This window comes from Equus asinus, chromosome 10 (genome assembly GCF_041296235.1).
Source record: "Equus asinus isolate D_3611 breed Donkey chromosome 10, EquAss-T2T_v2, whole genome shotgun sequence".
Taxonomy (NCBI): Eukaryota; Metazoa; Chordata; class Mammalia; order Perissodactyla; family Equidae; genus Equus; species Equus asinus.
In genome coordinates this window covers 51,908,297-51,971,559 of record NC_091799.1, presented here as the reverse complement: position 1 = coordinate 51,971,559, position 63,263 = coordinate 51,908,297, and the positions used below count along the sequence as shown (strand labels likewise).

Below are 63,263 nucleotides of genomic sequence, written 5' to 3'. Positions count from 1 at the left end.
GGTTGCTCTGCCAGGTTTTAGCACTGACTCCACAGGTTTAAGGGCTCAGTCCCACAAGACGGCCCTCTTGTGAGACCAGTGGCAGGTATTGGGGGCCCAGGGTACCCACACTGCTGTCTGACTTGGTTTCACAGAATGGGGTTCCCATAACCCTCCCTGTTGAGGTTGGACACTTTGCTAGAATGATTCACAGAAGTCAGGAAAGCGGTTTAGTTACTGTTGCCAGTTTATTATAGAGGAAACCACTCAGGAATAGCCAGTCAGAAGAGATGCTTAGGGCAAGGTATGTGGGAAGGGGCATGGAACTCCCCTGCCCTCTCCAGGTGCACCACCCTCCCAGCGCCTCAATGTGCTCACAACCCAGAAGCTCTCCGAATCCTGGGGTCTAGGGAGACTCATGGGGAGCTCACTACCTAGGCACGATTGATCCAATCATGGGGCATTGGTGAGGAACTTGACCTCCAGCCCCTCTCCCCTCCCCAGAGGTCCTGGGTGTGGGGCTGAAAGTTCCAAGTCTGAACCTGCCTGGGTATCTCAGGTGCCACCCCCATCCTGAAGCTACCCAGGGGCTCCCATCTGTCAGTCATCTCGTCAGTATGGAAGACACTCGTCACTCCGGTGATTCCAAGGGATTTAGGAGCTGAGTGTCAAGAACCAGGGACAATGAGCAGAGACCAAACATTTACGTTTTCGTATATCACAGGGAGGCATGTGCTCACGTCAGACTGTCTGGCTTGGATGGCAGGACAACAGGGACAGGCTAGAACCTGACTGAGAAAGAGGCGGGGCTATTGACTTTGTCCAGAAGACACTGAGCACACCTATTGCCCAAGAGAATCCTCTCTCCAAGACCAGCTCCAAATTGCCCTTATCCTGGGAAGCCTCAGCTGTCCTCACCCAGGGCACAGTCCTGGATCCCCACTCTGGTTCCTCCAGCTCCCACCTTCCCTCTGACCCTAGCTGGACCCCAAGGAGTTGAGGCATCTGTACACAGCCCTGTCTCCCCAAGACTGGGAGCTCCTCTGCCCTCAGCAGGGGCTGGGGCCTCTCTGGGCAGAGAGATGTGGCAGGGGCCCTTGCTGTGTGTGCAGAGCTGGAGGTTGAGTGGAGGCTGCAGGGCCCCAAAGGCCCAGTGAGGTCCCTCCTGGCCTCTCCAGACCCTGTGGACAGATCCTCTAGGTTGGCGTCCCGGAGAGGCCCTGGGGAGCAGCGTGCTGGGAAGGCTGCAGCAGGGATAAAGCACACGGCATCAACTGGAGGAGCCCCAAGGTCTGCCCCACACCTGCCAGTGTGTGCTGCTCACAGCATCAAGCAGGAGAGCTTCTTCTGTCCTCCCCTGCTGGCGGCTTCATGGGAGAGGCAGCCCAGGCTGAGGGGGACCAGGACGGCGAGGGTAGGAGGACAGGATCAGACAGTTTTTGGGAGCTTTGCCCAGCCTGGACATGGGGTCAGGGCCAGGATAAAGCGTCTAAAGAGAGAATTTAGCCTTGGGAGGGGTCTTCTCACGTTGCCTATTCTTTTCCCTGCTTCTCACCCTGCCTAGATGCCCTTTGCAGCTTCTAGGTCAGCATTCTCATTTTTGGTTGATTCTGACCCCTATGGAATATTTGTACATGTTGTAGACGGGTTTGGTTGTTTGACTCATGTGGAGGGAGGGGATGCTACTGGCATTGGTGGACTGGGACCAGGGAAGCTGATAAACATTGTACCATACTGTAATAGGGTGGTCCATTGTTTCTTTCATTGAATCAATGTGGATACACTATTTTTAACTAAAGTCCATATTTTTCCAGTAGGTTTCACTCTTGTGTTGTTCATTCTATGGGATTTTTCTTTTTTGAAGATTGGAACCTGAGCTAACAACTGTTGCCTTTTATTTTTCTTCTTCTCCCCAATGCCCCCAATACCTGGCTGTCTATTCTAGTTGTGAGAGCCTCCGGTTATGCTGTGTGGGATGCCTCCTCAACATGGCCTGATGAGCGGGGCCATGTTTGCAACCAGGATCCGAACCAGCGAAATCCTGGGCTGCCGAAGCGGAGTGTGGGAACTTAGCCACCCATTCACGGGGCCGGTCCCAGGTCCTATGTGTTTTGACAGAGGAATAATGACATGTATGAACTGTTACAGTATCATACAGAATGGTTTCATGTGCTATGTCCTTAATGTGCCCAAATGGAATTATGCCAGAGAGTTTTTCCTCTGTTTTGCTTTATTCACTCCTATTATATTAAAGACACATTCACCCTGCTCTGTGTATATCTAGCTCCTGCCTGGGGCTCCTGGGTTTGCATCCAACACATCTTACCTGCCCTCTTCCCAGTTGTGGACTCGCAAGCTTGTCTCATTTCCCCGCTAAAGCAGCGCAGCAAGGAACATCCTCTTACATGCTCCCTTATAGATAGGTGTGAGAAATGAGATAGTTACTCAGGGGTACTGAGCATGTCTATTCTTAATTTTCATCACTCTACATCCCACCAGCAGTGTTACAGTTTCTTTCTCCCCATAGCCCGTCAACACTGGACACTCTCTCATTTGGGGAATTGGATAAGTATACCTTGAAATTCCATCCCTGTTTCTTTCTTTCTCTCTCTTTCTTGCTCTTTTCTTCCTTTTTTCAAGCATACTTACATATGCCTTGGCAACTCCTTTTGTGAGATATCTGCTCATTACCCTTGCTCATTTCTGTATTGAGGTTCCTACTTCTTCCTGATATAATGGTTTCACGTTTATACTACATAGTGTTCCCTTGTCAGCTTCAGGCAACGCAAATGATTTTTCCCAACTCTCCATCTGCCTGTCAACTTTATCAAAAGTCTCTTTCACTCAACATAAATCCTTAATGTGGGCGTGCCATATCTTTTTAGATTCACCTATCATTTGTGCTTTTAGAGTTTTTCTTAAGAAATCCTTTTCCACTGCTAGATCAACAAAATTGTTTTTCTAAAGTTTCTCCTGTTAACTTTATAGTTTATATTTCATATTTATGTCTTCACCCATGTGGATTACATCTCTGAATGTGGCCCTAGGCAGAAAATCTGGTTTACTTTGCTTCATAAAACGATCAGTTTTCCCACCATAAATTAGTAAAAATCCATCATTTCTGTTTGGTTTCTGCTGCCACCTTTATCGTAGATTAGATTTTGATAATGCAGGCATATTTTTTGAGAAAATCAATCAATTTAATCAGTGTCTTTATATGTTCCAGATTCACACTGTTCAAATGACTCTGACCCTACAATTTGTGTCAATACCTAGGATGGCTGTCTCTGCTGTTTACTGCATTTTTAGAAAATTGGTATAGCTTTGCACGGATTTTTACTTTTCAGAAGGAAATTTAGCATAGTGTTAAATTGATAGTCAATTCACAGAAATTGGAAATGCAATTGCACCAATGATATAATTTGGAAAAGGACTGACATCATAACCATACTAGCTCATCCCATCCAAGAGTATAGACGGGTTTCCGTGTATTCAGATCATCTACATTTTTATTAGTGGTTAAAATTTCTCTCTTTGGAGGTGTTGCATGTTTTGGGTTAATTATTAGATATTTTGTAACAGAGGATTTCAAAGTGCCATACGAGGAACCCTGGGGTCCATCAGGTCCTTACTTTTCCAACTGCGTGTGGGGATGTGTTTGCCATATGCTTCAACTAAAACAGCGTGTGCCACAGACTGATGAAGATGCAGATGCGAGTGCCAGCTTGTCTCCCCTCAAGTCAGACATTAGGTGTATTTGCAAAAATGTAAAACCAGGACACTCTTCTCATTACTTGTTGTTTGAAAGTGTAATTACTTTTCTAAAAACGTTACCTGTATTAACATGAAAGTGGTGTGTTATCGTTCTTTTAAATACACTAATCACTAAATATTTTTAAAGATTCTCAGCTTTAACATCTAACATGATAAAAATTGATAGAGTCCTTGGAGGCCTCTGCCTGTTCAGTGTAAAGGGATCCTGAGACCAAAATGCTTGAGAGCTGATTCCTCATCATTTGTGTCACTATGGGAAATGTCACCATACTTTTCACTTAATTCTACATTTGATGGATTATTCCTGGTGACAACATGAGGAACTCTGTGAGTTTTGTAAACAGATTCACCTTCGGCTGCGTTCTGTTCTCCTGTCGTTCTCTGTGTCCCGTCCTGCCGCTTGGATCTTCTCCGGGCAGACGATCACGTTTCTTCCCTTCCCATCCTGACGCCCCTTCTTTTCCTCTCCTTACAGCCCCGCCCATGACGGCCAGTTCCATGCTGAAGAGCAGCAGAGACAGTGAGTAGCCTGGGCCTGTGCCTGATCCTAAGACACTGCATCTAGTTTCCCCGTTTAGTACAGGATTTGCTAATTTTGTAGTATATATTCTTTATCTAGCTAAGAAAGACCCCTTTGATTTCATGCAGTGAAGAGACCTTTCATAAAACCATGAATAGGAGTTGAATTTTACAATCATCCTGCCTGATTGAAATAATTATATGAGTTTTCTTTTTTACTTTATTTATATGATGAGTCACATGACAGGTTTTCTGATGTCCAACCATCCTTCTCATTCATGGGATCTTCCCACACCACTTGATCACAATATGCTGTTTTTCATAACCGTTGCATTTGACTAGGTTATGTCTTATGATGGATTTTAAAATCCACACGGATAGGGGGAACGCATATGTCTGCTCTTATAAACGTTCTACCTGGCTTTAGAATCAAGATTGCATTAACCTGAGGAAGTGAGTTCAGTCGATTTCATATATGTTTTTCTGTTTTTTGAAGAACGTGTATGAGGTTCCGGTTGTTCCTTATAGTTTAGGAGAGCTCACCTGCAAATGCACTGGGGCCAACGGCATTAGGTAGGGACGGTCCTTGACGAAACTTCTCAACTTCTTTTAAACTTATTTCCACATCCAGGGCTTCTATTTTTTCATGCGTCAGTTTTGGAATCGTATATTTTCTAAGAATTTATTCCTTTCATGTATAGTTTCAAATTTGTCATGTTATGTTTTTAGTCATTTAAAAAATATCATTAGTTTTGTTATTTCCCAGTGTTAATTTTGTGTTTTGTTACTCGCATCTTCTCCTTTTTTCTATGTAACTAATCTTTTCCAATAATGTGATATTCGTTTTATTAAGCATGATGTTTTCTTGTTTTCATTTCCTGATAAATATATTTAAAGGTGTCTATTTCCCAAATAAGATTATTTTGGGTTAAAAAATTGACATTCAATGCTTAATTTATTTAATTAAAATATTTCTGAATTTTTTTGATTTACTGTTGAGACATTAGATTTAATAGTAAATTTAGCTTCCAACATAAGAGATTTGAAAAGCTATTCCTTCTCCATAATTTCTAATGCTAGTATATTATAATCTGAATAATATTTAACTTTGCCATTGATGGAAAAAGCTTTTACATCCTAATAGAGTCAATTTTTGTAAAAGTCCTCTCTGTGTTTGAAAACAATGTTTAATCACTTTTTTGGAAGCGTCGAAATATACCCAATAGCTAATGTCTCAATATTACTAATTGCACTCTTGCTAATAATTCAAAAATGGCATTTCTGAAATCTGTTAAAATATCTAACTATAATTTATCTACCTATTATTGATTTAGCTATTTCTATTTATATCTCTTTCATTGATGTTGTGTTGTTTAATTATTACTTAATATTCCAGGATGTATTGATTCATAGATTAATGATATTTATGCTGCTCACTAAGATGGTCTTCTAACATTTATAAAATATCATTTCTTTATCACTTGGTGTATGTGTGTAATTGTTAAATTTTAGCATGCAGGTAAATACTGAGAATATTTTGCTTCCCACCCAAAATAACAAGAATATGCTTAATGATTACATTAATAATGATTTCTTAATATTTCCACATCTAATCATTCATACCATGATCAAAGTTTTCTCTGTTGCCATAAAAATGCTTTACAGATGGTTTATCTACATCAGGACCCAATCTAGTACACTATATTGCATCTGCTTGTTATGTCACTTGAATTTCTCTTCATCCTTTTCATCACCTGGTTTATTGATGAGACCAAACCAGTTTCTATGGAAGGTTCTGCCTTCTGAATTTGTCTGATTGCGTCCCCATGGTATCATGTAGTTTCACCCTCCATCCTCTGTACAACGATCATTCGTTCATGATCAGCTTTGGCCAGTGGGCACATTTTCAACCTGGATCCTGTATCCTCTTAACATTAGCCCATTACTCAGTGAAAGTTCCATTTCACAGTGGGCAGACATGTCCTAGCTTTTGTCCACACTCAGACCATTTCTCCAGGATTCCTGTTTCCTTTTAGTGACTAGTCATAATGGAGACATTATGATTCTTGTTTCCTTAAATCCATTTTGTCTGTTATCAAGATTGCTGAATCAACTTTCACTTGATATATTTGCCTGGCATATAGTCATCCATCCTTCTCTTTTCAAATTTTCTATTCAGTTCCTTCAGAAGAGCAAACACAAAAACAAAATAAGATGGCAGATATACGTACCAATAAAATAGTATTAAAACAAGCATAAATGGGTTAAGCAATTAGAAGAAAAAGATTCTGAGATAAGAAAAAAATTTTTAACTCCAAGATCCAAATATATGTTTTCCTGAACAGGCACTCCATTCAAGAGAATTCAACTCTGACCATCTCTATCTATCCTTAATGATTACAACCTGGGAAGTTTATTTTAGTCACTGTTAGTAAAAAGTCAGTAGCCAAACTATGTGTTAAGCATGTAATATGATGATCTCACTTTATCTATATCCCAGTGCTGATGGTAAGGACTCTTATGATTTACTCCTTGCTATGCATGAAGATTGTGAGACCCAGAAAAGTTAAGCCAATTTTTCAATAGTATAAAGCTCTTAAATTGCCATCAAATCTCAGTTAGAGTCTGTTTGAATCACCGTGCTTCATTCTGTTTCTGATCTGAGCAGATGCAGCATCCTTGCCTGCTCAGAACTGGAGCACGGTGACTGAATTCATCCTCATTGGCTTCTCCACCTTCCCCCAGCATCTCCTGCCCATCTTCTTCTTCCTGTACCTGCTGATGTACCTGTTCACGCTGCTGGGGAACCTGCTCATCATGGCCACCATCTGGAGCGAGCGCAGCCTCCACACGCCCATGTACCTCTTCCTGTGTGCCCTCTCCATCTCTGAGATTCTGTTCACTGTGGCTGTCACCCCTCGCATGCTGGTGGACATGCTCTCCACCCATCACTCCATCACCTTTGTGGCCTGTGCCAGCCAGATGTTCTTCTCCTTCACGTTTGGCTTCACACACTCCTTCCTGCTCATGACCATGGGCTATGACCGCTACGTGGCCATCTGTCACCCCCTGTGCTACAATGTGCTCATGAGCCCCCGTGACTGTGTCCGTCTCGTGTCCTGGTCCTGGGCTGGTGGCTCAGTCATGGGTATGATGGTGACATTGATAGTTTTTCATCTCACCTTCTGTGGGTCTAATATGATCCACCATTTTCTCTGCCATGTGCTTTCCCTCCTGCAGTTGTCCTGTGGGAGGGAGACATCCTCTGTCACCTTGGGTGTGATCCTGGTGTGTGTCACGGCTCTGATGGGCTGTTTGTTCCTCATCTTCCTCTCCTATGTCTTCATCGTGGCCGCCATCTTGAGGATCCCCTCAGCTGAGGGCCGGCACAAGACCTTCTCCACATGTGTGTCCCACCTCACTGTGGTGGTCGTGCACTACGGTTTTGCCTCCATCATCTACCTCAAGCCCAAGGGCCCTCATTCTATGGACAGTAACACCCTGATGGCCACCACCTATACAGTCTTCACGCCCTTTCTTAGCCCAATCATTTTCAGCCTCAGGAATAAGGAGCTGAAGAATGCCATAAAAAAAAGCTTCCTCAGAAAATTCTGTCCTCTTAACTCATGACAGACTGTTTGAGAATGAGGAAATATGATAAGAGGGCTAAGATGTCTTGCATTTGGACAGTTGTAAGGACTCAGGTGAGTGAAAATACCCACACTCCATAGGAGTTCAGCACAATCTAGCTATTTGCTTTTCTGTAATTTGTTGTCTTCCTGCTCCAGAGGCTGAGCAATCCCGATCTCTTTATAATGACTCAGTGTGATGGACTCCAATCCAGTATCTAAGCCTAGGAATGTGCCATCTCTCTGTGGGCCAGTGGGGAGCATCACCTGGATATGTCTGGGCACTGATGCTCGTGGTCCTTCCTGAATGGACAAGCAGGGGAAGACTTTATTACTCCCCACCAAATACGAATGAAGAAAAATAGGATAATAATAAATCCCACCAGCACTGAGTCCTTTCTGAGTATCAAGCATTGTGTCTAATGTTTTATTATCCTTTTCTTTTTAATTGTAACAAATGTAGAAAAGAAAATGAAGTGCTTGTCTCTGAGAAAATGGATTACTGTCTAACGTTCTTCTCCGCCTTTGGGAGTGAAACACTCTAAGCGATGTTTTCTCTGTTGAGCTGAGCTGAGTAAAGGAATCAGAATAAATACAGAGAGAGAGGACTAGGAGGGATGGAGTCATTTAAAATTATCTGAACATCAAATTAGAGTTGAAAGAATATGGTGCAAAATCTGAAAGAAGCAGGAAGAAAGAGAAAGAGGTTGTAAGATGGCAATTTGCACATGAGGAAAGGATAGAGAAGGGATATGAGGGAGGGAGGGAGAGAGAAAGAAAAGAGGGCTCCGTGTTCAGGTGAGAACACACAGCGTGTTAGGAGGGTGCTGCTATCTGACATCTTATGGAAATCCTTTCTCCTTTTTCCTCTTGTAACTTAAGGGAAAACGTCAGTTTCTCATTACCTTGCTACTTGTACCTATTCGGGGAACGTGTTCAAGAGCAGAAGTGCTATTTCAGGGTGGCACAAAGAGAGGTCAGAGGCTACATACGGGTACCCTCTTACACAGATGAGAAATGTTGGTGCAGGTCACACGACATGTGAATGAAGGGAGTCACCTGGAACTTTAGGTCTGTCTGACTCTCCTGCTGGTGTTGGGAATCAAGTAGGACTGAGGATCTAGGAAGGGGCCTGATTGTTTCATCTCCAGGAAGGGGGATGAAATTGTTACTCAAAGGCAAGGCATACGTGTAGTTTTAGGCAGAAGATACTTTATAATGATAAACGCACATCTGCCAGTCATCTCAGCATACAAATACACTCTTATCAGAGGATCAGGAACCAGCTACAACTCCAAAAGACCAAAGATTAAGTTTTACTATGTGACTTGGAGGCATATACTGGTGGCAGGACACAAGGACAGGCTAGAACTTGACTGGGAACAGAGGCAGGGCTATCCACTTTGTCCAGAAGACACTGAGCACACATGTTGCCCAAGAGAATCCTCTCTCCAAGACCAGCTCCAAATTGCCCTTATCCTGGGAAGCCTCAGCTGTCCTCACCCAGGGCACAGCCCCGGATTCCCACTCTGGTTCCTCCAGCTCCCACCTTCCCTCTGACCCTAGCCAGACCACCAAGGAGTTGAGGCATCTGTACACAGCCCTGTCTCCCCAAGACTGGGAGCTCCTCAGCCCTCAGCAGGGGCTGGGGCCTCTCTGGGCAGAGAGAGGTGGCAGAGGGCCCTTGCTGTGTGTGCAGAACTGGAGGTTGAGTGGAGGCTGCAGGGCCCCAAGGGCCAACTGAGGTCCCTCCTGGCCTCTCCAGACCCTGTGGACAGATCCTCTAGGTTGGCGTCCCAGAGAGGCCCTGGGGAGCAGCGTGCTGGGAAGGCTGCAGCAGGGATAAAGCACACGGCATCAGCTGGAGGAGCCCCGAGGTCTGCCCGACACCTGCCTGTGTGTGCTGCTCACAGCATCAAGCAGGAGACCTTCTTCTGCCCTCCCCTGCTGGAGGCTTCATGGGAGAGGCAGCCCAGGCTGAGGAGGACCAGGACTGTGAGGGTAGGAGGGCAGGATCAGACAGTTGTGGGGAGCACCTCATGGCCTGGACATACGGTCAGGGCCAGGGAGAAGGGTCCTAAGAGAGGCTCTTTCTTTGGGAGGGGTCTTCTTGGGTTGCCTATTCGGGGTCCCTTCTGAGTGACTGGCCTAGGAGTCCTCTACAGCTCATAGGTCAGCAGCTCTCAGCCCAGGGTGACTCTCCCAACCAGGGGACATTTGGACGTATCTGGGACACCTTTTAGAGTGTCACAATTCATGAGCAGGGATGGATGCTCCTGGCATCTAGTGGGCCAAGGCCAGGGATGCTGCTAAACATTGTGCACTTCACAGGAAGCCCCAGCTGCATGGAATCATCCAGCTCCAGATGTCAATAGTGCAGAAGTGGAGAAATGCCGCCTTGAGTGTGTCTTGCCTCTACTGTTGCAACCTGGGCTGGGGGAAGGTGGCCCCTGCTAACCGGGAGGGGAGACACTGGGGAGGCAGAGGGTGCGCTGGATGCACTCCTGTGGGTTATGATGTTTGCTCAGCACCTATGTGTGAGCCATCCTCTGGGAGACCAGAGCGGACAGAACTGTGTCTACATGTCAGAGGAGAGGGGCAGCCCAGTCCTGAGATGCATGGCCTTTCTGCCAATCAGGAGGTGGGAAGGTGGGCTGTAGGGGTGAGGCAGGGGCTTGAGGAGAGTGTGGGGCTTGGGTCAGCCTCTGGGGGAACTGCATTGTGAGGTTACCACAGGTACTAAGGCCCCACTGGGGTCAGAGCCCAAGTTGAGAAAGGGAGTAGTGGGTGCCGCCTGGTACACAAGGACGAGAACAAACAGCTCACAAGGCCAAAAACAATATCAAAGTCAGTGGTCACCCCGCTTACTAGGTGGACTCTGAGCCCTTGACATGAATCCTCACCGAGCCCCTGAAGGCGCTTCTCTGAGTACTTTCATTTTTCATTTGGGGCGAGGAGACTCGGAGTCAGGAAGTCTTCCTCAGAGACACACAGCGAGAGCTGCGATTTGCACCCTGAGTGTGATGACTGCATACCTCGTGTGTGTCTCAGAAAGTTCTCTCTGGAAGCCATCGTGGACCGGGGGCAGAGGAGGGAAGAATGGGCGGGGCAGCGGTCCAGGGAGAGGAGATGAGCCATGAGGAGGGCATGGCACGGAACAAGCCAGGAACTCTTTGTAGGGGAGAGACGGCCCAGCGAAGGGAGGGACGAGGTGCAGAAGGAAGTTGATGCCAGGTCTTGGGTTGGGGAGGGGGGCCGCGTGGAGGACTTTCTTCTCCAGGTGATCAGTGCAGTCTTCCTCGCTCCAGCAAAGTGCCCCTCACTGCAGGAGAGCTCCTCACTGTTCTGGTGCTTCCGTGTCCTCCAAGCTCCAGGCTGACCCCTATCGTGAGGAACAGCTGGGGACAAATGCCCTAGTGAGACTACTCACGTCTCACCCCTCGAATAATAGGTGGACCTGCTCCCAGAGCCAAAAACTGCAGGTGCTCGGGCAGCGAAGTGATTCAACTTATTCACAAAAATATTTCTGTTTTATTTGACGGTGGACTTCAGATCGGAGGTTTGAGTCAATGATACTTCCAGTCTGTGGCTTTTGATCATCGTTAGTTTGCACAAGGGTCTTCTCTTATTTCACTTAATAATTTGCTTTCTTTCACGCCATTTCTTCTGTGTTTTGACAGTCATTCTAACATCCTTGATATGTGCTCTCTGATTTGTATTTGTTCTTGTGAGATATGTATTGCTTTCTGGGTGCATAAAAGTTTTTAAATTATTTTTTTAACTTTTTAAGTGAATGAACTTTATTTAATTAGAGGATTTTTAGGTTTACAGGAAAATTGATCGGCATATATCAAGAGTTTCCATGTACCTCCTCTCCCTGCCCACAGTTTCCTCTATTGTTCACATCTTGTATCAGTGAGGGACATGTTTACAATTGATGCCCCAATATGAATACATTAGTATCCACTAAAGTCCATGGTTCACATTAGGGTTTACTCTGTGTTCAACATGCTGTGGGTTTCAGCAAATGCATAATGACAGGTGGCCTCTGTTGCAGTCCCACAAGGATGGTTTCATGCCCTATATTTGTAATGTGCCCAAACGAAATCATGGTAGAGAGTTCATCCTGTGTTTTGCTTTATTCACTCCGTAGTATTTTAAAGAATAATTTATTTAAGATGCTCTGTGTATGTCTAATTCCTGCCTAGGGCCCCAGGATTTGCATCCAACCCAGCTTACCTGCCCTCTCCCCAATTATAGGCAGACAGGCTTGTCCAACTCTCCCACTAAAAGCAATCCTACAGGAGACATCCTCTTACACGTCCCCTCATAAATAGGCTTTCGAAATGGAGACAGACACTCAGGAGCAGAGGAACATCGTTTGAATTTTCACCATTCTACCTCCCACCAACACTGCACCAGTTTCCCTTCTCCCCATAGCCCGATCAACACTGGGCATTTTCTGATTTTGGAATTGAATAGGTGCACAGTGAAATTCCATTGCTGTTCTCTCTCTCTCTCTCTCTGTGTCTCTCTCTCTTTAGCCTGGTACCTATTCACTTACCTTCGTGCCTCCTTCTGTGTTTTGTCTGCTCATATCCTTTGCCCATACAGGGATGAGCTTCTTATGCTTTCTTGTTTACTCTTCTTGACAGTATTCCCTTCACAGTTTTAGACATTGCAAATGATCTTTTCCCAATTTTCTAGCTGCCTGTTAACTTTATCCAGGATATCCTCCACCAAACAAAAATACTTCACGTGGACATTTTCATGTCTTTCAAATCACCTTGTCATTGGTGCTTTTGAAATTTTGTTTTAGAAATCCTTCTCCGCTCCTAGAGCACAAAGTTATTTCCTTACACTTTCTCCTACTAACCTTATACTTTATCTTTCATATTTATGTCTTGATCCATCTGGATTCCATCTTTGAATGTGGTCTTAAGCAGAAATTCCGATTTACTTTGCTTCATAAAATGGACATTTTTTGCACCACAAATCCATCTTTTCCCTTTGATTTCTACTGCCACCTTCATCATATATTAGGTTTTGATAATGCAGGGATATTTCCTGAGCTTTCCAGTCAATTTAATCAGCATCTATGTCTGTTCCAGGTTCACACTGTTGAAAATGACCATCGCTCTATAACATGTCTCAACACCTGGGAGAGCTTATCTCTCCATTTATTCCATTTTTATAAGATCAGTATAGTTTTCTATCAACATTTATTTTTGCAGAAGGAAATGTAGGGTAGTATTAAATTTATAGTGCAATAATGGGGATTGTGAGTGCAATTGCACTGATGGTATAATTTGAGGAAGAACCTACATCATAACCATTATTAGCTCATCCTGTCCAAGAGTGTGGGCGATTTTCCATGTATTCAGATCACCTACATTTTTGTTAGTGGTTACAGTTCTGACTTTGGAGGTGTTGTATGTTTTGGGTTAATTCCTAGATATTTTATAACAGAGGTTTTCCAAGTGTGATATGAGGAACCCTGCGGTCCATCAGGTCCTCACCCTTCTAGTTACATGTGAGGATGTATTTTGTCAAATGCTTCAACTGAGAGACCAAATTGTCACGGACTGAATGAAGAAGCAGATGCGAGTGCCAGGTTGTCTCCCCTCAAGGCAGACTTTGGACGTATCTGCAAAAATGCAAAACCAGGCCCCTCTTCACACTACTTGTTTTTTGAGAACTGTGATTACTTTCCTAAAAATATATTACTCATATTAACATGAAATAGGCTTATTATTGTTCTTTTAAATATACTGAATATTTTTAAAGATTCTCAGTTTTAATTTCCAATACAGTAAAAATTGGTAATTATAATTCACCCCAACAAAAGCCCTTTCGTGGCCTCAATACCTTTGAGTGTGAAGGGATCCTGAGACCAAAATGCTTGAGAGCTGTTTCTTCACAGTTTGTGTCGCTATTGGATATGCTATCCTACTGTTTGCTTAAATCCTACATGTTCAATGATTCTTCCTGGTGTAATACCATGAGGAAGTCTATGAGTCTTGAGAATTGATTTGCCTCCTGCAGCACTGTGTTCTCCTGTTGTTGTAACGTGTCACATGCTGACTCTTTGATCTTTTCCTGGTGGGTGATCACGTCCTTCCCTTCCAGTCCTGATACACCTTCTTTCTCTTCTCACGTCGTAGCACCACTCATGACTGTCAGTTCCACCGGAAAGAGCTGCAGAGACAGTGAGTAGGCTTGTCTTCTTCGTGATCCTAAAATTCTGCATCTAAATCTTCCCCCATTTGTTATGCTATTAGTAGTTTCGTAGCTTATATTATCTATCCAGCTAAGAAAGTCCCCTTCCACAACACGTTGCAAACAGGCTTTTTAACAAAATCATAAATGCATCTGTATATTAAATAATTATTTTGTAGAACTAAAACTATATAATGTTATTACATCTCAAAAAATCATAAATAGGACTTGAATTTTAGAATTATTCCTGCCTTGATTGAAATAAATATATGTTTTTTTCTTTTTTCTTTTATTCATGTATTGAATCTCATGGTAGGTTTTCTGATGCCCAACCATCCTTGTCATTCATGGGATAAACATACACCAGTTAATCATACAATTTTTCTTTGTGAGTAAGATTCGCCCTGAACTAACATTTGCTGCCAATCCTCCTCTATTTTTTTGCATGTGAGACACCTGCACAGCGTGGTTGGTGAGTGAGTAGATCTATGCCTGGGATTGGAACCCACCAACCTGGGCGGCTGAAGCGGAGTACATGGAAGTTTAACCACTCGGCCACGGGGCCTAGCCCATAAGTACCATTTTTCGTAAAACATGGGGTTGGACTAGGTTTTGTCTTATTATGGGTACATTAGTCCACATGGACTGGGGAAGCACGAACGTCTGTTCTTATAAACATTCTATGTGGTTTTCGAATCAAGTTTGCTTCAACGTGACAAAGTGAGTGGAGTAGATTTCATATATTTTCTATGCTTTTTTGAGGAACATGTATAAGACGCCAACTGTTCCTTAAAAGTTCAGGAGAGCTCACCTGCAGACCCGCTGGGGCCGTGATGTTAGGGGGGGAAGGTCCCAACTAAACATTTCAGTTTCTTTAACTTATTTGAGCATCCAGGGCCCCTATTGTTTCCTGCCCAGTTTTGGAATATTATATTTTCTAAGAATTTATTCATTTCATCCACAGTTTCAAATTTGTTAACTTACAATCCCCTTACTATTTTTATTTTAAAATACTTATTATTTCTATAGTTACTTCCCAATTTTGTGGCATCTTCTCCTTGTTTCTTACTATCTACTGATTTTTTGCAATAAACTCATTCTGCTTTTATTGCACACGATTTTGTTCTCATAAAAAATAAATAATAATTCCTTAAAATGTTTCACACCTAATCATACATTCATACCCTGAACATTTTCTCTATTGCCTTAAAAACACTTTACAGGTAATTGATCTAAATCAGGGTCCAATCTAGTATGCTATACTGTTATGTCCCTTGAATTTCATGCCATCCTTTTCATAACCCTGATTTATTGACGAGCACGACCGACTGTTCTGAGGAATACTCCACTTCCTGGATTGGTCTAATTGCTCCTCACGGTGTCATTTAGCTTGTTCCTCCATCCTCCAGACAATGATAATTCCTTCTGATGCTCAAATTGTTATAGCTTTGGCCAACGGGCACGTTTTCTCTCTGGTTCCTGTATCCTTTTAACATCACCCATTACTCAGAGAAAGTTCCAGTTCACAGCGGCAAGGATGTCCTAGGCTTGCTTCCATGACAGGCCATTTTTCGGGAACCCTGCTTGTCGGTAATGACTTATGGTAATAGAGACGTTATGTTTGTTGTTTCCTTAAATTCCACTTTGTCTGTATTTGATATTGCTGCCTCAGCTTTCCTTTGGTGCATTATGCCTGGCATATATTTGTCCATCATTTTATTTTCAAACTTTCTGTTCAGTTTATATAGAATAGTAAATGCAAAATATGAAATAAGATGTCAGAAGTAAGTACCAATAAAACAGTACTAAAAAGAATGTAAATAGGTTAAATAATCAAAAGGCAAGACTCTCAAAGAATTTTTCTTTGAACTGCCAAATCAAAATATATGATCTAGAACAGGAACATTACTCAAGAGAACGTGATGCTGCCCATCTGTGTCTCTCTTTAATGGTTCCAAATATGGGGGCTTTTCAGCAATTTAGTCGCTGTTAGCAAAAACACTTAGTAGTCAGACTCTGTTTTCAGCGCTTAATAGAGTGATCTCATGTTATCCCTATCACAATGCTTCATGGTAAAAACTATTAACACTTTATTCCATTTTGCTGATGAATATTGTGGGACCCAGAAAAGCTAAGCAACTTATTCAAACCTGAGAGCTCTTAAATTGTCATTTAATTATGTTAGAGCCTATGTTTTAACCACTGTGCCCTCATTCTATTTCTGATCTGAGCAGATGCAGCATCCTTGCCTGCTCAGAACTGGAGCACGGTGACTGATTTCATCCTCATTGGCTTCTCCACCTTCCCCCAGCATCTCCTGCCCATCTTCTTCTTCCTGTACCTGCTGATGTACCTGTTCACGCTGCTGGGGAACCTGCTCATCATGGCCACCATCTGGAGCGAGCGCAGCCTCCACACGCCCATGTACCTCTTCCTGTGCGCCCTCTCCATCTCTGAGATTCTGTTCACTGTGGCTGTCACCCCTCGCATGCTGGTGGACATGCTCTCCACCCATCACTCCATCACCTTTGTGGCCTGTGCCAGCCAGATGTTCTTCTCCTTCACGTTTGGCTTCACACACTCCTTCCTGCTCATGATCATGGGCTATGACCGCTACGTGGCCATCTGTCACCCCCTGCGCTACAATGTGCTCATGGGCACCCAAGGCTGTGCGAGTCTCGTGTTCTGGTCCTGGGCTGGTGGCTTAGTCATGGGGATGATGGTGACTTTGATAGTTTTTCACCTCAACTTCTGTGGGTCTAATATGATCCACCATTTTGCCTGCCATGTGCTTCCCCTCTTGAAGTTGTCCTGTGGGAAGGAGACATCGTCTGTCACCTTGGGTGTGATCCTGGTGTGTGTCACGGCTCTGATGGGCTGTTTGTTCCTCATCTTCCTCTCCTATGTCTTCATCGTGGCCGCCATCTTGAGGATCCCCTCAGCTGAGGGCCGGCACAAGACCTTCTCCACATGTGTGTCCCACCTCACTGTGGTGGTCGTGCACTACGGTTTTGCCTCCATCATCTACCTCAAGCCCAAGGGCCCTCATTCTATGGACAGTAACACCCTGATGGCCACCACCTATACAGTCTTCACGCCCTTTCTTAGCCCAATCATTTTCAGCCTCAGGAATAGGGAGCTGAAGAATGCCATAAAAAAATGCGTCTGCAGAAAAGTCTGTCTTGTGAGCTCCTGACAAACAGTTTGGAGGTGAGGAACTATGATAGAAGGGCTAAGATAATGATCTGTCCCCATAAGGCTGTTGTAAGGGCTCAGGTGTGTGAAAATACCTACACCCTATAGGATGTCAATGAAGCTATCGATTTGTTTCTCCTCAGTTTGCTTGTCCTACTCTTGACTAGGCCTAAGCAATCATGATCCCTTGTTTATAAACCAGAGTGATGAACTCCGCCTCATTATCTGAGCCAAGACTGAGTTATCTCTCTGTAGGTGGGTGAGTGGCATCACGTGGATGTGTCTGGGTACTGATGCACTTGGCCCTTCTTGAACGGACAAGCAAGAAAATACTTTATTTTCCCCCACTAAGTAAGAATAAACAATAATAATAATAATAATAAATGCCACGAGCCTTGGACCTTTTCTCTGTATCAGGCATTGTATCTAGTGTTTTATTATTGTCTTTTAAATTATTAAAAATGTGCACAAGATAATAAAGTATGTGTCTCTGAGAAAATGGGTTACGGTTTGCAGTTCCTCACTGCCTGTGGGAGGGATGGATTGTACGAGAGTTTTCTTACATTGAGCCAAGTTGAGTAAAGGAATCAGAATCAATACAGAGAGAGAAGGAAAGAGAGAGAGAGCAGATCAGTAGGAATAGAGTCCTTTAAATCAATCTGAATTTGAATTAGATGAAAAAGAATATCAGGCAAAATCTGGGAAAGGGAGGAAGAAGGAGAAGCAGGTTGGTAAGAGAGAAATTTTCCCCTGAGGAAGGGATAGAGAAGGGAGATGTGGGAGGTAAGTATTCAGGAAGGGAGGGAGAGAGAGAAGGAGAGGAGAGAGAGAAAGGGATGGGGTTCAGTGTTTGGGTAAGACCATAAAGCATGTTAAAAAGGTGTTGCTATCTGACATCTTGTGGAAATCCTTTTATCTTTTCCTCCACATATTTGTTAAAAGCCCGCTAATGTCTCATTACTGTGGTTGAGTTGCACCTATTGGGAGGATGTGTTGAAAGGCAGAAGTTCAACCTCAAGATGAGCTGGGGCCTCTCTGAGAGAGAGTCAGCAGGGGATCCTTGCTATGTGTGCAGAGTTGGAGGTTGAGTGGAGGCTGCAGGGCCCCAAAGGCCCAGTGAGGTCCCTCCTGGCCTCTCCAGACCCTGTGAACAGATCCTCTAGGTTGGTGTCCTGGAGAGGCCCTGGGGAGCAGCATGCTGGGAAGGCTGCAGCAGGGATAAAGCACATGGCCTCAGGTGGAGGAGCCCTGAGGTCTGCCCCACACCTGCCTGTGTGTGCTGCTCACAGCATCAAGCAGGAGAGCTTCTTCTGTCCTCCCCAGCTGGCGGCTTCATAAGAGTTTCAGCCCAGGCTGAAGGGTACCAGGACGGCAAGGGTAGGAGGGCAGGATCAGACAGTTGTTGGGAGGGGAGTGCTGCCCAGCCTGGACATGGGGTCAGGACCCGGGAGAAGGGTCCTAAGAGAGGCTCTTTCTTTGGGAGGGATCTTCTCAGGTTACTTCTTCTGGGTCCCTGCTTCTCACCCACCCGGGTGCCCTTTGTAGCCTCTAGGTCAGTGATTCTCATGTTGGGTGATTCTGACCCCTATGGAAAACTTCTACATGTCTGGAGATACGTTTGGTTGTTTGACTCACGAGGAGGGAGGGGGTGCTGCTGTCATTGGTGGACTGGGGCCAGGAAAGCTACCAAACGCTGTACAATCCTGTAGTAGGGTAGTACACTGTTTCAACTAATGAACCAATATGGATACATTATTATAACTGAATTCCGTACTTTACCTTAGGTTTCACTCTTTGTGTTGTACATTCTATGGGTTTTGACAAAGGAATACTGACAAGTATCCACCGTTGCAGTATCATACAGAGTAGTTTCATGTGCTATATCTTTAATGCGCCCAAACGGAATTATGCCAGAGAGGTTTTCCTCTGTTTTGCTTTATTCTCTCATGATATTTTGAAGAATCATATCCCCTGCCCTGTGTACATCTAACTCCTGCCTGGGGGACCAGAGTTTGTGTACAACCCATCTTACCTGTCCTCTCCCTCGTTATGGACAGGCAGGCTTGTCCCATTCCCCTACTAGAGCAATGCTACAAGGAAGATCCTCTTACACACTCCCCTAGAAATAGGTATGAGGAACCGAAACAGATGCTCAGGAGCAAAATGACAGGTACACAGAGCATGTGTTCTCTTAATTTTCATCATTGCACATTCCAGCAGCAGTGCTTCAGCGACCTTTCTCCCCACAGCCCGGTCAACTCGGGGCATGTTTTGATGCAGGGGACTGAACAGCTGCACAGTGGAATTCCATTGTTCTCTCTCTTTTTCCAGTTATTACTCTTTTCAGCATCTTTCCATTTACCTGGGTACCTCTTTCTGTGTTTTCTCTGCTCGTGACCTTCACTCATTTCTGTACTGAAGTTCCTACTTCTTCTTGTTTTTTCTTTTTAAATATTGGCACCTGAGCTACCAATGGTTGCCAATCTTCTTTCTTTTTCTGCTTTCCCACCCCTAAATCCCAGCTGTACGTAGTTGTATATTTTAGTTGTGGGTCCTTCTAGTTGTGGCATAGGACAATGCAAATGCTCTTTTCCCAACTTTCCATCTGCCTGTCAACTTTATCCAGGACGTCCTCTGTTGAACAAAATCCTTCATGTTGATGTTTTCTATCTTTTTAAAATCACCTTACCATTTGTGCTTGAAAACTTTTGCTAAGAGTTCCTTCTCCACTGCTAGATCAACAAAATTATTTTTCTACACTTTCTCCTGTTAACTTTATAGTCTATATTTCATATTTGTGTCTTGTTCCATCTGGATTCCACATTTGCATGTGGTCTTAGGCAGAAATTTAGATTAACTTTCCTTCACAAAATGAGGATTTTCCCAACATAAACTAGTATAGAATCCATCTTTTCCTTTGACTCCTGTAGCTGCCTTTATCATACATTAGGTTTTGATAATGCAGGCATGTTTTCTGAGACAATCAATCGCTTTAATCAGTGTCTGTGTATGTTCCACGTTTTTCTTGTTAAAAATGACTATGACTCTATAATGTGTCTCAATCTCTGCAAAGGCTTATGTCTCCCAATTGCTCGTTGTTATTTTCTTTTCACTTTTTATTGAGATTATGATGGTTTACAACCTTGTGCAATTTCAGTTGTACATTATTGTTTGTCAGGCATGTTGTAGGTGCACCACTTCACCCTTTGTCCCCACCCCCATCCCCCCTTTCCCCAGTAGCCACTACTCTGCTCTCTTTGTCCACATGTTTAACTTCCGCATATGAGTGGAGTCATACAGAGATTGTCTTTCTCTATCTGGATTATTTCACTTAACATAATACCCTCAATGCCCATCCATGTTGTTGTGAATGAGACGATTTTATCCTTTTTTTGGCTGACTGGTATTCCATTGTGTGTATATATGTATATATACACCCTATCTTCTTTATCCAATTATCAGTTGATGGGCACTTAGGTTGCTTCCACGTCTTGGCTATTGCAAATAATGCTGCAATGAACACAGCGGTGCGTGGGCCTTTTGGAATTGCTGACTTCAAGCTCTTTGGATAGATACCCAGTAGTGGGATGGCTGGGTCATATGGTATTTCGATTTTTAATTTTTGGAGAAATCTCCACACTGTTTTCCATAGTGGCTGCACCAGTTTACATTTCCACCAGTAGTGTATGAGGGTTCCTTTTTCTCCACAACCTCTCCAACACTTGTTACTTTTTGTTTTGGTTATTTTTGCCATTCTAATGAGTGTAAGGTGATATCTTAGTGTAGTTTTGATTTGCGGTTCCCTGATGATCCGTGATGATGAGCATCTTTTGATGTGCCTATTGGCCATCTGTATGTCTTCTTTGGAGAAATGTCTGTTCATGTCACCTGCCCCTTATTTGATTGGGTTGTTTGAGTTTTTGTTGTTGAGCTGTGTGAGTTCTTTATATATTATGGAGATTAACCCTTTGTCTGATACATGACTTGCAAATGTTTTTTCCCAGTTGGTGGGTGTTTTTTTTGTTTCAATCCTGTTTTCCCTTGCCTTGAAGAAGCTCTTCAGTCTGATTCACTCCCATTTGTTTATTCTTTCTAGTGTTTCCCTTGTCTGAGAAGACATGGTGTCTGAAAAGATCCTTTTGATACTGACGTCAAAGAGTGTACTGCCTATATTTTCTTCTAGAAGCCTTGTGGTTTCAGGTCTTACCTTTAGGTCTTTGATCCATTTTGAGTTTATTTTTGTGAATGAGAAAAAGAATGGTCATTTTCATTCTTTTACATGTGGCTTTCCAGTTTTCCCAGCACCATTTGTTGAAGAGACTTGCTTTTCTCCATTGTATCCCCTCCACTCCTTTGTCGAACATTAGCTCTCCATAGATGTGTGCTTTTATTTCTGGGCTTTCAATTCTGTTCCATTGATCTGTGCACCTGTTTTTGTACCAGTACCATGCTGTTCTGATTACTGTAGCTTTGTAGTGTGTTTTGAAGTCAGGGATTGTGCTGGCTCCAGCTTTGTTCTTTTTCCTCAGGATTGCTTTAGCAATTCGGGGTCTTTTCTTGCCCCATATGAATTTTAGGATTCTTTGTTCTATTTCTGTAAATAATGGCATAGGCATTCTGATAGGGATTGCATTGAATCTGTAGATTGCTTTAGGTAGAATGGACATTTTAACTATGTTTATTCTTCCAATCCGTGTTCATGGAATGTCTTGTCATCTCTTTATGTCGTCATCCATTTCTTTTAGGAAAGTCTTGTAGTTTTCGTTGTATAGGTCTTTTACTTCCTTAGTTAAATTCACCCCATGGTATTTTATTCTTTTTGTTATGATTGTGAATGGTATTGTGTTCTTGAGTTCTTTTTTTCTTAGTTCGTTATTAGAGTCTAGAAATGCTACTGACTTATGTAAGTTGATTTTATACTCTGCAACTTTGCTGTAGTTGTTGATTATTTCTAATAGTTTCCCAATGGATTCCTTGGGATTTCTATATATAAGATCATGTCATCTGCAAACAGCGAGAGTTTCACTTCTTCACTCCCTATTTGGATCCCTTTTATTACTTTTTCTTGCCTAATTGCTCTGTCCGAAAGCTCCAGTACTGTGTTGAATAAGAGTGGTGATAGAGGGCATCCTTGTGTCGTTCCTGTTTCCGGGGGAATGGCACTCAGTTTTTTCCCGTTGAGTATGATGTTGGCTGTGGGTTGTCATGTATGGCCTTTATTATGTTGAGGCAATTTCCTTCTATCCCCATTTTGTTAAAAATTTCTATCATAAATGGCTATTGGATCCTATCAAATGCTTTCTCTGCATCTATTGAGCTGATCATGTGCTTTTTATTCCTGAATTATTTGATGTGGTGTATCACATTGATTGATTTGTGGGTGCTGAACCATCCCTGTGTCCCTGGTATGAATCCCACTTGATCATGATGTATGATCCTTGAGATAAATTGCTGAATTCACGTTGCCAAAATTTTGTTGAGAATTTTTGCGTCTATGTTCATCAGCGACATTGGCCTGTAGTTCTCCTTTTTTGTGCTGTCCTTGTGAGGTTTTGGTATCAGAGTGATGTTGGCCTCATAGAATGTGCTAGGAAGTGTTCCATCCTCCCTAATTTTTTGGAATAGCTTGAAAAGGATTGATATTAAATCCTCTCTGAATGTTTGGTGGAATTCCCCCAGAAAGCCATCTGGTGCTGGGGTTTTATTCTTTGGGATGCTTTTTATTGCTGTTTCAATCTCTTTCCTTGTTATTGGTCTGTTCAGATTGTCTGTTTCTTCTTGACTCAACTTTGGGATGTTGTAAGAGTCTAAGAATTTATCCATTTCCTCTAGGTTATCCATTTTGTTGACATATAGTTTTTCATAGTATTCTCTTATAATCCGTTGTATTTCTGTGGTGTCTGTTGTTATCTCTCCTCTTTCTTTCTGATTTTGTCTATTTGAGCTTTCTGTGTTTTTTCTTAGTAAGTCTAGCTAGGGGTTTGTCAATTTTCTTTCTCTTCTCAAAGAACCAGCTCCTTATTTCATTGGTCTTTTCTACTGCCTTTTTTGTTTCAATAGCATTTATTTCTGCACTGATTTTTATTATTTCTCTCCTTCTGCTGACTTTGGGCTTTGTTTTTTCTTCTTTTTCCAATTCGGTTAGGTGTAATTTGAGATTGCTTATTTGGGACTTTTCTTGTTTGTTAAGGTGAGCCTGTATTGCAATGACTTTCCCTCTTACTGTAGCTTTTGCTGCATCCCATATGAGTTGGTATGGCATGTGATCATTTTCATGTGTCTCCAGATATTTTTTGATTTCTTCTTTAATTTCTTCAATGATCCATTGCTTCTTCAATAGCATATTACTTAGTCTCCACATCTTTGTCCCTGCCTCAGTTTTTTTCTTGTAATTAATTTCTAGCTTTATGACATTATGATTGGAGAAGATGCTTGCTGTTATTTCAAATTTTTTAAATTTATAGAGGCTTGCTTGTTTCCCAACATATGGTTTATCCTTGAGAATGTTATGTGTCCACTTGAGAAGAATGCGTATTCTGTGGTTTTGGGATGGAGTCTTCTATATATGTCTATTAAGTCCAACTGTTTTAGCTTTCTGTTTAATTCCACTGTTTCCTTGTTGATTTTCTGCATGGATGATCTGTCCAATGATGTGAGTGGGATGTTGAGGTCCCCTACTATTATTGTGTTATTTTTGATGTCTTCTTTTAGGTTTGTTAATAGTCGCTTTATGAACTTTGGTGCTCCGGTGTTGGGTGCATAGCTATGTATAAGCATGATTTCTTCTTGATGCAGTGTCCCTTTGATCATTATATATTGCCCCCTTTGTCTCTCTTTACCTTCCTTATCTTGAAATCTACTTTGTCTGATATAAGCATTGTGACAACCACTTTCTTTTGCTTGCCATTAGCTTGGAGTATCCTCTTCCACCCCTTCACTCTGAGCTGGTATTTGTCATTGTGGCTCAGATGTGTCTACTGGAGGCAGCAAATTGTTGGATCTTGTTCTTTAATCCATCTTGCCACTCTGTGTCTTTTTATTGGAGAGCTCAATCTATTTACATTCTGGGTGATTATTGATGTATGAGGGCTTAATGCCATCATTCTGTCACTCGTTTTCCGATTTTCCTGCATTTCCTTTGTTTCTCATCCTGTGTGTTTTGGTCTACACATTGAGTTCTGCAGTTTGTTATGCTATGTTTCTTAGTTTTTTCCTTATTTATTTTTTGTGTCTTTGTTCTACTTTTTAGTTTAGTGGCTACCCTGAAGTTTGTATTCAGAATCTCATGCATAACATAGCCCGTTTTCTGATGACCTCTTATTTCCTTAGTCTAAACTGATTCAGTCCCTTTCCTCCTCCCCTCCTAAGTTATTATTCTTGTATCTTATCCAGCTTCTGTTCTGACTTCGTGGTCAAAGTAACGAGATTGTCTTTGTTTTTGATCTTTTCCTTCCTTTTATCCTAATGCTACAGTTGAATATTTGCTATCCTATTCTGATTCTATCTATTTGTCTCCTTCCCCTGTCTTTTGTGACCCCTTTCTCCTTTTTTTCCCTTTTTCAGCTATGAGGGCCTTCTTGAGGATTTGTAGTGGAGGAGTGGGTCTCGTGGCTATGAAGTCCCTCAGCTTTTGTTCGTCTAGGAAAGATTTAATTTCTCCTCATATCTGAAGGGTATTTTTGCTGGATAGAGTGTTCCTGGCTGAAGATTTTTATCTTTCAAACTTTAGAATATGTCATTCCATTCTCTCCTAGTTTGTAAGGTTTCTGCAGAGAAATGTTCCAAAAGTCTGATAAGGGCTGCTTTGCAGGTTATTTTCTTCTGCCTTGCTGCCCTGACTATTCTTTCTCTGTCACTCACTTTTGCCAGTTTTACTACTATATGCCTTGAAGTAGGTCTTTTTACATTGACAAATTGAGAAGATCTGAAATCTTCCTCCACACACATTTCCCTCTCATTCCCTAGATTTGGGAAGCTCTCTGCTATTATTTCTGTGAACAAACTTTCTGCTCCATTCTCCTTCTCCTCATCTTCTTGGATACCTATAATTCTTATGTTGCATTTCTTCATTGAGTCAGATATTTCTTGGAGACATTTTTCATTTCTTTTTAGTCTCAGTTCTCTCTCCTGCTCTGTCTGGAACAATTCAACATGCCTATATATTTTTTTTCTGCTTTATCTCCCCAAATCCCCCCTGGTACATAGTTGTACATCTTAGTTGTAGGTCCTTCTAGTTGTGGCATATGAGACGCCGCCTCAATGGGGCCTGAGGAGCGGTGCCATGTCCACGCCCAGGATCCAAACCCTGGGCCACCACAGTGGAGCATGCGAACTTAACCACTCGGCCATGAGGCTGGCCCTGTCAACATGTCTACCTTCAATTATCCTGATTTGCTCCTCTGTGGTGTCCACACAAGCATTTGGGGAATCTGTATTTTGTTTTACCTCTTCCATTGAGCCCTTCATCTCTAGTATTTCTGACTGATTCTTCTTTATAGTGTCAATCTCTTTTGTGATGTAGCTCCTGAACTCATTGAATTATTTCTCTATATTCTCTTTTACCTCATTGAGTTTTTTGATGATAGCTATTCTGAATTTCATTGTTGTTTAGTTTACTCATTTCTGACTCCTCAGGACAGAATTCTGAATATTTGTTTTCTCTCTGGTCTGGAGTTTTGATGAACGGTTGGATGCTGGAAGGGTGGGTTTTTCCCATTTTGATATTATTCGGTGGCAGTTATAGCCTATCGCCACTGGATGGGGGTTGAGAGCCACATATTCTGAGCCCTATGCCTTCAGCTGAGATGGCGCAGAATAGCAAGGGTTGGCGGGGTGCATTTTCCTTTGTGCACAGTCCCTGGTTTCCTGATCAGCTCAGCTATCTGGTCTCCTGGCGTCTTGGCTTGATGAGGTCACCCCACGCAATAGCTTTTGCCAGGTTAGAGGGCTTCCCTCTATGCTGCAAGGACCTTAGGGAGTCCTGGGAGGTTCTGCAGGCATGTGACCCCTCCCCTGATCCTTCCCTCACAGCTCCTTCTGCAGGACGATTGCAGTCTTTAGGGGAGGGAGTGAAGTCTCTCTTAGCACATTCCAGCTCCTCTGAGGGGGGCTCCCGCGTCTCCGCCCCCCATCATTTGGCTGCTGTGACTGTCTAAGGATTCCTGTGCTTTTAGGGCATTTTCTGTTCAAATATGGTTGCTCCTTTTTGTTGTATGTTGGAGGGGAGAGAGTCCCAGGCAAGCTCACTCTGCCATGACACTGATGTCCCCAATTAGTCATTTTAGAAAGTTAGTATAGTTTTGCCCTATTTTTGTTTTTCAGAAGGAAATTTCGATAGTGTTAAATTTCCAGTCAGTTCACGGGAATTGGAAGTGCGTTTGCACCAATGACATAATTTGGGGAACAACTGACATCATAACCACACTAGCTCATCCCATCCAAGAGTGTAGGCAGGTTTTCATGTATTCAGATCACCTACATTTTTACTAGTAGTTAAATTTTCTGTATTTGGAGGTATTGCAAGCTTTGGGTTAATTCCTATACATTTTATAACAAAGGATGACAAAGTGTGATATGAGGAACCCTGGGGTCCACAGTCCCTTCCTTTTCCACTTACATCTGAGGATGGGTTTTGTCATATCGTTGCCTGGAAGAACATACTGCCACAGACCGAATGAGAAGCAGATAAAATGATCAGGTTGTCTCCTCTCAACTCAGACATTGGACATGTTTCAAAAATGTAAAACAAGGCCACTCTTCTCACTAAATGTTTTTTAACATGTACTCTCCTAAAAGCATGTTACTTGTATTAACGTGAAATAAGTGTATATTGCTCTTTTATTTTTTTATTTATTTATTTTTTTTATTAATGTTATGATAGATTACAACCTTGTGAGATTTCAGTTGTACATTTTTGTTAGTCATGTTGTGGGTACACCACTTCCCCCTCCGTACCCTCCCCCCACCACCCCTTTTCCCTGGTAACCACCGATCAGATCTCCTTATCAATATACTAATTTCCACCTATGAGTGGAGTCATATAGAGTTCGTCTTTCTCTGACTGACTTATTTTGCTTAACATAATGCCCTCGAGGTCCATCCACGTTGTTGTGAATGGGCCAATTTTGTCTTTTTTTATGGCTGAGTAGTATTCCATTGTGTATATATACCACATCTTCTTTATCCAATCATCAGTTTCTGGGCATGTAGGCTGGTTCCACGTCTTGGCTATTGTAAATAATGCTGCGATGAACATAGGGGTGCAACGGACTCTTGAGATATCTGATATCAGGTTCTTAGGATAGATACCCAGTAATGGGATGACTGGGTCATAGGGTATTTCTATTTTTAACTTTTTGAGAAATCTCCATACTGTTTTCCATAGTGGCTGTACCAGTTTGCATTCCCACCAACAGTGTATGAGGGTTCCTCTTTCTCCACAACCTCTCCAACATTTGTCGTTCTTGGTTTTGGATGTTTTTGCCAATCTAACGGGGGTAAGGTGATATCTTAGTGTAGTTTTGATTTGCATTTCCCTGATGATTAGCGATGATGAACATCTTTTCATGTGTCTATTGGCCATATTCATATCTTCTTTTGAGAAATGTCTGTTCATGTCCTCTGCCCATTTTTTGATCGGGTTGTTTGTTTTTTTGTTGTTAAGCAGTGTGAGTTCTTTGTATATTATGGAGATTAACCCTTTGTCGGATAAGTGGCTTGTAAATATTTTTTCCCAATTAGTGAGCTGTTTTTTTGTTTCAATCCTGTTTTCCCTTGCCTTGAAGAAGCTCTTTAGTCTGATGAAGTCCCATTTGTTTATTCTTTCTATTGTTTCCCTCAACTGAGGAGTTACAGTGTCCAAAAAGATTCTTTTGAAACTGATGTCAAAGAGTGTACTGCCTATATTCTCTTCCAAAAGACTTATTGTCTCAGGCCTAATCTTTAGGTCTTTGATCCCTTTTGAGTTTATTTTGGTGTGTGGTGAAAAAGAATGGTCAATTTTCAATCTTTTGCATGTGGCTGTCCAGTTTTCCCAGCACCATTTGTTGAAGAGACTTTCTTTTCTCCATTGTAGGCCCTCTGCTCCTTTGTCGAAGATTAGCTGTCCATAGATGTGTGGTTTTATCTCTGGGCTTTCAATTCTGTTCCATTGATCTGTGGACCTGTTTTTGTACCAGTACCATGCTGTTTTGATCACTGTAGCTTTGTAGTATGTTTTGAAATCGGGGATTGTGATTCCGCCGGCTTTGTTTTTCTTGCTCAGGATTGCTTTAGCAATTCGCGGTCTTTTGTTCCCCCATATGAATTTTAGGATTGTTTGTTCAATTTCTGTGAAGAATGTTCTTGGGATTCTGATAGGGATTGCATTGAATCTGTATATTGCTTTAGGTAGTATGGACATTTTAACTATGTTTATTCTTCTAATCCATGTGCAAGGAATGTTTTTCCATCTCTTTATGTCATCGCCTATTTCTTTAAAGAAAGTCTTGTAGTTTTCATTGTATAGATCCTTCACTTCCTTGGTTAAGTTTATCCCAAGGTATTTTATTCTTTTCGTTGCGATTGTGAATGGGATAGAGTTCTTGAGTTCTTTTTCTGTTAGTTTATTGTTAGTGTATAGAAATGCTACTGATTTATGCACGTTAATTTTATACCCTGCTACTTTGCTGTAGTTGTTGATTATTTCTAATAGTTTTTCTGAGGATTCTTTGGGGTTTTCTATGTATAAGATCATGTCGTCTGCAAACAATGAGAGTTTTACTTCTTCGTTACCTATTTGGATTCCTTTTATTTCTTTTTCCTGCCGAATTGCTCTGGCCAGCACCTCCAGTACTATGTTGAATAGGAGTGGTGAAAGTGGGCACCCTTGTCTTGTTCCTGTCCTCAGAGGGATGGCTTTCAGCTTTTGTCCATTGAGTATGATGTTGGCTGTGGGTCTATCATATATGGCCTTTATTATGTTGAGGTACTTTCCTTCTATACCCATTTTACTGAGGGTTTTTATCATAAATGGGTGTTGGATCTTGTGGAATGCTTTCTCTGCATCTATTGAGATGATCATGTGGTTTTTGTTTTTCATTTTGTTGATGTAGTGTATCACGTTGATTGACTTGCGGATGTTGAACCATCCCTGTGTCCCTGGTATAAATCCCACTTGATCATGGTGTATAATCTTTTTGATGTATTGCTGTAATCGGTTTGCCAAAATTTTGTTGAGCATTTTTGCATCTATGTTCATCAGTGATATCGGCCTGTAGTTCTCCTTCTTTGTGTTGTCCTTGTCAGGTTTGGGGATCAGAGTGATGTTGGCTTCATAGAATGTGTTAGGGAGTTCTCCATCTTTCTCAATTTTCTGGAACAGTTTGAGGAGAATAGGTATTAAGTCTTCTTTGAATGTTTGGTAGAATTCTCCAGAGAAGCCGTCTGGTCCTGGACTCTTGTTTTTGGGGAGGTTTTTGATTACCGTTTCTATTTCCTTACTTGTGATTGGTCTATTCAGATTCTCCATTTCTTCCTGATTCAGTTTGGGGAGGTTGTAGGAGTCTAGGAATTTGTCCATTTCTTCCAGGTTGTTCAATTTGTTGGCATATAGTTTTTCATAGTATTCTCTTATGATCTCTTGTATTTCATTGGTATCTGTTGTGATTTCTCCTCTGTCATTCCTGATTTTATTAATTTGCGATTTCTCTCTTCTTTTCTTGGTGAGTCTGGCTAGGGGTTTGTCAATTTTGTTAATTCTTTCGAAGAACCAACTCTTTGTTTCATTGATCCTTTCTATTGTCTTTTTTGTTTCAATATCGTTTATTTCTGCTCTTATTTTTATTATTTCCCTCCTTCTACTGACTCTGGGCTTTGTTTGTTCTTCTTTTTCTAGTTCTGTTAGGTGTCGTTTGAGGTTGCTTACGTGAGCTTTTTCTTGTTTAGTGAGGTGAGCCTGTATTGCGATGAATTTCCCTCTTAGGACTGCTTTTGCTGCATCCCAAATGATTTGGTATGTCGTGTTCTCATTTTCATTAGTCTCCAGATAATATTTGATTTCTTCTTTAATTTCTTCAATGATCCATTGTTTGTTGAGAAGCATGTTGTTTAGTCTCCACATTTTTGCACCTTTCTCTGCTTTTTTCTTGTAGTTGATTTCTAGTTTAATAGCGTTATGATCAGAAAAGATGCTTGATATTATTTCAACTCTCTTGTATTTATTGATGTTTGCTTTGGTTCCCAAAATATGGTCAATCCTTGAGAATGTTCCATGTGCACTTGAGAAGAATGTGTAACCTGCTGTTTTTGGATGAAGTGTTCTATATATATCTATTAAGTCCATCTGGTCTAATTTTTCATTTAATTCTATTATTTCCTTGTTGATTTTCTGTCTGGATGTTCTGTCCATTGGTGTTAATGGTGTGTTGAGGTCCCCTACTATTATTGTATTGTTGTTGATGTCTTCTTTTAGTTCTATTAAGAGTTGCTTTACAAATTTTGGTGCTCCTGTGTTGGGTGCGTATATATTTATAAGTGTTATGTCTTCTTGGTGGAGAGTCCCTTTTATCATTATATACTGTCCCTCTTTATCTTTCTTTATCTGTTTTGCTTTGAAATCTACCTTGTCTGATATTAGTATAGCGACACCTGCTTTCTTTTGTTCATTATTAGCTTGGAGTATTGTTCTCCATCCCTTCACTCTGAGTCTGTGTTTGTCTTTGGGGCTGAGGTGTGATTCCTGGAGGCAGCATATTGTTGGATCTTGTTCTTTGATTCATCCTGCCACTCTCTGTCTTTTGATTGGGGAGTTCAATCCATTTACATTTAGAGTGATTATTGAGACGTGGGGGCCTACCACTACCATTTTGTGTCTTGTTTTCTGGTTTTCTTCAGTTTCCTTTGTTTCTCGTCCCATGGTTTAATCTGTTCTGATGTAGAGCTGCTACTCTCTGTTGTTGTCCTTCTACTTATCTCCTCTGCTCTTGGTTTTGTAGCCCCTTTCCTTTTTTGGATTTTTCAGGAATGAGGGTTTTCCTGAGGATTTCCTGAAGAGGAGGTTTTGTGGCAATGAACTCCCTTAATTTTTGTTTATCTGGGAAAGTTTTTATTTCTCCATCGTATTTGAAGGATATTTTTGCTGGGTAGAGAATTCTCGGCTGTAGGTTTTTGTCCTTCAGATTTTTGAATATATCATTCCACTCTCTTCTAGCCTGTAAAGTTTCTGCTGAGAAATCTGCTGATAGCCTGATGGGGGTTCCTTTGTAGGTTAGTTTCTTTTGCCTGGCTGTCCTTAATATTTTCTCCTTGTCGTTGACTTTTGCTAGCTTCACTACTATATGCCGTGGAGTTGGTCTTCTTGCATTGATAAAGTTTGGAGATCTATTGGCTTCTGTCACCTGAAGATCCATCTCCCTCACCAGATTTGGGAAGTTCTCAGCCATTATTTCTTTGAATAGGTTTTCTGCCCCTTTCTCCTTTTCTTCTCCCTCTGGTATACCTATCATCCTTACGTTGCATCTCCTAATTGTGTCTGATAATTCTCGGAGAGTTTCTTCATTTCTTTTAAGTCTTGCTTCTCTCTCCTCCTCTGCCTGCAACAATTCTATATTGCCATCTTCCAAATTGCTAATTCTTTCCTCCATATTATCGGCCCTACTGTTCAGAGCATCTAGATTTTTCTTAATCTCCTCTATTGTGTTCTTCATTTCCAATATTTCTGTTTGGTTCTTCTTTATCGTATCAAACTCTTTTGTGACATAGCTCCTGAACTCGTTGAGTTGTCGGTCAGAATTCTCTCTTAACTCATTGAGAATCTTAATGATGGCTGTTTTGAAGTCATCATCATTTAGGTTATATATCTCATTTTCTTTGGGATTGTTTTCTGTGTATTTGTTACTTTCTTTCTGTTCTGGAGATTTAATGTATTTTTTCATATTGCTTGATGTTGTTGATTTGTGCCTCCGCATGGAGATAGAGTTTAGTTGCTCCTTTCACTTGTTTCAGCTGCTGCGGTGGGGGGAGCAGCTGTTTATACTTCACCAACCAGGAACCCTGTCCGTAGTTGCTAACTGGGCCTGGGCCCCTCTTCGTAGCCACAGTGGCCCTTTGGATTCCCTCCTCTGCCATGGGGGCCGTCACAGGGGGGCTTCAGGCTGCTGGTGCCTACTGTTGCAGCCCACCTAGATGTGCTCTCTCCTTGGGGTCTGCAACGGTGTTATGGGCTTTTCCAGCGGCCAGGGGTGGGATCACTTATATTTGTCGCTCCGTTGCTGTCGGCCCCCACCAAATCTCACTTGTCCTCTATGGGTAGCAGGAGAGCTATTGGCATCTTCTACAGTCTGTGGTTAGTACACCTAGCTATGCTGCTTTTGCCCAGGGGTCTTACAGCCTTGTGGCTGGCGGCTGGGTGCCTTCTACTGGTGCTGTGCAGAGGCTTTTCCTAAGGCTGCTGTGAGCCTGTAGGGTTTCCCCCTAGGCTACTAAGCTGGGTCTCTGGAACTCTCTCCAGCCCCAGTCCTTTCCGAGATCTCCAGCAATCCCTAGTCTCACAGGGCAGGCAACAGCAGCTGGGGGTCGCCCCGCCCTCTGGGCTTCTCTCCGGGCTTCTCCCGGGAGCCCTGAATGCTGGGCGTGGCCCCTCTGCTAATGGCAGACAGAGAGTTTTGTCTGCTGCCCGGGCGGAGCTCTGGCGCTTCCCCTCCGGGTCGCAGAACCGGCCTTTGAAAGCTCCCCCAGCCCCGGTCCTCTCCGAGATCTCCGGCAATCCCTAGTCCCACAGGGCAGGCAACGGCAGCTGGGAGACCTCCGTGCCCTCCGTGACTCTCTCTGGGACCCTCCGGGCGCCCCGAGCACCAGGCTGGGTCTCCCCGCCAATGGCGGGGAGAGACTCTCCCCGCGGGCTCAGGTGTGCAACTCCAAAGTTTCCCTCTGTGTTTAGGAGTAATTGCGGGGGGTTTAGGTAGGGTTCTGGTCACCTGTTTCCACCGTCGCTCCTCTGTTGTGTTCTCGCTCCTGCCCTAGATGTGTGTGGATCCTCTGGGGGTGTCCGTTGGAAGAAAGCCGCTTGCGGGTACTAGGCTGCCAGTCGGGGTCGGAGAGTTTTCACCTATTTCCACATCCTCCCGGAGGAAAGTCCGTCCGCCTTCCGATGTATAGTCGCGTGGGTGTCTCAGACGTCCTGAGATGCTGTCTGGATAAGTGTCCAAATAATTGTAGACTCGAAGGGCGAGAGACAAAGAGGACTACTCACGGCGCCATCTTGGATCTTCTCTCTATATTGCTCTTTTAAATGTACTAATAGCTAAATATTTTTGAAGATTCTCAGTTTTAATGTCTAATTGGGTAAAAACTGATAGAGGTCTTTAGGGGCCTCAGTAACTTTTGAGCATGGAGGATCCGGAGACCAAAATGCTTGAGGGCTGTTTCTTCACAGTTTGTGTCGCTCTTGGAAATGTTATCTTACTTTTTACTTAAATCCTGTATGTTGAATGATTATTCCTGGTGTAATACCATGAGAAAGGCTATGAGTCTTGTGAATTGATCTGCCTTCTGCAGCATTGTGTTCTCCTGTTGTTGTCACGTGCCACATGCTGACCTTTGCTCTTTTACAGGTGGGTGATTACGTTCTTCCCTTCCAGTCCTGACGCTCCTTCTTTCTTTTTCTCACCGCTCATGACTGTCGGTTCCACACTGAAGAACAGCAGAGACAGTGAGTAACCTTGCTTCCTCCTCAGCCTAAAACGCTGCCTCTGAAGTTTCCCCTTTTAGTAGAATTTTTGCTAAATTTGTGGGATATCTTCCTTATCTAGCTAGGAAAGTCCCCTTCCACACCTGTTGCAAAGAGACTTTTTCAAAAACCCTAAATAGAGGTACGTATATCCAATGATTATGTGGTACACCTAAAACTAGTACAGTGTGTATGTCAATTATGGCTCACAGAAAAATCACAAACAGGACTTGATTTTTAGAAAGTATATTCCTTCCTTGACTGAAATAATTATACGATTTTTCTTTATTCTTTCTATATTTCTTTATTCTTATGATGAGTTGCATGATAGCTTTTCTGATGCCCAACCACCCTTGTCATTCACAGGATAAGCCAACACCACTTGATCGTAATATACTATTTTTCATAAACCACTGGATCTGACTAGGTGATGTCTTAGTATGGATTTTAAAATCTGCATGAATAGGGCAAGCACGAATTTCTGTTCTTAGAAACATTCTACCTGGTTTTAGAATCAAGATTGCATTAACCTCATGAAATGAGTGGAGCAGTTTTCACATATTTTTTCTCCTTTTTGAAGAACATATATAATATTCTCACCAAATCTTCATTGAAAGTTTATGAACTTCATTGAAGTTCATCTTCATTGAAAGCTCACCTGTAAATCCACTGGGGCCACAATATTGGGGAGGGACAGGTGGTGACTAACCATTTAACTTCTTTTGCTTTTTTTCAATTTATTGCTATTTTTTAAAATTGCAGTAACATTGGATTATAACATTATATAGCTTTTGGATGTACATCATAATATATTCCGAATTCTGTTAGATTACATCATGTTCACCACCCAAAAACTAATCATAGTCCATCTCCTCCCATGTGAGCCTAATCACCACTTTTGTTGCCCCCACCCCACCCCGATGGTAACCACCTATCCATTTTCCATTGCTATGTGCCCATCAAGGGATGAGTGGATAAAGAAGATGTGGTATTTATACACCATGGAATACTACTCAGCCACAAGAAATGAGGAAATCCAGCCATTTGTGACTACATGGATGGACCTTGAGGGTATTATGCTGAGTGAAATAAGTCAGAGGGAGAAAGTCAAATACCGTATGATCTCACTCATAAGTAGAAGGTAAAAACACCGACATTTAATTTTTTAAAACTAATTTCAGTATTCAGGGCTGCTATTTTTTCTTGCACCAGTTTTGAAAGTTTACATTTTTCTAAGACTGTATTTATCTCATCTACTGTTTCAAACTTGCGAACTTGTATTTTTCTTACTGTTGTTATTAATTTTAAAAATATCCATTTTTTGTTGTTATTTCCCAATGTTAATTTTGAGTTTTGCTGTTGACATCTTGTCCCTTTTTTCTCTATCTTGTTAATCTTTCCAATAAGCTGATTTTCCTTTTATTGAGCATGATTGTTTTCTTCATAAGGTTTTTTAATAAATACATTTAAAGCTGTGTATTTCCTTCATAGTACTCTTTCAGGTTAAAATTAGACTTTTGATGCTTCAATCATTTAACTGTAAATATTTTTACATTTGATTTGTGTTTTCCTGTTGAAACAGAAGAATATTTAATCATCACTTCAGCTTCCAAATCTAGCTGGTCATAAAGCTATTCCTTCTCTATCAATTTCTAGTTTACTGCACTATAATCTATATAATATTTATACTTTTAAATTGATAGGGGATATTTTTATCTGTTAAACTGTAGTCAGTTTTTGAAAACGTCCTCTATGTGCTTGAAATCAATGTTTAATCTTCCTTTGTTAAGGGTCTAAATATATCCAATATCTAAAATCTGAACATTGTAATTGCATTTTAATTAACAATTCCCAACTGACATTTCTGAACTGTCTTAAAATGTCTACAATTTTTTATCTATTATTGATTTAGCTCTTACTATTGATATCTATTTCCCTGAATTTGTATGATTATCTACTACTTAATATCCAGGTATACTGTTATATAGATGATTGATACTCATGCTGGTTTCTACAATGTTCTTCTATACTTAAGCAACCATTCCTCTTTGTCTCTTGGAGTGTGTGTGTGTGTGGAATTTTGAAATTCTGCATGCATCCAAACTAAGAATATTATCTTCACAGCCAAAAAACGAGATCACACGTAAAATCAACTAAATTGATAATAATCCCTTAATATTATTCATCTTAGCCATTTATTCATTCCGAAATCAAAGTGTTCTTAGAGCTTTAACAATAGTTTACACCAGTTTACCTAAATCAGGATGTAATCTAGTACCTGCACTGCATCTGGGTGCCATGCCTCTTAAATTGCTCTTCATTCTTCTCGTGACTCTGGTACTGATGAGACGAGAACAATTGCTCTATGGAATATCCCACCCTCTGGATTATCTGATTGCTGCTTAGGATGTTATTTAAATTGATCCTCCATTCTAAGTGCAATGATCATTCATTTACATGATCAGCTTTGGCCAATTGTGCACATTTTCAAACTGGTTCCCAAATCCTTTTAACATTGACCCATAACTCAGTGAAAGTTTCATCTCAGGCTGAGACAAGACATCCTAGGCTTGCTTCCATACCCAGGCCATTTCTCCAGGGAAGCTTGGTTCCTTTTAGTGGCATATGGTAATAGAGACAGTATCATTATTGTTTCCTTAAATCCATTTTGTCTGTTTCAAGATTGCTGACTCAGCTTTCACTTGGTACATATTTGCCTGACATATACTTGTCCATCCTTTCATTTTCAAACTTTACGTTCAGCTCCTTTAGAACAGTCAATGCAAAATATGAAGTAAGACAGCAGAAATAAGTACCATTAAAGCAATATCAAAATAAATGTAGATGGCTTAAAAAGTCAATGAAAAGACAAAGACTCTCAGAATAAAAATATTTTTTATCCCCAAGATCCAAATCTATGTTTTCTAGAACTGCACATTATTCAAGAGAATATGACCCTGACCATCTACATCTGTTTTAATGGTTCCAAACATGGGAGCTTTTCTATATTACAGTCACTTTTAGTAAAAACCCAGTACCAAACTATGCCTTAAGCACTCAATATACTGATCTCATTTTATCTTGATCACAATACTGAATGGGAAACACTGTTATGATTTACTCTGTCTTACTGATGAAGACTATGAAACCCAGAAAAGTTGAGGAAATTGTTCAATAGAATAGAGCTCTTGAATTGCCATATTATTGTGTTAGAGCCTATGTTTTAACGACTGTGCTTCATTCTGTTTCTGATCTGAGCAGATGCAGCATCCTTGCCTGGTCAGAACTGGAGCACGGTGACTGAATTCATCCTCCTTGGCCTCTCCACCTTCCCCCAGCATCTCCTGCCTGCCTTCTTCCTGCTTTTCCTGCTCATGCACCTGTTCACACTGCTGGGGAACCTGCTCATCATGGCCACCATCTGGAGCGAGCGCAGCCTCCACACGCCCATGTACCTCTTCCTGTGCGCCCTCTCCATCTCTGAGATTCTGTTCACTGTGGCTGTCACCCCTCGCATGCTGGTGGACATGCTCTCCACCCATCACTCCATCACCTTCGTGGCCTGTGCTAGCCAGATGCTTCTCCTTCATGTTTGGATTCACCCACTCCTTCCTGCTCATGATCATGGGCTATGACTGCTACGTGGCCATCTGTCACCCTCTGCGCTACAATGTGCTCATGGGCACCTGAGGCTGTGTCTGTCTTGTGTCCTGGTCCTGGGTTGGTGGTTCAGTCATGGGGATGATGGTGACATTGATCGTGTTTCACCTCACCTTCTGTGGGTCTAATGTGATCTACCATTTTGGGTGCCATGTGCTTTGCCTCCTGAAGTTGTCCTGTGGGAGGGAGACATCCTCTGTCACCTTGGGTGTGATCCTGGTGTGTGTCATGGCTCTGATGGGCTGCTTGTTCCTCATCTTCCTCTCCTATGTCTTCATCATGGCCGCCATCTTGAGAATCCCCTCTGCTGAGGGCTGGCACAAGACCTTCTCCACATGTGTGTCCCACCTCACTGTGGTGGTCGTGCACTACGGTTTTGCCACCATCATCTACCTCAAGCCCAAGGGCCCTCATTCTATGGACAGTGACACCCTGATGGCCACCACCTATACAGTCCTCACCCTCTTTCTTAGTCTGATCATTTTCAGCCTCAGGAACCAGGATCTGAAGATCACCATGAGGAAGCCCTTCCTCAGGACACTCTTTCCCCAGAACTCCTGAAGTGGCTGGTTTTGTGGCAGGGGATGTGGCGGGTGGAGGCACTGCAGTCTTCCACTTGTCAAAGGAGAAGAGTTACACTTCACTGTGATGATTCCTGTCTGTGAATTCCCCTCCTCCCCCTCAGCAAGTGCTCTGTAAATTCTAGATCTCTGTTTTCTCTCCTTTCCCCCAGGCTGGATGACCTCATTCCTCCTGGATTCATGGGGGAGACAGCTTCCCCAAGATCGGCCTGGTGTGTCGACTTCCTTCTGTCCCCTGTGCTGAGAGTGGGTTAACCATGGAGGACGGGATGCCCACATTGCTGTGTTGGGAACCTGTGTGCATGGTTTGTCTTGAATGTGTGAATGAGGGGTGCTTGATCTACTCAAAACAATGACACAAACAGCACAGTGAGTCGGCACCTGCTGTATACCATGGATTGTGATCTGTGCTTCAGACACTTCATCTTTCTCATCGTGACTGTTGTGTTGAGGAATGGAAAGCATTTTTGATGGGGAAAATTAGCTTTCATTTTCAGTTCGTCACATTTTAGAAGGAAGGGGTTGTCCTCCTATAAGTTGCCTTTGTTGGCTGAGCTGAAAAGGCTCTAAGGATGCAACTTTCAGATGGAGGGGGGGATCTGAATTTCTCCTTGTGAGAAAAGAAATGTGTAGAGAGATGGGGAAAAGACCTAGAGAGGGATGAGGAAGTGGTGGCTGCATTGAGGGGAACGGGAGGGGCAGGATGAAACGCCCAATGGCTGCCAGTTGACCAGGAACCAGGGGAGGTGATGGGACAGTGACTGGTGAAGACACTGGAGGAAAGAGCAGGGAGGAAACGGGCATGTTATAAGGTTTATAAGCTTGCCTTAGAGTACTCGATGTAAATCTTCTTCCCCGACTCCCTCAAAATCCCCAGTGAAAACCCACTTCTCTTTCATGTGTTGTAGAATCAGGTATTGGGGGGATGTGCGTCCATAGGCTGGCTCTGCCTCAAAAAGGGGGCCCGAGAAGAAGCAGGCAGCCCTTTGGGTTACACCCCGTTTTTAACTGAGGAAAGGGACACAATGAGGTTCAGGACTTGTCCAGGGTCACAAAGCCAGGGAGGTGCGGGGATGCAGTGCGGGGTCAGCTGAGTGCGTCCTCTGTGGCAGGAGTGAGGCCAGTGCGAGTCTGCAATGTGGGGACCCATCACAGTCACCTGGGGGCTGGTTAAGTCACAGACTGCTGTTCCCCCCCCCCAGAGGGTCTGAAAGGGGGTGTAGGATCTGCATTTCTAACACGACCCCAGGTGATGCTGCTGGTGGTCTGGGGGTGACACTGTGGGAACCGTGCTCTACAGGATCTGCAGAGAAGATTGGGGACCGCTGGTCTGCACACTCTTTAGCTCAAAGATGAAGTTGGACATCTGTGTCTGAGACAGAGTAACTTACCCTCTCTCTCTCTCTCTTCTCCTCCATCTCCCTCCCTCCGCCCCTTCTCCTTTCTTCCTTCCTTGATAATAGTTATGCTGGTAATAGCTCCAGTTTTTTGAGCATTATCATCAGCTAGGTATGGGATTTGAGAAACAGCTTTAAGGAGATACAATTCATACACCATGTAACTCGTCCATTCAAAGATACATGTAATCATCATCACAGTCAGTTCAGGGCATTTTCATCACCTCCAGAGAAACCCTGTACCCTTCAGCTATCACCCCACTTTCCCCGCCTCCCTCCAGCCCTAAGTGCGTGCTAATCTACTGTCTCTATCGATTTGCCTGTTCTGGACATTTCACACAATAGAATCATACAATATTTATGCTTTCGTGACTGTCTTCTTTCACTCAGCGTAACGTTTTCAAGGTTGTATCCTTGAACGTGATGCATCCATGTTGTAGCATGCATCAGTGCTTCATTTCCTTTTAAGGCTGAATAATATTGCATTGTACGGATATACCGCATTTTGTCTACCCATTCATCTGTTGATAGATACTCGGGTTGTTTCCATGGTTTGGCTATCATGAGTGATGCTGCTCTAAATATTCGCGTGCTGGTTTTTGCGTGGACACGTTTTCATTCGGGGCTGTATACCAAGGAGCGGAACTGACGGCTGGTGTGGTAACTGTGCGTAACCATTTGAGGAAATGACAGATGTTTTCCACAGTGGCTGCATCATTGTACATTCCCACTAGTGTTGAAGGACGGGCTGATTTCCCCACATCCTCGACAGCACTTGTTATTATCTAACATTTTTATTAGAGTCAGCGTTGCATCCCATCTTTCTTTAAAATGTTGATATGTTGTTCATTGGGAATTTCTTGCATTAATTTGGATTTTTAAAAATATTACATTAAACATAATTTGTCTTGATCACTGAATTTTGTGGTGGCCCCTTTAATTTGGTTGTATGGCGGGGGCCTCATTTACCTGACCCTAGTCCTGATCATGCCAGACTCTCCCCACACTGAAACCCCCAAATAACCTTGCATTTCTTTTCCCTGCAAAAGACCAAAAACTAGAAGCCATCGTTAGCTCTCTGGTTGTGGAAAATAGGGACAAGCGCCCAAAGGTCAGAGTGAATGCAACCAGGGTCCAGGGCTGATGCCCTGCACACCACAGGGGTGGAGACCCCACCCCAAGGGGCCCTGCCCTGCCCTCCATTATTCAGCTTCCACTTTCTGAATCTCCCCCATCCCCTGCATTCCTAGCTGTCTGCCATTCGTTGCTAATGGTCCCCTAGGAGCCACATTCTTGGGTATCTCCAAGGTGGGGACAGAGCCCAGAGAGGTGGTTAAAGGGCCTGGAGCACAGAGAAGTGCTGTCGATGGGAAGATCTCCAGACATCAGGGGAGCCCCTCCTGCACTAATTGGAGCCAAGCGTTTCCATGCTAGCTGCTGGAGGCAGAAGCCACCTTGAGAGATGCACTTTGCTGCCTTCACTCCTCTTGCTCTGCTCTTCCAAAATGAGGACCCCGACGCCCTTGCTGGGGATGAAAGTCCAGTCCTGTCTCGAGGACGTTTTCCTCCTCCTCCAGCCCAGGCCCCCAGGCTTTCTGTCCAGCAGCCAGAGGGATCTTTCTAAACGGTATCTGAAGAATCACCCTCTGCTTACACCATTAGGATGCAGCACAAACCTCATGTGGTTGGGTCTGTGCTTCATTGCCAACTTTATTCTCCTGCCCTTCCCACCTTTGCAGCACCACTAGCTCCTGTTCCTGCAATAAACCAAGCACACTTGTACCCCAGGAGCTTTGCACGTGCCTCTGCCACTACCTGGAACACCCTGTCCCTGGCTTACCCCCACACATGCTTGGATCCGACTTCAGAAGGCACCTCTTCAGGAAAGCCTTCCCTGATTTCCCCATGCTGGGTCACCACCCCTGTTAGAAGCCCTCGTAGCAAATCACTTCTTTTCCCCATGGTTTTGAGCACGATTTATCATATACAGCAATTACTGTGATTATCTGTTTAATAGTCACATCCTCCCTCTCAACTGCAAACATCAGGGTCATGTCTAAGCAGTTCAATATTGTGTCCCCAGTGAAGTCTAAAGACGTGCAGGGCACACTGTCGGTGCTCAATAAATGTTTGTTGGTCACTGCTGCTGGGTTTACCATCCTCGGCACTGTTGACATTTGGGGACAACCCGTCCTCTGTGGTGGGGTCCGCTCTGCGCACTGTGGGAGGTTGAGCAGCATCCCTGGCCTTGACCCACCAGACATTGTAGCACGTCCCCCTCCTTCAGTCCTTCAGTTGCAACAACCAAAACCGTCTCCAGAACCTTCCGTGTTGTCCCCTGGGGGGCACTGGTGAGGCCCCTGGAGTACAGAGGAGGGAGACCTGGCTGATGTGACCTGAGCTGTGCAGTCACCGCTCTTGGTGGCCCTTAGCACTTGGCCCATGTCTTGGTGAGAGCCCTGGTGTTTCTCTGTGTGTCAGCCCAGCAAGCACCATGGAAATGCTTCCAAGGCCGGGAACAGCAGTGGGCCCTCTCTGCACTCCCAAAACTACCACAGGGTTTGAGGCTCAGACAGCACAAGTACTTGTTAAGTTGACCTTAAAAAGCTGGTGTTTAATGAATGCTTACTGTGTGCCAGTCACTGTCAATTTCCCTACACAGATGATGTTATTTAACTACCAGAACCATCCTACAAGCGGCCACATTATTATTAAACCCATTTTAATAATGGGAAACTGAGGCTAGGAGACGGGATGTGATTTAACCAAGCACGCTGCTTCATCGCTTAAACACTGCACAGCCCTACCTGCAGGTCAGAACATCTCTCTGTCTCCCGAGAGAGCAAGTTCTCACCTGGCTCCCTCCCTATCAGCTGTCACCATGGCGATGAGTCACACAGACCATTCATGGATGCTAGGAGCCAGAGAGGAGACTGTTCCTGGGGAGGGGAATTCTGGGAGAAGAGGGGCAGGTCAGGAAGCTCACTGGAGTAGCACCTCTCCCAACGGCACCCACTGCTGAACCACCACCATCTCCACTGAGGCCCCGCACCTTCGACCTCACTGATAACACAGACAGGCACATCAAATCAGTGACTCCAGTTGGTCATTTCTGATGCATGCTTCTCCCTCTGATCCCACCCTCATCCAGCCAAACTTGAAATTATAATATCACCCTAACTACTGTTTACTGAGGATGTGCACATGCCAGGCACTGGGCTATGCCCTTCTCAAGCACTGTCTTGCTTCAGTCTCATGACTGTCTTAGAAGGGAGGTTCTTTTGCTTTCTTACAGGGTAGGCTCAGAGAGGGCAAGTGACCTGCCTGAGGACACTCCGTAACGTAGGAAAGAGTCAGTTTCCCCACAGTTGCTCCAAGAGTGTTAACAAAACTGAAATTTTTTTGTCCATCCAATTGGATGAATAAAAATTGTACCTCATGATTACTTTCAATTATCCTCATTCTTCCAAATTAATTTTTTTAATAAATATTTGAGAGCCTACCATATGCCACGGAGGCACACAGCAGTGGACAAAATGGTCTGAGTCCCTGACTTCCTCAAAGCCACAGTCTAAGGCAGAGACAGACAATATCTGATCAGCAGATTTACATGAGGTGGTGAGAAGCACATGAGAGACAAATAAAGCAGATCAAGAGAGAAGGGACATGGCCAGGGGAGTTTCTATTTTGTTTGCTATGGTTAGAGAAGGGCTCTCGGCTGTTTGAGCAGAAGTGCCTCCAAGGAACTGAGATTGGGTTGCTATTTTCTCAGATAGGAAAGACTGTGGGAGGAATGAGTGTGCGTGTGCGTGTGCGTGTCTGAGGGAGAGAGACACTGGGAGGAAGAGGAGGAGAAGGGTGAGGAGGAGGGGGAGAAGGAGGAGGAAAGAGAGCAGAGAGAGAAGGAGGCTATGAGGGCGGGGTGGAGGAAGAGAGGGGAGAGAGGAAGGGGAAAGAGAGAGAGAAAGGGAGAAGGAGGGAGGGAGGGGGAGAGAGAGCACGATAACAACAAAGAGAATGTCCAAAAGCTGGTTCTGGGCTCATTAAATTTGAGATGCCTACCAGATCCCTATGCAGAGATGTTGAGTAGCCAGCTTTATGGGCATAAAGATAACAATTTGAGGATCAGCTGTGTGCAGAGGTTCATGAGGCCACCATACAGCATGGGATCCCCAGGGAGAGAGGGACGCTGATGAAGTCCAAGGGTTGAATGGTTTTACTGGATGCCTTGGGTTCCACTGTGCAAATGAATCCACATTTGCTTAAGAGGCCTTTATCAACGCATAGATGAAATGCTTTCCAATCAAAAATGTCCCTGCTCTGAACATCCTTTTATTGACACAGATGTGGAATATATCTCTAAGTGTTGATCTAATTAAGTGAGAAAAGGGAAGCAGGATTTAAACCCAGGTCACTCTGACCTCAAACACAGCACCCCGCACCCCGTTTCCCACTGGTTTGCTGCAGTGTGAGGATTACACTGGTCCAGCCAAGAAACATTTGTTAATCGGTTGTATCTTCCAAGTACCATGTTGATGCTGGGTCGGATGGTGAGCAACAGGGACACACTTCCTGACCTCAGGAGGCTGATGGCCTGAGGGACCACAAGAAGTTAGCATAAGACATTGGGGGCCCAGCTCATTGTGGGTACACACCACTTTCCAGGTTCTCTTTCCATTTGGACCCCAGAAGGATCCAAGGCCAAACTGTCCTTTAATGAAGAAAATGAAAGGGCCAGCTTGTATTCTTGTCTCCATTGGCTTTGCCACCAGAGAGAGGAGCATCTTGGATCAGTGTGAAAGCGTTCCACAGGAATTCCTGCAAGACCAAAGCTGAATTTAAAATCATGCAGCACTCCTCAATCTGTAGACATACTCCACAAGCCTCCCAAGGATGCACGCTCCAGGGCATGGCAGGGTTGCAATTGCCCACCTGTGGTATGAAAGACTGAGGTTGCCAGGTTGTTTGATTTGAGGATGGGCTAGACTCCCCGGATGGAAGATCCACAAAACCCACTAAAGGAAGACCACGTGTGAAACAGTGGGTGGGGAGGACTTGGGTTCAGTAAACACCTTCATTGGAAGCCTGGCTCTGCTAAGCTGCCTGATCTTGGATGAGTCGTGCAACCGTTTCCCCAGCTTCCCCTCTGTCAAATGGGGTGGACATGACTTTATCTGCCCTTACGCCCTGTTGTGAGGCTGTAATGAGATGATGTGATGAGATGATGTGAGGCTGTAGTGAGACGACGATGTAACAAAAATGCAGTACACCATGTATTCTGCAAGGACGGTGCTCTGGGTTCCCAGTATTGACTAAAATTGTTTCCCACGTCCTCCCACTTCATGTTGACATGCTATGTTTTTACTGCTCAAGTTGTAGAGAAAGACTGAATCAACTTTAGGACAACCAATGTGTAGTTTACTATTCAACTTCAACAGGAACACACGTATTTTCTATTTTGTTAACTTTGACATTTATTTATTGCTTGTGCATGTTAATTACATCTGTTGTTGAGCACAACAGTATCACCATAAACTGGTGTCCATTAAGTGTTATTACAAATTCCTCTTCTAAGATAAGTGCATATATTCATATTCAGAAACAAATTTGTCAGGAAAACCTCTTTTTAATTGAAATATGGGACATATAACGCTGTGTGAGTTCAAAGTCTACAATGTGCTGATTGAATTCATTTATATGCTGCAATGTGATGACCACTGTTGCACTGGCTAGTGCCTCTACCACATCTCCTAATTGTCTTTTCTTTTTCGTGGTGGGCACAACTAGGATCTAGTCTCTTAACAACTTTGAGATTTATGATACAGTATTGCTGTCTGCAATCACTGTGCTGTGCGTTCGATGTCCTGGGCTTGTTTGTCTGCTGGTTTCAAATCTGTCCCTTTAAACAGCATTTCCCCGGTTCTCCCACCCCCCATGCCTGGTGACACCATTCTACTTTACTTTTATGAGGCGGGTTGTTTAGACATATGTGACGTCATGTGGTAGCTGTCTTTCTCCTAAATACACACACTTTCAATGAATTATAAACACTATTCAGTGCACTCAACCTCAAGTCCCCCCTTGTGGAGAAAGGGAAGTGCATTGAGGCTGTGTGACCATGGCACACACCTTCATCCTGGGCTCTGCTCTCACTGTTGGGCCTCAACACAGCGTTCCTGCCCATCCAGTGTGCCCCGTAACTCTGTAACACAGCCGGCAACTTCTCGTGGTGGCACTTTTTCCTTGAACTGTAGAGACTTCTCTTTCTCTCCACAACAGCTCAAAATTCACACTTGAAATGTAGGGATTTCCTCAACTTTTTCTGTGAGTCTGCTCGATACAGTTTCTAACTGTTACTGCACAGAGCTGTGCAATGCTGAAAATTAGAGTGTTTTCCTCTGCTCTGCTATAACCTGCCTTGGTCTTCTGTAGCTTTATACTATCCATGTTGTATTTACCTGTTGCTGCTTGGTAGAGGGTTGGGTCTGGCGTCTTCCAATTCTCTTTGTAATCTGGATTTATGGTGGTGGAAGTAAGCAGACCACCCTGGTTTCTGGCAGAAGAACAGGTTCCAGGTGCAATGCTACCTGACAAAGTGTCCCGCAGTGGGCAGGAATTATGGAATCTAATTTTCTGTGTGTTACAATCTCACACATTTCTTCACCACCAATGTGCTCCTGACGTTGTTTAACCAATGTTGGTACATTTGGATACAGCCGACGAGGCTCCTTTTAAACCTTAAGGCATCAGATAAATAGGTTCCTACGTGTATACAGGGTGCCACTTCTCATGGTAGCATCTGGTAATCCAGTTTAGCTATTTCCAAGGAATTCCTCCGAGATGATCACATTTTCTCTGGGTAGAGCATACTGAGGAAGGTCTTCCTCATGGCGATCTTCAGCTCCTTGCTCCTGAGGCTGAAGATGATGGGGCTGAGGAAGGGCGTGAGGACCGTGTAGGTGACGACCTTCAGGGTGTCTCCTTCCAGAGACTGGGGACTCTTGGACCTGAGGTAGACGACAGAGGCAAAGCTATAGTGCACGACCACCACAGTGAGGTGGGACGCACATGTGGAGAAGGCCTTGTGCCGGCCCTCAGCTGAGGGGATCCTCAAGATGGTGGACATGATGAAGGCATAGGAGAGGAGGATGAGGAGACAGCAGCCCAGCAGGACAGTGATGCAGAGCAGGCCCACACCCTTGCCACCCGTGGTACATCAGCTCCACAGGCCAACTTCAACAGTGGTGGCACGTGGCAAGCAAAATGGTGGACCTCATTGGGTCCACAGAAGATGAGGTGGAAAATGGCCATTGTCACCACCATCCCCATGACTGAGCCACCAGCCCAGGACCAGGCCACTAGGCAGGCACCGCTACCAGGACTCATGAGCACACTATAGCGCAGAGGGTGGCAGATGGCCACGTAGCGGTCATAGCCCATGACGGTGAGCAGGAAGGAGTGGGTGAACCCGAAAGTGAAGGAGAAGAACATCTGGCTGGCACAGGCTGTGAAGGTGATGGAGTGGACGGTGGAGAGCAGGTCAGCCAGCATTCGTGGGATGATGGTGAAGGTGTAGAGGATCTCGGAGATGGAGAGAGTGCACAGGAAGAGGTGCACGGGCGTGTGGAGGCTGCGCTCCCTCCAGATGGTGGCCATGATGAGCAGGTTCCCCAGCAGCGTGAACAGGTGCATCAGGAGGAACAGCAGGAAGAACACCAGCTGGAGGTGGGGGAAAGTGGAGAAGCTGATAAGGATGAACTCGCTCACTGCTGAGAGGTTGTCTCCCTGCATGGAGGCTGTGCCTGGGGTGAGGTGTGACAGGGAGAGGTCAGCTACTGGATGGAGAATGGTCATCAGGTGCTCCTGATAGGTGACTGCCAACATTGATTGATTCCCATTCAGTGCCTCGTATGATTTACTCCTCTATCATCCCAGTGAGGAAGGTGCTGTCTTTATCACCCGCATTCTCAGTATCCTGAGCATACTCATTAGGAATATTAGGCTGCAGAGAGCGTACGCAGCTTACTCAAGGTGGAGCTGTCACAATGGCAGAGCCAAGACTTGAACCCGTGGCTGGGCTGTCTCCTAAGACTATACCTTGCACTATCTCTCAAGGATGCCTCTAAAAATGAAAATGTTCCTTTCCTGGAGCTTCCAGCCATGGCTGCTCTGCCCTCCTCCTCCCTTCTGAGAAGTCCTCTTTGTCCCACAGCTGCAGACACTGTGAAATATCCCTGCCCCACGCATACGACACCTTGGATCAGGGCGCGTCTCTAACTTAATCTGAATCAACCAGATTCTTCCTCTGGAGTCATCCGTGCAGGGCATCAGAGGCAGGAGACTAGAAATAACATTCTGGTTGTTTCCGAGCCCCCATGAGGCACAACTCTGTGTTCTGATGCGATGCCACACAGCCGCCAGACAGAGGAACGTGGGGGTCACCCCAACTGAGTTCAAATCCCTGCTCTGCCTCCTGCGTAAACTTGACTGAGTTTCTTCCCCTCTCGGTACCTCCATTTCCCCTGACCTACCCAGGAGAGGTTGTGAGAAGTAAACGAGTTGTTCTTGGAATGTGACCTGGCCCCCTGTAGGTGCTGCCTAGGATAGTTAAATCAGTGCACTAAGTGAGCAAATGCACGTGGTTTGTGCTCGGTACTTCCCTTCAATTTGATGAGATTCTGATGCGTCTTTATGAATAACAGCTATTTTACTTTATTTATTTATTCTTTTTGGTGAGGAAGATCGTCCGTGAGCTAACATCCGTGCCAATCCTCCTCCATTTCTACTGTGGGGTGCTGCCACAGTGTGGCCTGATGAGCAGTGTGTGGGTCCACATTCAGGGTCCAGACCCATGAACTCTGGGCTGCCAAAGCAGAGGGGTGAACTTAATCACTCTGCCAGTGGGCTGGCCCCATCACATAGCTATTACTAAATGAACTGTGTTTATTAGGTAGTATAAAGTTTAAAAGGCAGTAAACCACCAGTCTCCTTCTGTCTCTATGGATTTGCCTGTTCTGGACGTTTCCTCTAAGTGGAATCACACAATATTGTCCTAATGTGTGTGGCTTCTTTCACTCAACGTGATGTTTTCTGAGCTCACACATGCTCCACCACATATCATACTTCATCCCTTTTCCTGGTTGAACAATATCCCCCTGCTCGGATGCATCACCGTGTCCACCCCTGCTTCAGCTGATGCACGTTTGCACTGTTTCCGGCTGTTTGCTGTTGTGAACAATGCTGCTGTGAACACTCATGTAGCTGTTTAAAGCATGTCAGAGGTTGCCAGGGGCTGGGGGATGGAGAGAATGGGGAGTCACCGCTACGGGGCATTGTGTCTCCTTTAAGGGTGCTGAGAAAGTTCTGGAACTAAGTAGAGGTGGTGGTTGCACAATGTCGTGAATAAAATTAATGCCCCTGAAATGTGTGTTACAACGTGGCTAATGTAAGTACGTTTTATGTTAGGTATATTTTACCATAATTTCAAAAATAAGAAAAAAGTCACAAATTCCCTCTTCAGTGGGCTCAGGTTGTTGATCGAGCCCTGACAGTTGATAACGAGACACGAAGGGGGACCAGGCACACTGGTGCCTGGAGGCTGCCCTCCCCAAATGTCACTGGTGTTCAGAGTTTCCTGGCCTCCCTCCCCTGGAGTCACTTGCATCTTTCCTCCACGTCTGAGTCAGCACCTGCCCGTAGGTCCCCGGAACAGTGGCCCCCACAGCCCCACTCAGTCCTGCTACTCAGGGATCTTAGCGGGTGAGTCAAAGCCAAGGACTTGGAAACCAGAGGCTCCAAGAAGAGGCTGAATGGCTGAAAAGCGGGTCGTGGGGTTGTGCTCACAAGCCTTCCCTTTCTCTCCAATGTCTAGTGCAAGTCTTCCCAACCGTGGGACTCGTGACATCTGGGTCGGGATCATTCTTTGCTGTGGGGAGCTGTCCTGTGCACTGCAGGATGTTGAGCAGCATCCTTGGCCTCCACCAGCTGCACACCAATAGCCCCTGCTCAGTCGTAACAGCCAAGAATGTCTCCAGACATTGCCACTCTCCCCATGGGGGACTATCACCTGCCCCTAGAGAACCAATGATCTAGAGAATGCAGTTGCATTTCCTGGGGAAGCTCCCTCTGCACAGATCCTGTTTCCCCTCTTTCTCCACCTGGCAATGCCTGGTTATCTTTGAGACTCAGCTGAAAGGTCACCTCGTCTGAGCAGCCCTCCTGGAAACTCTCTTCTGAGAGCACATCTGGACACTCATTCCTGGGTGCTTCCAAAAGAAGGATTCCCGAGTGAGTTTAAACTCCTTCCTCCTAACCTTGTTGTGACCCTCATCATAACCTGTCACATGGAGACTCATCTGTCCCTGGCAGTGGGTTTTGAGTCTTGATGGGAATAGCTACCCTTGATTGGATGTGAGCTGTGGACCAGGCCTGTGCTCAAGCATTTCCTACCCATCACTATGAGGCATCTGCCATGACCCCCAATTTGCAGATGTGGCTTCTGAATCCCACAGAAGACACATCACTTGCCCAAGAGACCACGGGTCTGGAGTGGGAGAGCCAGGATCTGAACCTAACTCTGATATGCCCCAAGGCCTGTCTTTTCCTAGCCTCCCTGTTACACTCACCATTGCTGGTGGTTGTTAACGAATGTGAGAGGTCACTCCCAGACCATGGAGATGCCAGCTTCATCATGCTCTTCCACTTACACGCTGCCTCCTCACACAAACAAGAGTGGAGAAATCCACAGGCACCAAGAAGAATGGGAGGAGAACTATGAGAAGGTGAGAGACCCCCACGTCCTGGGGAGGTGGCCCAGGGCCGCACGTACCACCCTCTGGAATGGTGGGTACGCAGGACGCAGCTAAGAGGGGCGTCCGTTCAGTCTGGAAGGGGCAAACCAGGGAGACTGGAAACAGATGTGTCCCTGGTTGTCAGGGGCTCAGGATTAGGAGGGATGAACAGCTGGAGCTCAGGGGACTTTTTAAGGCGGAGAAACTATTCCGTGTGATACTGTAATCCGTGATATTGTGCGTTTGTCAAAACTCATAGGAAGCACAACACCAAGAGTGAATCCTGATGTAAACTGTGGGCTTTGCTTAATAATAATGTGTCAATTCTGGGTCAGCAACTGTAACACAGGGACCACACTAACACAGGACACTAATAACAGGGGAAACTGCGGGCAGAGAGAAAGAGAGCATATCTGGGAATTCTCTGCACTATATGCTCAATTTTCTGTAAACCCAAAACTGCTCTAACAACTCTCAACTCCATTATTTTGAAGTAAACAGACAGACATAGACCCATCATGGGCATGGGAGCAGGACGGCAGAGAGGGGGACTACTATCTCCTGGCATTGATCCATCACGATCACCTAGCAGGTTCGTCTGTGAGTAAAGGGACCAGCCCCGGAGAGAGACAGTGCAATCTCGCTATCTGGCCCTTGGAGAAACCACGGTGGGGCCGGCTCCCCACCCAGGGTCTTGGGTGACAACCCCATCCATGGACAGGTCCTGCCCACATCGGCCCCTGGGGCTGGGTTTCCCTCCATCAGCATCAGGGACACTAGGGGCACAAATCACACTCTGTGGTGGGGGTGGTCCTCTGCATTGTAGGACATTGAGCAGCGTCCCTGGCACCCATAGATGCCAGCAGCATCGCCCATCATAACAATGAGAAGTATCCTCACACACTGTCAAACGTCCTCCGGGGCCGCACTGCCCCTGGCTGAGACCACGGACGAGGCCTCTCTTGTCTCTCAGACCTCATCTGGCCTTAGCTGGTTGCCCCCATCCCGCTGTCTCTGATGAAGCGGTTTGGCTCCCCTCTCTGCACCCTCCCTCGGTGCCAGCTGGGTGGGGGTTTGCCTGAGGCTGAGTGCCATTACTTATGCTGCCTCTGTGCCCTGCCCCCTGCCTCCTCTCACTGTGACCCTATTGCCTCTGCCTGTGCTACAGTGATGCTTGGGCCCCTGGGGACCCTGCGAGGGAGAGGGCCACCTCTGGAAGAGTGTGTGCTCATTTTCCCTCCCTCCCTGCCTGCCGGGGCTGAGTCAATTACCTGAGCTTCTCAGGGGCTCCAGCAGAGTCTAAAGCTCTGCAAATTTGGGATCTGGGGCCCTATGTTTAACTCTCACAAACCACCAAACCGTTCTCCACACTGCGAGTTTTAACACAGTTCTGACCATCCTGTAGGTGCCTTTCTGTAGCCTGGCTTTTTTACTCACCACGGTGCATGAAATCCATGTTAGTTTATAGAGACCAGGGCTTCTCAACCTGGACATTGTTGACATTTTGGGCTGGGTCATTTGTGGTGGGGGCTGTCCTGTACGTTGCAGGCTGTTGAACAGCATCTCTGGCCTCTACCTACGAGATGCCAGCAGCCTCCGCACCCCAGCCCTGACAAAACATCTCCAGATGTCTCCAGATGTCTCCAAATGTCCCCTTGCAGGCAAAATCACCCCTGGGTCAGAACCACTGCTATGGAACCACCTCAGTTCAATATTCAATTTTATCAGTGTCTGCAGTGTACATTTGACCGAGACACCTCGGTGGCTTCCCATTTGTCACCTCATTGGGAATACTGTAGCACATGTCCTTGTGTGTCCTTTCCTGCCACGGCATTACTGGATTCAAGCGCAAATCAGCAGTGAGAAGATCAGGTCGCCTGATGTATGATTCTTGAATTTGAGAAGAATTGCCGTTAGACTCCCAGCGGCTGTGCTCACTCGCATCCCAGCCCCTGTGTCGGAGCCTCTGTTTCCCACACCCTTGCTAACCCTCGACAGCGAGAAACTTAACTTTGTGGACATGGCTGCCCGGTGGTCCCCACGTCGCTTTAATTTGGGTTTCCCTAATCACTGGCAGAGTGGAACGTCTCCACCGCTCATTAGCCGTGTGGGTTTCCTCTCTTCCACCTGCCTCTTCAAAGCCTTTCCTCCTTTTCCTATTGGATCATCTTCTTCTCGTTGATGTGCAGCCAGTTTTTAGAGATTCTAATGCTAATTTTGTCTACCAGTTTTTTCCTTTGCCTTCTGTTTCTTGTGCCTTAATACTGTTCCCGTCAGAAACATTCTCCTTGCTTTCTTCCTATGCTTTTATACTACAGCTTTAGAGGTGAAAGACTAGGGTATGTGGGTCTGCGGCCTGTGTTAACAAATAAAGTTTTATTGGAACACAGCCATGCCCACTTATTGACATCTTGTCTGTGGCTGTCTTTGTGTCACAACAGCAACTTGAGTAGTTGTGACAGAGATAGTGTGACCAGCAAAATAAAAAATTTGTACCATCTGGCCATTTACAGAAAAAGCTTGCCAAGCTCTCAAACTTTAATCTACCAAAAAATATTGTGCAAATATTTCTGGTTGGGTTTCAAATTATTTTTTTAAGACTTCATTCTGTTTAGAGCAGTTTTAGGCTCACAGCAAAATATAAAGGAAGGTACAGGGATTTCCTGCTTATCCCCCTGCGCCCACATGCCCAGCCTCTCCCATTATCAGCATCCCCACCAGAGTGAGACATTTGTTACAATGGGCGAAGCTACGTTGACACGTCATCGTCATCCAAAGTCCACAGTTACACTATGGTTCACTCTCGTCGTAAATTCTCTGGGTGTTGACAATCATTTGATGAGATGCAGCCATCATTATGGCATCACACAGAGCACTTTCACTGCCCTAGCAATCCTCTGTGTCCTGCCCATTCAGCCCTCTCCCGTGACCCTTGACAGCCACTGATGTTTTACTGTCCGCACAGCTCACCTTCTCCAGAAGGTCGGATAGTGGGGACCGTACGGTGTGTAGCTTTTTCAGATGAGCTGCTTCACTCAGGAATGTGCATTAGAGGTTCCTCCATGTTTTTTTATGGCTTGATAGCTCGCTTCTTTTTAGCACCGAATAATATTCCACTATCTGGGTGTGTCACAGGATATTTATGCATTCACCCACTGAAGGGCATCTTGGTTGCTTCAAGGTTTGGCCCTTATGAATAAAGCTGCTATAAACATCCATGTGCAGGTTTTCGTGTGGACCTAAGTTTTCAGCTGCTTTGGGTAAAAGCATACCCCCTAGTAAGGGCATTCAATCAGCTCTGCCTATAAAGCCCTCAGCGTGGTGTGTGGTGCACAAAAGGTGCTCAAAAGAGGGTCTCCATTGTCATGAGAAGAATAGAGATGAGTGACTCAGGGAGACTTCTAGGGGGTGAAACCAGGAACAGGAGGAAGATGAGAAGCACATCGCAGTCCTTCCCCATGACTCCCTTGCCTGGCTCATTTCCACTCATTTTTCAGGCCTCAGGGGGGATGTCACCACCCCCTGGAAGCCTTCCATGCTCTCTGGTCTGGGTCAGGTACTCCCTCTGAGATCCCAGAACACCCTGCATTTTCCCCGTCACTGATCCCTCTGATTCACGAATGCCAACTTGTCGACCCCTGCACATGAGTTTGGGTCTGCCCTGTTCTCCGCGTGTCCCCAGCCTGTGGCACGGTGCCCACACACAGTAAGTGCTCATTAAATACATGCCTCTGTCCACAGCAGAGTTTGCATTCAGGGTGGACCTCAGCAAAACTGCTTAGGGAAATGCTGCAGTCCGTCCTGTTGCCTTTCTCTTACAGCCTTAGTTCTGTCTGGCACCTCCTTGCCCCACACCCCAGACACAGAAGTGAGAAAATATGGTTCTAGGCAGTGCCTGTCCCTTTTCTGCTCATCCCCTTGGTTGGTGATGCCCTTTGTGGAGCTTCTTGTCCTCTACGTGACCCCACCCCTCATGAAAGCCCAGTGGCCCAGCCAGCCCCGGCCCCTGGACCACAACTCGGGGAGACTGAGCAGAGCTACGCTGCCTCCATCCAGCAGCATCGAATTCTTGCCCTTCCCAGTCTTCTCTCTCTCCCCACCAGGACTTCTTTTCTGGGGTCCTAGTCCCTCAAGGCCATGACTTTCCACCATGCTAATTCACACCCAGGTGTGGATGGTCATCTTTGCCATAAGGGGCTGGCACTTACATTCATCAGGGAATATTAACATCTTAGCTCAAAGGAATGAGTCTTGAAGTATCTAGACAAACAGGAAGGATGTGCAAAGTAAGATATGAGAGTAGGTGCATAAATCAAGGCCTTAAAATCTCTGGGAGGGATTTTTAAAAATCAGGAATGATATGAACGGAAGGAATAACTTTGGCTTCAACAATTTGCATCTTACCTGTTCCAGCAGCATGTAAAAGAACTAGTCTGGGTTTAAAGACATGCTCACACTAAGTCAGAAATATGCAAGCATTTATTGAGCACCTACTGCATGCTTGGCACCCAGGTGTAAAGATGAGTGGAGCTAGATACCTTCCCCTGTGGAGAAAACGGTCTGTGCACAAGACAAAAATATTAAAGCTGCAGTTATAATACGGTGTGATAGGCACTGAGCTGGCAGACGGGGTGGGGTCCAGGACCAGGAAATGCCCAAGAAAGGGGTGATGAGATTCTTTTTTCTTCCCCCCAACTTCATCAATGCTAACAGACCTTCTCCAAGGCCTATAATAGTAAAAATGGCAAAAGTTAAAGATAAGGAAAAATATTAGGAGCAGCAAGGCAGAAGAAAGCAACATACAAAGGGATCCCTATCAGGTTTTCAGCAGATTTCTCAGAGGAACCCTACAGGCTAGGAGAGAATGGAAGGGCATGTTCAAAATACTGAAAGGTGATGAGAGTCTGAACACGTGAGTAGAACTTAGGCAATGAGAGGAAAGGAGGCTGTCACAGGCGGACGCAGCCCAGCCTTGAAGATGCCTTTAGAGGGCAGTGTGGGACTGGCAGCCTGAATGTAGTCTGCTGGAACAGGGGCACGAGCAGGGGAGGGTAGAGATGGAAAAGAGCTGAGGAGTTTGTTGGGGTGAGTTGAGAAGCCCTGGATGTCAGTAGGGAGTTATGGCTTCCTCTTGAAGTCTGGGGAGTCCGTCTGGTGTTTTCATCCTGGGAGTGCCATGATGAGATAACCTGGGGGAGGACGGGTTGGAGGGAGGTGGTCAGTGATGTGCTGGACGAGGCTTGAACCCCCTCACGAGAGCCAGTTGTTAAATTATCAGGAATTTTGCAAGCTGGTTGGTAAACACAGCTCTTATTAAAGGTAAATCACACAAATTTAAAATTAAATAAATCAGGGAAATATAGGGCGGAGTCTCATCTTCTCACTCTGTCACTTCTCACTGCTGAGAAGTTTAATTTGATGTTCTTAGCGCTGAAACCAATGGATGACAGGTCTCACACAAACGTAGATTACAAGGAGATGGATCCTTCTATCTGGAAGTCTCTGAAGTAAGTTCTTAGAGATGAAGAATTGGCTTAAAGATTTAGCAGGTGAAACTAATAAAGTCTAACATGGACGAATGGTAATAAATGGTCAACATCCTTCACTTCCCAAGTATTTTCTCACATTTTATCATCTATATTCTTGAGGCTCTTCAAGAAACAGTATATAACAGTGTGCTATGGCACGTCTCTTTATTTACTTCAGCCACAGGGAGACTGTTTACAACACGTTTATCTCAAAAGCAGTTGGGTCTAAAAGGAGTCATCAGAGATGCTTAGCGAAACCCCCGCTGAGAAGCCTCCCAGGGCGCCCTTCGGGTCCCGGTTCCGCGGGCTGCAGGTGAAGGGGCTCGGCATGGGGGGCGACCGTGGTGTGCATCCCCGTGGCTGCCACGTCCCTCTGGGTGGCGTGAGTGGATGCCGGGTTAAAGTTAACCCAATGATAGTCCTGAAGAAGAGAGAGACGACACAAAGGTGAGAGCCACCGGTGGAGAACGCCTTCCACTCTCCCGGGCCGAGGGCGCCTTCCACAGCTACAGCAGCTGGTGTGTAAGAGGCCGTGATGCACACGAAAGGGGCCAGAACCCCCGGGCTCCCGGGACCAAGACCAGCATCTCGTTGACTCGGGTGTCAGGACAGGAGCGCTTGATCAAGGCATTGAGCTCACAGAAGAAGCGTGGGATCCTATTGGTGCGACAGGACAAGGGGCTCATCAGGATATTGTGGACCGTGGAGAGCACGTTGGCTGACATCCGGGTCCCGCCACCAGCAGAGCACCCCCAAGGACACTTGTGGTGCCATGTAGTGCAGAGGACAGCAGATGGCCAGGTAGCGGTCATGAGCCATGACCGAGAGAAGGATGCTGTCAGCTGCCCCAAAGGCGACGAAGAAAATATCTGGGCCGGACCATGCCAGCCGAGGAGGAGATGGCACCTGCACAGGTGGTTCCCTAGCATCTTGGGGATGGTGGTGGAGGTAAAGCAGACGTCGGGAAGGGACAGGCCGCTGAGGAAGAGGTGCCTGGGGCTGTGGAGGCGAGCGTCCGAGACCACGGCCAGGAAGGGGAGCCAATTCCCCGGCAGCTGCTCAGACACAGGATGAAGGAAGGATCAAAGAGCACCTGCTGCTGCGGAGGCTGCTCAGAGCCTCCGAGGATGACGAATCCCGAGTCTGACTGTCCACGTCCAGGCAATGTGAAGCTGGAAACAGGGGTGTCACCATGGGTGGGCTCCCTGGAAAGCCGCCCCTCGTGGCTGCCCTTCCACCCGCCCTTCAAGAGGCATCTCGCTTAACCTCTGAGCCTCAGTTTCCCCATCTGCTGCATGGGACCAATCGCTTTGACCCCTTCAGGTCGTTATGAATATCAAGCGACAAAGACATGAAAAGGGGCAAAAATCCATAGCTGACATGTAATGTGGACAACTTCTTATTAGCGGGAGCTCTCAGGGATGCTGCCAAACTAAAGAGTGACGTGTTACTTAGCTTGATTGTGGCAATTGTTGCACATGTACACGTGTCAACACATTGCGTTGTACACCTTAATTATATGCAACTTTTATCTGTCAACTATACCCCAATGAGGATGGGAAAAAGAAAGAAGAACAATATAAACGCACTAAATATTTCTAGAATTTGTTTTCAAAGTAAATATAAAGAGCGATTAAGAGCATCAGCTCTGAAGCCAGGAAGCCTGGCTTTGAATCCCAGCTCCGCCTCTTACCAGCTGTGTGACTTTACACAGTTACTTAACCTCTCTGTGCCCCAGTTTTCTCATCTGTGAAACGAGGATCATAACAGCACCTGCTCCTTAGAGCTGTTGTGGGGATGCGATGGGCTGACATATAAAGTGCTGAACTTCACGTACTTTTCTGAGAGTGAGCGTCTCTCAGCGTTTGAGAGCAAGGGCTCTGGTTCAGACAGACGGTGTCTAGACGCCATCCCCGACACGCCTCAGCTGTGTGAGCAGGAGACAGACGCTCCCACAGCCTCAGGCTCCGGGGGGATTTAACGGGACGGTGAGTGTGGGGCTCTATGAAGGGCGCTTTACTGAAGGCCCCGCTCCAAAGCACCACCGGGTGGGCACCTCTCACGTGAGTGTCCTCGCTGGGCTGTGGGACGAGATGTGTGCGGGTTAGTCGTATCTCGGGGCAGCTTATTTCAAAGGGAGCTAACTTCACTCACTGTGTGCTGCTTCACATCAGGGTTAAAGACCCCTAACTTTACCTCCAAATGCTGGCCCCCGTCCGGGTGGGGCTTGCGTTCCCCTGAGCCCGGCTGGCCCTGGGCAGCCCAGTGATTGGATCGGTCCGTTCAGGCTGCTCATGCCGCACTGACGTACAGCCCAAACTCAGCAGCCGACGGTGATGAAGGCTGGTCTTGCTCAGGCTCCAGGTCCATCCGGGGCTGCTGTGGCCATGCACCGGGACTCCTCTGCAGCACTTGGGCAGCGGGTGAGCCTCTGTCCGGGACACCGTCAGTCAGCACGGCAGCGGCAAAGCAAATTGTGTGTGGGCCCCTCAGAGCTCCTACCAGGAAACAAGCTCCTCTCGCCTCCACCCACCTCTCGTCTGCCGCGCCTGGTGCCAAGGGCGGAGAGGCCGAAACCTCCCCAGGGGGCCACAGTGAACACGGTGAACAATGCGACTCCCCAAGCCTTCCAGCCACCTCCCCTTCTGCTGAAGGCTGCGAGAGGAGTGCTTGCCTTTCTGGGAGGCGTCCTGCACGGTCTTTGTGTCTCTGGAGCCCATGCCCAGAACCCAGGAGTGCTGTTCACCCTGCATCCACAGACGGTGTGCCACGTGTGCTCAGTGCGCATGTGAGGCGTGAAAATGCTTACAATACAGGAAGCAGGCGTCTTGATGCAGAGGACGGTCACCTGCCATACTCCCTTACACTTTTCAGTCAAGGACTCTGAATTTCTGTCTCTAAATTCCTACTTGACAGTCTGTTGCTCCCTGGACATCACTCCCAGATGCCTCGTTCCCCTGGCATGCCAGCCTCACGAGGTCCAAACTGGGGTCTCCCCCACCAGAGCTGCTGAGCTTGGCCAAGCGTCATGCACTGCACAATTCCAGGGTGCACAACCTGCACACCGCTAGCCAGCACGACCAGTGAAAGACCGGGCATGGCCCTCAGCTCCTCTCTCGCCTCTCACATCCCATCGCCTCTTGACTTGTGGATTTAAAACCTCATCCTCACCTCTTGGACAGAAGTAGAAAATTCATCTCCAGAGCAAGCACCCCAATCCAGGCCCCCATCGTCTCCCACCTGGAGGATCTGCCCTTCCCTGGTCTCCCCAGGGCCACTCGCCCCCTGCAGTCCATCTGCATCCTGCAGCCAGAGCGATGCAGTGACAGTGCACATGGGGATCTATGCAGCTTCACCCTTCCGCGGCTCGCCACTGACACTCTCAGCCCGGGAATCAGTTTCCGTCTTCCTCATTTTGTCTCCTGCCTTAGAGCCTTTGCACCTGCTGTTCCTCCTGCCTGGGAGCCTCCAGCCCCAGCTTAGCCTCACCCATGGCACCTTTCCATCTGCAGGGGTTGCTTTCCTGACCCCCCCCACCGGAGGAGCCCAGGGGTGCTCAGCCTGGGCACTGCTGACGTTTGGGGCCGGGTCCTGTTTTGTGGTGTGGACTGCCCTGAGTATTATTGTGGGATGTTGAGCAGCATCCCTGGCCTGGACCCACCAGATGCCAGTGGCATGGCTCTCACCTCAGCCGCAACAAGGAAAAGCACCTTGAGGGCCCTGGGGAGGGGTGGGCATTGCCCCAGTTGAGGATCACCGATCTGGGCTAACCTCCCCTGAGTCTCCCTCCTCCCGCAGCACCTGCACAGGTGGACAGACTTTGAGCAGGACGGGGACGTTCATTCGATATAGTCCACATCTGAGTAACCACTTGACACATATCATCCCACTTAACCCTCAACAACCCCCTGAGGCAGGCAGCTGGGGCTCCAACCTACGTCCTGCATGGAGCTGGAACCCAGCCAGGCTCCTGCTCCAGCATCCACCCTCTTGACCAGCTCACAACAACGCTGCCCGCCCACGAGGCTCTGACATCACACACCCTACGTCCCCGTGGGTGAAACTGAGCACAGAGCTCCAACCTCTGGAAGGATGTTCTGGGGGGAGATCTTTCCTGAGACCACTCCCCTGCGGCTTGTCTTCCTGATTCACTTGCCTGACCAGTGGCTACTGTGCCTCCATCAGATCACTGGACCTCCCAGCCACCAGGCATCTTCTTTCCAGGGGTTTGGGGACACCACTGCCTTGACCCTGTCTTGTGGCTGTGGAGGAGGACCATGCTTTCTCTGGGAGCACGCTGCAGAACCAGCACCAGCAGGTTTATAGCAGTCTCTGGCCTCTGGGGCGTGATCCCCAGAGAGCCTGTTAGAGAGAATGCAATTAGTTCATCTTCTCTAGCGGAGTCTTTGAGTCTAGCGTCCCTGTGGAAGAGGGTTTTGTCCCAAGGGCACTGGATTTCTTCAGACCTGTCTCTCTTGGTTGACAGAGGGATAGCAAAGCACCCAATTTCTCCCATGAAGAAGCTTTACCTACAGTATTGCTGATAACAGATACAATGCATTAAGTGTTTGTTAGGTGGTTGGAGCCATGCTAAGCATGGAACTCCTGTCATTCTCATGAAAGCCACTGAGGAAGGAAACTGAGGACCTCACCTGCCCGTCATCAAGCAGCTCGAAGTGGCAGATCTAGGATTCAAATCTAGGTAGTCTGGCTCCATGGCCAAACTAAAGAACACAAATGGCCCTGAGCACAAATATACTCATTCCTTGTACGGCAGAATAATTTGGTTGTGCGTATGCACCAGAGTTTGTGTAGCCGAGCCTCCGGTGATGGACGTTGGATCATTCCCGCCTCTCGGTGACTGTGAACAGTGCTGCTGAGACAGTCGTGTGCGAGTGTTTGTGTGAGGATCTGTTTTCACTCATTTGGGTCTGTATCCAGGAGTGGAATTGCTGGGACAAACAGTAATTCTAGGTTTCACTTTTGGGAACCATGAAACTGTTTTCCATACTAGCTGCACCATTTTACAATCCACCAGCAATGTATGATGGTCCCAATTTCTCCACATACCTGCCAACAAGTGCTATTTTCTCAGGTTTTTTCAAATTATAATCATTCTAATGAGTGTGAAGTGATATCTCTTTGTGGTTTTGAGTTGCGTTTCCCTAGTGACTAATGATGTTCAGCATCTTTTCCTTTTTATTTTTTTAAAGTGACGCTATAGGTATCAGAAGTGAAGATCTAATGACTACATCTCTTTTTTAGCATCTTCTCAGGGGCTGAGGCACATGCTACAACATGGGTGAACCTCGAAACATCATGGTAAGTGAAAGAAGCTCAACACAAAAGATAGCACATTGTATGATCACATGTGTGTGGAACGCCCAGAAAAGGCAAATCCCTAGACACAGAAAGTATATTAGTGGCTGCCAGGGGCTGGGGAAGGAGAGAATGGGGAGTGACTGCTAATGTGTGTAGGGGTCTCCTCTAGGGGTGATGAAATGTTTTAGAACCAGACGGATGTTGGTTGCACAACATTGTGAATACATTAAACACTATTGAATTGTTCATTTTTAAATGGTTGATTTTATGTTATGTGGATTTGAGCTCAATACAAAAAAAGATGCTCAACCTCCCTTGTGGTTTGAGAAATTCTAACAAGAACAACAAATATAACTCTGGGCCTTGAAGAAATGCACAACATGGACAGCACTCTGTATTGGCAAGGATGTGAGGAAGTGAGCAGGCTCATGAACTGCCAGGGGAGGGTAAGTTGGCACAACCCTTTGGGGAGGGCACTTGGTGGGTAGAGTTTGTCTCATTGAAGAACCACATTCTTGAGATCCTGGGTACATCAGTGACAGCTTCTTCCAGGGTCCAGAGAAGCACATATGACTCAGAGCATCCACCAAGACCTGCCCGAGCTTTGGAGATGGATTTGCAGATGGCGCCCTCTACTCACAGTGTGTTTGCTCAGGTCTCCAAGAAGCAGGTGCTAAGACAGGAGGAGAAGCATGAGAGGTTTACTAGGGAAGACTCCTGCGAGGGAGGATGAGGAGGAGCTGGATGAGGCCGAGAGAACTAGAGCCATGGAGCGTTTCTGACCCCAGTGGAGAAGAGAAGGTTGGGTAAAATGTCTTAGACCGCAGCTCAATTCTAGGAAAGTTTTGGTAAAACTGATGGGAAGTGCTACCCCCAAATTTACTGTCCTGGGAGCCCCACCAAGCTCCGGCGTTGGCCTTGGCATGAGCACAGCAGTGACTTCAGGTGGGCAGTCATTTACATGCCTCACAGCTGTAGACCTGGGAGGCACATTTTCATGGCACATCCCACATTCTTGTACCCTACCCAGAGCCACCTTGACACTTTGAATGACTCCTTTGTCAATTTGGCCTCAGCAGTCGAACTAGATGGGTCTCTAAGCTTGGAGAATGAATGTATTATGTTTTCTTTTCTCTTTTTCTTTGGAAATGCAGTTGATACCCATTAGTTGTGGTAGTTATGGTTTATGAAGTTGCCAGAAACACTGAAGTGGGGAATTCTGAACCAATGCTCCCACGGACAATAAAGGGTTTAGGTTCCTGGGAGCCTCTGGTCACAACATTTTCATCAACTGATTAGTACACAACTTTGTGCTATATGTATTTCTGTTTAAAGATAACTTATTCAATATGTGCTGTGGATTCTTTAACATTGAACTCATGACAACAGCACCATAACTCACGCCTGAACGAAGCTTGTCTAACTCACGTCTTTTCTCCATGAGGCTCAGCACAACCTTCTTGTGCTTACAAACACTAGACGGCACTCAGCACTGTGCTTGGGGGCCATGTTTTGAAACCACTCTATTAAGGTATGATTGACATACAACAATCTGTGAATATTTAATGTATACAACTTGAGTTTGGAGAAAACGTGTTTGATCAATTTTCTCCACATCTCCTTCTTTGGTTCTGCGTATGGGTTTCCTTAGCTGCTGTAAGAAACTATCGCAACTAACATATTCACGTAAGTGGTATCGTAGTATCTGTCCTTCTGTGTCTGGCTCACATCACTTAACGTAATGCCTTCCATGTCCATCCATGCTGTTGCAAATGGTAGGATTTCCTTCCTTTTTAAGGCTGAATAATATTTATTATGTATTTTTCTCTTTCTGTAACATTTCCTTTATCCGTTCATCTGTCAGTGCACACTTAGGCTGCTTCCATGCCTCCGTTATTGTAAACAATGCTGCAATGAACATGGGGTGCAGATATCACTTCAAGACCCTGATTTCACTTCCCTCAG

General features: G+C 45.3%; 2 protein-coding genes and 2 pseudogenes across 2 annotated transcripts; 3 read left to right on the top strand and 1 right to left on the bottom strand.

The window, feature by feature from the left end:
* Positions 1–4,236: 4,236 nt before the first annotated feature.
* Positions 4,237–7,902, top strand: LOC106831775 (olfactory receptor 10H3). The gene is made up of 2 exons (XM_014842179.3): positions 4,237–4,273; positions 6,941–7,902. Exons 1-2 carry the CDS (start codon positions 4,237–4,239, stop codon positions 7,900–7,902), a joined length of 999 nt encoding a protein of 332 aa, XP_014697665.3.
* An 8,280-nt stretch (positions 7,903–16,182) lies between these two features.
* Positions 16,183–17,316, top strand: LOC106831774 (olfactory receptor 10H3-like). The gene is made up of 2 exons (XM_014842178.3): positions 16,183–16,192; positions 16,355–17,316. Exons 1-2 carry the CDS (start codon positions 16,183–16,185, stop codon positions 17,314–17,316), a joined length of 972 nt encoding a protein of 323 aa, XP_014697664.3.
* Positions 17,317–33,965: 16,649 nt separating this feature from the next.
* On the top strand, positions 33,966–38,241 carry LOC123289577 (olfactory receptor 10H3-like; annotated as a pseudogene).
* Positions 38,242–46,502: 8,261 nt separating this feature from the next.
* LOC106844161 (olfactory receptor 10H1-like) lies at positions 46,503–47,449 on the bottom strand (annotated as a pseudogene).
* Between the last annotated feature and the right edge of the window lie 15,814 nt (positions 47,450–63,263).

What these genes read in the sequence shown, in the direction of transcription:
- LOC106831775 (XM_014842179.3), top strand. Translation starts at nt 4,237, where the DNA reads ATGACGGCCAGTTCCATGCTGAAGAGCAGCAGAGACA. An exon ending in GCTGAAGAGCAGCAGAGACA is followed by an intron (nt 4,274 to 6,940) that starts GTGAGTAGCCTG and finishes TGATCTGAGCAG; the next exon opens with ATGCAGCATCCTTGCCTGCT.